Source organism: Misgurnus anguillicaudatus, chromosome 17, assembly GCF_027580225.2.
Source record: "Misgurnus anguillicaudatus chromosome 17, ASM2758022v2, whole genome shotgun sequence".
NCBI lineage: Eukaryota > Metazoa > Chordata > Actinopteri > Cypriniformes > Cobitidae > Misgurnus > Misgurnus anguillicaudatus.
This window is the reverse complement of record NC_073353.2, coordinates 10,360,837-10,432,925: the sequence shown is the minus strand read 5'-3', so window position 1 is coordinate 10,432,925 and position 72,089 is coordinate 10,360,837. Positions and strand designations below refer to the sequence as shown.

General features: G+C 37.0%; 2 protein-coding genes across 3 annotated transcripts in view; both read right to left on the bottom strand.

Moving 5' to 3' along the window:
- Positions 1 to 8,978, bottom strand: part of lrrc58b (leucine rich repeat containing 58b) — a 12,766-nt gene extending 3,788 nt beyond the window's left edge. For both annotated transcript variants that reach the window (XR_012358275.1, XM_055214629.2), the window contains exons 1-3: positions 8,303 to 8,978; positions 2,120 to 2,248; positions 1,702 to 1,979 (exon numbers count right to left, since the gene is read on the bottom strand). Coding sequence is in view for 1 of the 2 variants with exons in the window: in XM_055214629.2 (XP_055070604.2) it covers positions 1,702 to 1,979; positions 2,120 to 2,248; positions 8,303 to 8,757 (862 nt within the window). In the remaining variant the exon portion in view is untranslated. The remainder of the gene's footprint in view (positions 1 to 1,701; positions 1,980 to 2,119; positions 2,249 to 8,302) is intronic.
- A 5,503-nt stretch (positions 8,979 to 14,481) lies between these two features.
- Positions 14,482 to 71,536, bottom strand: fstl1b (follistatin-like 1b). Its single transcript, XM_073854825.1, has 10 exons — positions 71,337 to 71,536; positions 71,141 to 71,200; positions 36,050 to 36,151; positions 33,682 to 33,811; positions 33,317 to 33,349; positions 25,819 to 25,949; positions 18,207 to 18,325; positions 17,445 to 17,557; positions 14,702 to 14,812; positions 14,482 to 14,597 (listed from the first exon to the last, which is right to left on the bottom strand). The coding sequence occupies exons 1-10, from the start codon at positions 71,337 to 71,339 to the stop codon at positions 14,482 to 14,484; spliced, it is 918 nt and encodes a 305-aa protein (XP_073710926.1). The 5' UTR covers positions 71,340 to 71,536.
- Between the last annotated feature and the right edge of the window lie 553 nt (positions 71,537 to 72,089).

Sequence of the window (72,089 nt, the reverse complement as noted above, 5' to 3'; positions counted from 1 at the left end):
AAGTTTTGATATTAAGAAAATCTACTTTTTCTAAATATAATGCATAGTGCTAGTAGGCCTAACATCCATAAGCAGCACAAAAGTCCAGTATCATCCATGAATTCGAAGTACAAGCGGAGATAGCAGCGTTAACTAGCTACATCCTATGACAAGACCCCTGTTCCAAGATGGCGGGGGGTTTGACGCGTGCTTAAAACCCCAAGGCGACATCTAGTGTAAATATCTATGCAAAGCGATAAGTACAAACAAGACGATGGCGAAAGCATCAGGCAGTTTTGTTTAGACATATGATGAGGTAGGTTTGTAGGTTTATTATTACAAGTGATACTGGACGCCAAAACCCTTAAAACGCCATTTTCGTAAGAGTGAACAACCAAAACGCATATAAACATATTCATCGATTTCAAGTGATGTCACAAAATGGTGGGGGCGCCCTTTGTGGGATTGAATTACAACATACTTCTATAGATTAACATTTTAAAATATCCCCAAGAACCCAGTGTCTACAAAAGTGAATTGCTGCTTTCAAGAGTATAAGTATATCTGGCTGCATTTACATTAGTTATCCTAACTATACGACTGAATAATGTTATGTTGCTTCAGTATAGCGTTACTATTGATATTGTTATCTACTGTCAATTACATAAATGTGTCCTGAAATGACAATTAAGTTACATTTGTAGACATTCTTTTGGAAATATTGAACTAAAATCATCACGTTAATGCAATTCTAAGTTATTCTAAATATAAATGATCTGCTGAAACACCACTGAAGCACAGCAAATCTGAGTGAACACAACAGCGAATCTGCCACAAATCTGCTAAATGAGTTGACATTTGTTTATATAGTTATACTGACTTCAGCCTAGACTGCAAGATTGATCTGTTGGGGAAAACAGGGCATATACAAAATTAACTAAATTGTTAAGTATAAGTGTAAAAAAATAGTGTGTATATATCCGGTTTTATATATTAAATAACCTGATGGTTAACTTTTCAGTTGAGCTAGTTAACGCTAGTTAAAACTGGCTCTTATTGCATAAGGAGTACACAGACAAACGTATTTATAGAAAATACATTTTAGAAAAAAAGAGAGACATAAGAAAAGACAGTACAGAAATAAGGAAAAACAATTATAAAATGAATTAATACATTCATTATAAAATGCATGCAAGTTTATGTACATATATTTATACGCATTTGCAACTGTAGTATGGTTGCATGCTGATTTTTATGTTGCAAAAGGAAAAATATAAAACATGCTTTCCTGTTTTTTCAGTGCAATATTATCAATAAGAAAAATATACAGTTCTTCTGCATCTGAAATATTGTGTTTAATAGTGGGTTTAGTTTTATGACTGCGTTTTTCCTACAGCGGCTATGCAAATGTCCAAAAGAAGGTGGGACAACAACATAGCCTGAAACCCATGAATCAGTTTACTATTAAAATCGCTGTTGTGTAAACAGCCCCTCAGTTAGCAGTTTAGAAAACCTACCACACACTACACAGTTACCGTTATATAACCAACCCTCAAAGCTTTTGTGTGTTTTTGATAGCAATGAAACACAGTCACGCATCATATATGTCATCCTTCAGAATATTGTGACTGTTGTACTCTATAATTTTACCCCAAAAATAACACATACAAATGAAGACATGAATGCAGGCTAAATGCAACAGGAAGATTACAAGTCTCACACCTGCACATTTGGGGTTTGGGCACTTGCTGGCCATGTCCAGGTAATAGACCAGATGGTTTGGGAGGTCATAATGCGAGTATGAAAGATTCCTGCTTTTAACGGTTCGACCAGCGAGCTCTAGTAGTGATGGAGGGTCGTAGGTCATATCCTTCACAAAGCGCACGACCAAGGGATTGCCACGGAGACTGAGCTCCTGAAGCTGCACCAGGCTCAGGATCTCTCTTGGTAGATATGTCAGCAAGTTATTGTGCAGACTAAGAGAGCGCAGGGAATGGAGTCTGTGATGGTAACAGAAATTAAAAGGGCAAAAGATGATGAGTAGACCTTTTAATACTTAGGTAATAAACAATTAATAAGTAGGTAAACACACCAGGGACACTTTCATTAGCCTGAGTTTAGTATATATCTCAATGCATACCTGGTAAGTTGAGGAGGGACGCTCTGGATCCGATTATCACACAGAACCAGGTAACCGAGGCACGGCAAGTTGGAGAGTTCAACAGGGATGGAGGAGATCTGGTTACCACCCAAATATAACAGCTCTAAGCTTGTTAGAGAAAGATGTTTTTAAGTATGATTATAAGTGCAAGCACACAATACAGATAAACAACTAAGACATCAAAACACTGACAAGGACCCAATTACACTTGGCAGTATGAGCCAGTTAACCAATGAAAGATAAATAAACTAAATAGTCATCGAAAAACACTGCCAATATTTTGTACGTGGTTGTGTGGAAATCTCTCTATTATTAGCTTATGTGTTCCGAGTCAATACAGTTCAACGTTTACTGATAACTGGGATCTCCTGCAAACATCCCTTCTGTTGAATCGGTGTTCACTAACATTTGTGTCCTAGACAGCAAGTCTAATAAACAAAACAGATCACAGAGGCATCACACAAAATAATGTGTTCCTCTTATTGCTGTAAAACATCCATCAATGACAAGAGAACTTGAGACAAAGAGACATTACTAAAGCCACATTTACACTGCCTGTTTGAAGTGACTTGATTCCAATTTTTTCCCTGAAGTGGCACAGATCGGATATTACCCATGGACGTGTAAGCAGGAATTAAGCGCAGATTCTGATATTGTCCAATTGGTTTCAGGCCTCATTCATATGTGAAAATAAACTGGATATGACTCAGATACATGCGTTCGTATTAAAAATGTCAACTCAGGTGAACACCATCTGCGAACATATGTCTCTTGTTAGCAGCACATCTTTGGCGCGACGACTCCACTTAGTGGAGTAATTTTGAAGTTTTATGAAGTTTATGTCTTAAAGAAATAAAGCTCTACAAACATGTATAATCCAGTGTTTCCCATACATTGATTTACTCGTGGCGCACCGCCACAGAATCAGCACTGTCCCCCATGAAAAGATTTTTCATGATTCCCATTAACATTTATATTTTACCATTTAAAAACATCTTAATTCATTGTTGCAAGCGCCCAGCTATACGCAAATAAAACTCACATTTAAAATAAAAAAGGGCTCATTACAAGATGAGAAGAGCAAGAGCAGTAAGGCTTCAATGTAAATGTATGGTGATTTTGTCAGACGATGTCACGTTTTAAATCAGGATTTTAGCAGCAGTTGGATTAAACACGAGTTGTGACTGGGTTGTGTTTAGTAACTATTTTATAGTCTACTCATTTTATGTCTGACAACAGAACTGACAATATATAAAAATAGCATTCAGTTGTGTTAAAATGCAATATAATGTGACAGATCAAAGAGTAGAAGTGAAACATATTTCAGGTGCCAACACTCGATCAAACGCAAACACTTGATGACGTCACATATATGCTAATTAGCGTGTGACGTCATCACCGCCACATGTCTCTCAAAATCCTGTGGGAAACACTGCAATCATTTGTCTGTATCACTTGCATATCGCAACATTTTACTTCCTCTGTGATTTAGGGTGTTTTCACATATGTTGGTGCGCACCGTGGTGCGGCCACACAAAATACATTGTATCATTTTTGAGTTAGTGCGGTCCGTGTTCACATATATATATTTTTTACTGTACTCGAAATGCCGCACCATACACCACGTGACAACGGTCAGCGCTGTCATTGGTCTCTGACAGCTCTTACCGTCTCATGACCACCCCCACGTTTCCACGACAACCAGCCTGACAGGGAGAGCGCAGCTATCAAGATGTGGAGATAAACGATGCACGTCTTTGCGAAGTTTCTTTGCTTTACTGCGAAATTGCGTAGCTGTTCTATTAAAGCCTTTCTCACGGAGCCGTTTGCTAAAAAGCCCGTTATGTCACTATTTGTGTGTGGAGGACAGCTATGCATTTATAAAATCATCAGCTCAAACGTAAAGGAGACAGCGAATCTCTGCAACGGACCAGGATTGGCTTGTTTGTTGTTAACCTACAATATAAAACCCGGCTCATGTCACAACGGAAGCCCAGTGGCTCAAACATGTGGAGAACTTCCTGTATTTGGTTCGGCCCGAGGTCCAGCAGTGTTCAAACCACAGGTGGGTCGCACCAGAGTTCGGCGACAGCCGCTCCGAGACCACCTGTTTAGAGCGGTCTCTGAGCGGCCGTTAAGTGCGCACCCGAGTGCGGCTGTTGTGTTCACACTGACCCAAACGAATCGTACTCGGAGCAACACATCATTTGGGCCGACCTAAACAGTGTATATGTGAAAACACCCTTAAGCTGTTTCGGGTCAGTATGCCTACCTTGAATTGTTTCACTCATTTCATTTGATCATTCTGGCCAATCTATCCTTTCTGTGCTCTCCCTGGATTTATTTAAGAGAGCCATTCATTTTTGTTTTACCTCATTTCCTTCACCAGCCCATCTTGGCTTATTCTCTACAATTACCACAGTGGACATAAAAAGCAAAGGAGAACAAAGACCCAGATCTCTTGAAAAGGACCAGCTTGGTGTGTAAAGTGGGCCAACAGGGAGATACTGTATCTCTGTAAGATAGGATGGCTGTCTGCCAAGTTGGCATCAGTGTATTCACTGTTTCAGCACTGCTTTACTGAGGCGACTAAAAGGCCATCTTGATGACAATCCACTCAGAAAGCAATTTTAGGCCTTGCAAGTGCAGCTTTTATAACTCATCAAACTCATGTCTTAACATTACAGTAATCAAAAATCAGACATACACTGTATTATTAACTTTGTTTCTTGCACAAAAAAGCATATTTTCATTTTTGGTCAATCAAATGCACATGTGCGGTCAATTTTGTACAATATTGTTGAATAGGGCTGTGACGATTAATCTTGCAAATACGCGTTTTCTCAATGAATGAATTTGAATGAATTACGGTGAAATGCTGCACATACAAAAGCCAGAGGGCGCTCCTGGTAGAAACGCCATTTGTACCACAGAAGAAGTAGCATTACAAACGCTATATATTGCTGTTCTTCAGATTGTTTCAGGTATTTTCATGATAAAAATATTTTGAATGATTGTGTTTTACGAGTGTTGTTTTTTTAAATTCACATTATAAACGACTCAAACTCATAGTGATTTTAGATTGATAAGGACTTCCTACTGATCACAGAGCCGTAGTACACGCACAAGCTGTGCATGAAACACAGAATTGGATTTCTTGATGAGCAAAATTACCCAAGGAAATAAGTGTAGTTTTTAGACCAAAAATATCAAATTTAAGTGATTTTGTGCATAAAACAAGCAAAAAAATCTGCCAATGGGATAAGCAATTTTTCTTTGAATTTATGTTTAAGAAAAATGTTCAAGATTTTTTTTCCTTACCCCATTGGCAGATTTTTTAGCTTGTTTTATGCACAAAATCACTTAAATTTGATATTTTTGGTCTAAAAACTAGATTTATTTTCTTGGGTCGATTTGCTAATCAAGAAAAAGCATCTTAATTTAAGAATTTTTAGATATTTTTACTGAAAACAAGACAAAAATACTAAGAATTTTTTTCTTGAAAATAATTTTTTGCAGTCTATATATTCAGAAGCCATTTCACTTGAATATGCATCACCATAATGAAAAAAAAGAAAATTGCTACTTACATTTCATGGTGACTTTAACAATTTGGTATTCATTGTCATGTTGCAAGCCATAAAAATATATTAGATATTTTCTGTAGAAATATTATGTGCGTGAATGGTCATGTTTCATGTGTTTAATGTATAATGTGGATTAGGGATTGAATGGGATTTTTTTTAGTGCCGATTTTTTCGATCAGCCTTAACCGATGACCGTTACGGGCTGCCAATTTTCTTGAGCAAATTTTTTGAGCCAATACTGCATTTGCTCACTAGATTTCATAAAAATGACACAATGATGATTCCAAATATTACAAGACTCAATTTAAAAAAGGAGCATTTATTCAACTTAAAAAAAAAATATTTAACAAATAGTGAAATCAGGTGAGGTAGAACAAGTAGATAAACAATATTTAACAAATATTAAAAACATGTGAGGTAAAACAAGAGAGTTCAGTGATGCAACTTTTAATGCAAAAACACGTTTTGGTATTTGATAATTAAAGTGTTAAAATACAAATACAAGTGTGGCTTCTGTAGTAGTCAAGGCCTAAAACAATGGAAGGGAATCTGCCATTAAAGGAATATTCCATTTTCTTAAAAGAAAAATCCAGATAATTTACTCACCACCATGTCATCCAAAACGTTGATGTCTTTTTTTGTTCAGTCGAGAAGAAATTATGTTTTTTTGAGGAAAACATTCCAGGATTTTTCTAATTTTAATGGACTTTAATAGAGCCCAACATTTAATACTTAACTCAACACTTAACCGTTTTTTTCAACGGAGTTTTAAAGGACTCTAAACGATCCCAAACGAGGCATAAGGGTCTTATCTAGCGAAACAATTGTCATTTTTGACAAGAAAAAAATCCACTTTTAAGCCACAACTTCTCTTCTAGATCCGGTCGTGATGCGCCAGCAGCGTGACCCCACGCAATACGTCATGACGTCAAGAGGTCACAGAGGACGAACGCGAAACTCCGCCCCAGTGTTTACAAGTGTTGAGAAAGAGGATCGTTCCGACGTTGTTGTATGTCAAATGATACTAACTAATGTCTTTGTCTCAGTTTATTGTTTACAATGGTCCGCAAATGTGCGTTTTATATGTAACACGTGACCTCACTACGCATTTAAGTTAGGTTGCGCTGGACCGGATCTAGACGAAAAGTTGTGGTTTAAAAGAGCATATTTTTTATTTTTCTTGTCAAAAATGACAATCGTTTCGCTAGATAAGACCCTATGCCTCGTTTGGGAATGTTTATAGACCTTTGAAACTCCGTTGAAAAAAACTGTTAAGTATTGAGTTAAGAATTAAATGTTGGGCTCTATTAAAGTCCATTAAAATGAGAAAAATCCTGGAATGTTTTCCTAAAAAAACATAATTTCTTCTCAACTGAACAAAGAAAGATATCAACATTTTGGATGACATGGTGGTGAGTAAATTATCTGGATTTTTCTTATAAGAAAATTGAATATTCCTTTAATGGCGGATTCCCTTCCATTGTTTTAGGCCTTGACTACTACAATTAATTATTAATAAATGGGATTAAATCTTGTTGTTTTAAACAAAATTATGCTGCAAGATTTTTTTTTAAACTACATTTAAAGTTCCTTGTTATAGGCAACTCTGCAATTTTTTTTCAAATTCCCAGTTTACTACCATATATTCTCGTTAATTCCCTTGAAAATTCCCAGAATTTCGCAACCGTATTAGACTGTAATCCTTAAACATCGGGCCATTAGACAATGAGTCAAGATGTTTGTTAACATGCACGTGGGTTATAATTAGGGCGACACTAATAAGGTGTATAACTTATCTGGGTAAAGTTATAATTAATTGTTAAACAATCCTGGAAAAGATGCATGTGTCACAGACAAACAAACTCATTCTGGTCAATGTGACCCCTTTATTTGCACACGGTGCACTTTGTTCAGAGCACTCAGCACAATCTATCATTTGAATATTGTATTTTTTGTGTGCTTTTAAAATTGCATCAGTCTGACTTAAAAGATTAATGAATACCATTATTAAAGGATTTGCATTACTCATTTCTTATGAAAAAAGGGAAATGGTCTTGTCACTTGTGTCCAGTACAGAGGGGAAAAGTACAGGCATCGACATTTGAATCCCTAAATTATCTTTGAGTGATCCTATTTCACATTTTGAAAGATTAATTACTCACTTTAAAGTTGAGTAAAAATACATTTTGCACATATACTGTACCTTAAGATCGCAAGTGCTATTCATATGTAATCTGCTAGCTAGATTTCATCAGAACACACCCAGAATACCAAGAGGCTGCTTATACAATACGGACTCCTCCTCTTCAGTAAAATAAACGATAGATGGATGGACGGACAGATGCATGATATTATCGTCAAATCAATACCATCGGCCAGATAAATAGGATTTTTCACACAAGAAACTTGTTGTGAATGTTGTGCGCAGGCTTGTAAACTTTACTAATTATAACTGTTAATTATTTACGCAGTGGGAAGACATTTAACAAGGTGCCTAAAAATGACAGACACTCCACCGAATTAACGAGACTCATTTCTAATATTTACAGATGACCTGAACATTAAATTAACTTACCTTGTTAGATTATCTATCTCAACTGGGATGGTTTTCAGTCGGTTTCCCCCCATTGACAGAGACTGAAGTCGTTGCAGTTGCAAACACTGGCTCGGCATCTCCTCAAACCTGTTTCCGCTTAAATTTAACACCTCCAGCTGCAGAGAGCCAAAGTCTTTCGGCAGAGAAAACTCATTTAAGCGATTGTTCTTGGCTATGAATGTTTTAAGTTTGGTCAGTCGGGTTATATCCTCACAGATGACAGACAGCGTGTTGTTGCTGATGTCCAGAAACTCCAGGCTAGAGAATGAACATATGGAGTCCCGTAGCACCGTGATCCTGTTATAACACAGATACAGTTGTTTCGTGTCTTTCCGTCGTTTCTCGCTAACCGTGTCCGTGCTCAAGTCGTTCAGATTCAAACGGGACAAATCTAAGACGCTATCACAGATATTGGCTTCTTCACAACCCTCCATTTTGTTTCGAAAAAGACGAGTCTTCCTTTTGGTTGTAAGTTAGCCGTTTCCTATCACCGCGAGCCAGTATATTTTCACACAGTGCCTGTAACATCCATGAGTAGTAACCTAAAATCTCTGGCGTGACGGCAGATTGGTCACGATACAGTCTTTTTGGTGGTTTTGACTTCGTGCGGTGCTGCGCAGACTGAGCGGCGTATGACGTTAAAGGCCCGCGAGAGCGAGTTGAAAGCGCGGCTCAGGTTTCTCTCGCTCTCGCGGTACTTTGATGTCATAAAGCGAACGATTTGCGCAGCGTCGCGTGAACATTTTCATTTGTCGTTCATGTTGGGGGCTGGAAGAACTGGTGGCTCCGCCCTACTGTATTAACCCTGTAGTGACAACCATTTGAGATAAGCTGGCTGTGTAGACTTACATAAGTTCTTTTGACCTTAATTTTTACGACAGAAATATAGCATGTATTTTAAGTACATTTAAATGCAAAATAAAATTAAAATAAATAAATAAAAATGCATGCATATTTTCTTGTGTAGCGTCACTATGGTCACTGTTGGTGGTTATGTAATCACCGCCGTTGCTGGGACTTCATTATGCAAGAAGTCAATGAGTTCTCATGACCCTTGCTGTTCATTTCTAATGATTTAATTATACCCATAGCTGTATAGAGTGTGCATTGTGCTGTTTTAAATTAATGCCATGCATTGCATACTGTGTTATTACACTGAATCTGAACCCATGCAAACATTTTAGGCACTTTTACACATCTGTGTGCAAAAGCTTGTCACTTACTGTACAGTATTTAATCACTTCCTAGTCAGATCAAGCTGTTTCAAATTGTTAAGTTTAATCCATAATTTTCCTGTATGTTTGTGTTAAGTGTTATACTTAAAAGTGTGTAAACACAAAAGATTAAAGGTGCAGTGTGTAACATTTATAAGGATTCTGACAGAACTGAAATATAATCTACTGTATGTGTTTATTGAACTGTATGTGTTTATTACCTAAGAATGAGACGTTTTTATCTACATTCACCGCGGGTCCCCTTACATTGAAGTCGCCATCTTGTGCCGCCATGTTTTTACGATAGCCCTAAACGGACAAACTGCGTTTTTGCACTACTCTATTTTTTAAACCGCAACATGTTTGTCCTGTGGCAGCTACTGTAGCTTCTCTATGCGTTTCGGTGAAAGGTGGACTGAGCTGTTGGTTGCAATTCACTGCTAGATTCCGCTAAAATCTACACACTGCACCTTTAAGTTAATGTTGTAAATGCAAAGGTCAGAAATTTCAGAGAGGCAGACTTAAACAAATGAGGATACCTTTTATTTTTTTATTTAAACATTATTATTAGTACGCAGAAGTAATATGACTAAAACTGAGCAGAAGGTTTCATTCTGCCCCACTGAATAAGACAAGGATACAGACATACAAAAGACAATCGATAGGTGTCTACTATAATACTGAAAATTTTATGTGCACTACAGAGAAAGCCACTTTATCAATGGCACCCTGTTTGTATAATTAAGGCACTCTTTACCACAAAGGATTCATACTGTTAGTGGAATTTAGAGGAAATTTAACTAAAAAAGCTAAACACACAAAAAAATATTTTCACACACATACACACTCAATTCTGTAAAGAATGCAACTACACTACAAGAGGCGAAAGCAGATCTAATCTCTATTCTGACATGTCTTTTATGTACCAGGTATAAAGTAGTTGCTGGGTCCAGAGTAGTGGTACACCTGGAGATTTTCGTACAACATTAAACATCAGGCTTTGGTTTTAGATTACTCTTGTCTGTACTCAGTCCCACCTGTGTGAATGCTAGATTAATAAAACAACCCAAGCTGAGTCATGAATCTGACTCCATTATTTCTTATGCGTCTGCATGTTCATTTTAAACTATAAGAAAATCAAAGTGGGACTGATCATAGTCTGAGAGTTTTAGCATTAAAAATTAAAATAAATATAACCTCAAGCTTAGCTCTATTCTATATCTATTCTAATTCAGTGACTTCCTTATAGCACAGTTGTCAAGGTTTTATCATTTATAATGGTATTAAAGCTGAAATGTTCAATATTTAAAATTTCTTTACTATTCCAGCTGCATATCTGGAGACTGCGAGGTAAGTCATTTGATATCCACAGAAAGTGTTAACACTGTGGTGCCATCAAAACATTTTGTTTGAGCTCTCAGCCACTTGCAGCAACCCTGGCTGAACCAATGATGTGATATTGGGGAAGGACTATTGGTTTTATGACCAATGCCAGATGGTGGGAGTGTGTGAGAAACCTGTAATAACATAATCATTAATTTGGTGAAGCTGATGCACAGAACTTACACTTTCAAAAGTACTAAATGCTTTCTGCATGTTCTACTTACTGTAGCATCATCTACTATCTAAAGCGACAGGGCAAAGCAGCGAAACAGATGAATACTAACATTAGCACCTTTATGAAAGGTCTCAAGACTATGACTGTCTTCAGTTGTCCTTCTCTCCCAAAATCACTCTCTCACCCTTTTCATTTCTCTTCTTCTATTGCCATTGTCTCAATCACAAACAACACATTTCCACATATAACTGTAGATAGACAAACAAATAAATGATGAAATAATAACAAATAAAACAAGTGAATACAATAGGGACCCCCAAAACAAAGTGCTGAGGCCTCCTCTGCAAAGTTTGGAGTGACGATCAAACAAATTACAGCACTTGAAGACATACAAAAACATACAAAATGGTATAAAAAGCTAATAAAATACGGACAAAAGTACAACCGTATCATAAAAACACCTTAAATACAGAGTAGATGCAGTACGGCTAGTAATGAAAGTAATAAGAAATAACCTATTCATGGAAAACCACGTGATTCTTCCATTAACAGTACGGTATCTTAGGAGTCCTGATTGTGGTCAGTAGGAGAGGAATCTCCGCGTCTCTCTATCCTGGTTTAGACCTCTTTTGTGCTGGTTTTCATCTTCTCAACAGTGTCCTAAAAGAGGGAAACAGTTTACAAGTCAGATTCAGTCTAAAGCTGCGTGGACACCGCCAATGACTAGCAATGGGCGGAGCGCCACAATCTCATTCATTTCAATAAAAGCTTAGCGATTTCTGGCGACACAATAAACAATGTACATTAGGGCGGTCACGGTTATGAAATTTGGCTGACGGTTAATTGTCTAATAAATTGTGATGGTTATGACGATTAATTGTCTGTTTTATTGCTTTGACATTTAATTCTCAAACTTTTTTTTTGTTTGTTCATGAAATAATTTTGTTTGGAAATGTTTTTGGAAATGTATGTTTTACCTGGCAGTTCGTACTACTTTTTGCAGCATTTCTTTAAATGCTGTTTTTCCACCGTACTGAATGGCTTTGCAATGTATCGCATTATGCTGTCAGTTAAGGAGCGCAATCTGATACGGTCTCATTTATACAGGCGCTGCAGCTCCCCCTTGTGTTTTTAAAGAAATGTGCAATCATTGCGGTGATCTGAAATCATCGCAATGAGGTCAAATAATCGCGATGAGACGATTATTTAATCATTGTGACAGCCCTAATGAACATTGGCGACAGGAAGTTGGCATGTTCAGCTACGTGACACAGTTTAGAACAATTCAGCTTTATGCAAATGACGAGAGACTTTAAGGAGCGACAATCAATGAGAGTGAAGCAGTAGCCTAGAGTTCTCATTATCCATCTTGCATCAAATACTGACAGGACAGTTACTGATTTGTTTAAATTTTTTTAATAGGACAACGTGAAATACGAATGCCTCCTAACAACCTCATTGAAATAGATTAGTGACACACACAGCGACAAAAGCATTTTATGTGATCTGGCTTTTTTTAAATAACAACAGCGTTTTGGGTCGTGAAAATGAAAACGTGAAGATGGATTTCGAAGTGCAAGTTTTTGATGACATCGCCTTATTATATTGGTGTAAACTACGTAACACAAATCTGTGATAACGGTGACATCATACGCATGTGTTTATTTAGTCTATAGGCATGCGTAAGTATAACCAAAACAACAATAGCGTCCTACAGGACTGTGATTGTTCTGCTCAAGATACAGAGTTTATTAACACTTCTCCAAGAAAATTAACAAAATTTTGCCGCTTTGCATAGTCCAGGGTCAGTTTTAGTAATTATTCATATTTACGAAATTATTCATAAAAGCACATCGTTGTAGTATAGTTGTTGGGACGTAAACGCTTTTATGCAGTTTTGTTATTCAATCACACAACAACAGCATTTTGGGTCCTGAAAATCCACACTTTTGAAGATGGGTGTAAAGTGCAAGTTTTTGATGACATGGCTTTGTCATATCTGTGTAAACTACGTAAAAACATGAATCTGTGATAACGGTGACTTCATACGCATGTGTTAATTCTCTCTATAGGCATGCATAATTATATCCAAAATAACCTGATCTCACAAAATCCTTGAAATAGTAATGGTATATTTTGCCCATTTTTGCATGTCACTGTCACACACCTCCACCACCCCACGTGCCCGCGCCACGACTTTCTTTTTCGTGTAAGTTTCACGTATTGGTTACTCAACTGTTTTTCCTATTTTCTTTACCATTGTCGCTTTGGTTTGGGGTTAGAACGACTTTCTGTTACATAAAATGACATCCTTACCCAAACAGCAAATCTAACCCCAAACCAAAGCGACAATGTAACCAATACGTTAAACTTACACGAAAAAGTCGTGGCACGGGCACGCAAAACGGCGGAAACATGTGACAATGAAACGCAAAAATGAGCAAAATATTACTATTTCTATTTCACAGAAATTTGTGAGATCATGTTGATCCAAAACAACAATAGCGCATATAGGACTGTGTTTGTGCTGCAATTATGTGAAAATGAAATTATTCATAAACGCACATTGTTGTTGTGTAAACATAGCCTCAGTTTAACTCTGAACATTAAACTGACAATGAAAGATTTAATTTAACTTATAAAAGTTACTAAACTTAGTTTTAAAGGTGCAGTGTGTAAATTTTAGCGGCAGCTAGTGGTGAGGTTGCGAATTGCAACCAACAGCGTAGTCCACTGCTCACCCCTTGCTTTTGAAACACATAGAGAAGGTACGGTAGCTGCCACCGGACAAACATGTCATCGTCGGAGACAACTTAGTAAAAAAAATGGTCCATTAAGGGCTTCTGTAGAAAAATGGCGACACAAAATGGCGACTTCCATGTAAGGGGATAAAAAGATCTCGTTCTAAGGTAATAAACACATAACGATTCATTATGAAAGGTCTTTGTACACCCCTGATAATATAGTTTTGTATATTATTTTGCATTTCTGTCAAGAGATCATTCTAAAAATTTACACACTGCACCTTTAACAGCATATGAGACAAAGCACCACAGTTTAAAACTAGGGTGGCCATTCGTGCCAGTTGGGAACATGTTGCAAACATGTTTTCGGGTTCGTTCTCCAGAAGTCGCGTTGGTCGACCGCATACGTCATCAAGGTTTAATATTTCGGGTTTAATTTCAAAAAAAGCAACCGTTACATTTCAAGGTAAGAATGAAACTACAATGATTGTATGTCTTAAAATTTTTTTAAAATTTTCTAATGTATTTTAACTGAAATGTGAGAACCTCGATGACGTATGCGGTCGAGCAACGCGACTTCCGGAGAACGCACTCTAAAACATGTTCAGGACGTGTCCGGCGGAACTTGCACGATTGGCCACCCTAGTTGAAAACCCTATAAAAGTTGTCCTGATGCTTGTTGAGTTCAGCCACACGGCGGGTCCACTCCTCCTCTGTCATCTCCTGACCTCCATCTGTCTCTATAGCTGGGGTTTTCTCTGTGGAGAAAGTCAAGGTAAACTCATCATCATTTTACGATAACAGGAAATTACAGTTCTTCTGACGTAATTGGAAGTGTTTGTACTTAAAACTTTCATCTCACCATCACAAGTCATGGCAGTGCAGACCCAGTTTCCACATGCGCAGACGCAAAGGTTGCAGTCCACCTGGGTCTCGGCTCCATCCTCAAAGGTTTCGTCTTCCAGAGCGCATTCTGTATTAATGCACAGACATTTCAAATTTCTCATCGTACCCATAAACTACTAGCGTACATGCATATTTTTGTGTCCGGGGCATTATGTACTATAAAAATAACTTGATACATTTATGACATTTCACTATAAAACATATTTAGTTTAAATAGATTTTCAGTATTTTTTTTAATGTTTTGTTATCTCAAACTTGTAAAATGACAGGTGGGGAAATACAAATTAGCAGTTTGAGACAACTCTTCAATTAAAGAAATAAGATTATTTTATTTTTAAAACATTTCCTATAAACAGATTTCATGAATATCAGTAGTTGTTGGGATGTAAGGATATTTGAAAAACTTTTGGCCAACAATTTGGATGTTCTCAAATGTCAATGTAGGACCACAATCATGGCCTTTTTATTAAGAAGTTAACAAGTATAAACAGTAAACATGATATCATCCAGTGAAACCCAGCTGGTCTTTATGGCTGAATGAAAAGTTTGTACATTTCTCTCAAACACAGAAGAAATTTCTACTTTAGTGTAATGAGAATGCTGGTACACTTTCTGTGTCAGGTGGTACAACCAATGTAAAATTAGAAAAAAATGCTATTTTATCAAACACATTTTATTTCTATCATACCCTGAAGAAGGCTATCTGTGCCGCTACGCGTGGGTTACTGCCCTGTTATATGTTTTTAATGTTATAGCCATATTTAAATAAAGGCTTTTTACTTTTTGATATATGAAGAGTGCCTTGGATTCCCCTTTTTTGATGTTTTGTATACCCTACACCAAAGAGCACCTAACTAATTTTTCCCAAACAATTTTTTCAGCTATTTTTTGAGCACTTTGGATTTTTCTGATTACATTTTATTTCTATTTAAAAAGTATATTTAGGAATTTGATATCACAGGCAAAAAAAAATGTATACCTGCATCCAAGTAAGTTTGTTAAATGTAAATTCATTGTTTAAAATGTATACCTGCATCCAAGTAAGTTTGTTAAATGTAAATTCATTGTTTAGCTAATAATTAAAATGACACAGCATTAAAACGTATATTGCAAATAGACGATTGGTTGTACCATCTGACATTATTTTTGAATGTATTATAATGTTGTTCCTAAATCAAAAAATATGCATTACATCCATTTTAAAAAGTTTTTTTTAATCAAAATAATTGTATTTTTTAAATAAAAATAAAGATTGTTTTGTCATTGACTCATCAATTCTGCTGTTTTTATTCACTAAAGAGATAATGTATTATCTTTATGCACTGTCAGAAAAAAGGTCCCTAGCTGTCATTGGGATGGTACCCTTTCCAAAAAGTACACCTTTGCACCTCAAAAAGAGATCATATTAGTACTTCAGAGGTACATATTGGTGCCAAATGTATACATATGTGCACCTAGATGGTACATATTGGGACCTTTTTAAAGGGTACTGCCCCAGTGACAACTTGAGACCAATTTTTCTTACAGTGTAATTTAAATATAAATATATATTTAAATAAATAATGTGTAAAATTATTTTATACAACTTTGTATTATTGTCTATTGTTGCCAACACATCACTTTAAGTTCACAAGGGGAAGAATATTAAAGTATATCTAAAAAACAATACACTGATTACAAAATGTATTTATGAAGATATTTATTTATTCCTTGATAATATACACTGAAAAGAATGATTCATTGAATTTAATGGTTTTTTTTGGGGTAGGTGGTTGCAATCAATTTATTTAAGCTACATTTAAACAAAAAAGATTAGTAAAGTAAAATAAAATATAAAACTTTTGTTTGAATGTAGCTTAAGTGTGTTGGTTGCAACCACTTACCTTGAAAAAGGTTGATTAAATTCAATGAATCATTTTTTTCAGTGTACTTCAGTTATTTCACAAGAACTCTCAAACCATAGTAATTTTTATGTGAAATGCATAGATGTCTGCTACTAAACTTGCCTGTGTCCTAGATTTTAACATTTAGCGCAGGAAATTCCTATCATGAAATGTCTGTTTCTAAAGCTATCTAGAAGAAAATTAGAAGTTATCTTTGTTATCTTCTTTATTTTTATCTTCCATTATCTCCTCTAGCATGGACTGTTTATACTGATCGGCAGCCCCATGAGTCTGTGTCTGAATGTGTACTATGTAGTTCGATATGATGTCAGACGGATCCCTCCCACTGAACTTTCACCTACTTCTGCATGCTTTGCTCTTCAGCATGGAGCACATTCTGTGCAAGAGTGGAAAATCCCTGTTTGCTCTTATGCACTCTTTGCTTCCTAGAACCACAACTGCATTTCGCATTTTGCAAGCGATGAAATAAGATCAATTTGTTCAGACGATGCTGTCACTATCCAGTACATCTATATCTGTTGCCAGAATAATAACTTAAGAGCTAATACAACAGCAAAAAGACACAAAAGAGTACATGTTATTTAAGATTATTTGTTTCTAAGTCTTTTTTTTAAAAGCACTAAATTGTAATCTATGATTGTATCTAGTAAAATATGTTAATACAAAACACATAATTTTTTATGTGTTTTTGCTGTTCAAACTAAAAAAAGAAATGTGAGTCAGATAGATAAAAATCTGATTTTTGCTGTGTGCCTCAAGTCCTATGCAGTATTAATAAATAAATAATGGACTTACTCTTCTCAGGTGGATTGAAGCCTGGTTTTAAACAGTTGAGGAATTCATCAAAGCTGAGCTTCCAGTCAGCATTCTCATCTGAGAGCTCAATAAGAGCATCCACACAAAGGCTCCTGAGAAATACATGCAGGCAATATAAAATATTTGATACTTTATACAATAATGCATTTGGTTTCACATTTACTCATTTGGTACAGTAGATGCCAAATGTGTTCCCTACACTGTTAGAAACAATGGTCAAAATATGTACCCCAGCTGTCACTGGGGCAGTATTCTTTTATGTGCCATTAAGTACAGATTTGGTACCAATATGTACCCTTGAGATACCAATATGTACCTGTTTAGCCCCATTGACAGCTGGGGTACATAGTTTGGCCTTTTTCTGACCAAACCTACGACCTTTGTATTGCTAATGCAGTGCTCTACCTCCTGAGCTACAGGAACTGATGAGTAACATTGTTTTCATGGCATGTCAAATGATTTTAAAGGGGAACATATGACACAAGTCTTGTTTGTTATTTTAACCAATTATCTAGCAAGCCAGGAGATCGTATTTGCACTGTGAAATGTTTGCCTGTTTTTATCAATGTTTGTGAATGGGGGATTTTCCAGGCACACAGATGGGCACAACACACTCTCGTGACCTCTACATTGATACAAACAAGAAAGGAACCTATTGATTTTTTGTACACAGACACAACTATCAAATATATGGTTTACCCCCCAAAAATAAAACTTGTTTATATTCATGTTGTGTATAACCTGAGCAGGCGGTTGTTCTCCTCTTCAGCATAAGAGTTCATCTGAACAGCGCTGTCATTGTGTTGAATGAACTTGAGCAGCTCGGCAGAATCCATCTGAGAGTCGCCATTATCATAATTCTACAGGAAAGGAAAACAGCATATTAAAAATACTGAAATATATTTCCATCATTTAGATCAGTGGATCCCTCTTGGGGGCGTGAGAGTTCACGGGGGGTGGGTGGGAGCGGGGAGGCGTGGGATTAGATATTCAAAAAATTTTCCACTAATATATTTTTTTTAAATCACATCGAGACTGTTTACACTTGGTTTTCATCGATCGGATCACAAGTGGGCGACTTAATGCCAGGTGTAAACGGTGTTCAAAACGTTTTGAGATCGTCCACTTTCGACCACATTTAGAGGTAGTCGAAACCTCTTTCGATCGGATTGGTTTTGTAGTGTAAACGCACATGTGGTTGAATGTGTTCGAGCAGCCACACGCGACCGCCTTCTCTCCGCCCATTTATCTAATCTGAGGTACTAAACACAATGTTTTACGTGTTTTCTGACTTCTGGTGCGAACACACGGTGTACAGCGCTTTTTTTAACCTTTCATTGATAAAACTAAAGTGGCTGATCTCCGCAGTTTCATTTTGCCAGCGTGTAAAAGTTGCGAGATCTTATTTCATCAATTGTGCTGAAAATTCAGAGAAAGCTCTTACATATACACTAACAAAACACATGTGCAGCATGTTTACTTACAAGACAAGCAGTGAACTCCGACATAATATTAGTTTGCGTCCATATAAACTCATCATAACTTAAATGACAGCGGAGAGACTTGCCCACCGTCTCGACAGACAGCCCCCTCACAGTATTCAGGACAAAATCGGTTGAAGTGGACAAAAGAGACGGATTTAAATACCAGTTGTAAACGTGATGTGTCTCTCTCGTCCACTTGTGATCCGATCGCTGAAAACACATCTTAATACCAAGTGTAAACAGCTCCATGCTTACAATGCCAAGATATTCTCTTAAAATATTTACTAAAATAATAATTTCAATTTTGCTTGCTCCATCTCAACATGCTTGTCAACGTAACAGCAAAATCAAATGGAAAGATAGATGTAGAGGATTGGGGGGCTCAGATTGTAACATGCACTTAGGGGGCCTGAAGGAAAAATGGTTGGGAACATTTTTTGGGGTGGGGACCCTGGTCCTGGAGGGCCACTGTCCTGCAGAGTTTAGTTCCAACCCTAATTAAACACACCTAAAAATCTAATTCAAGTCTTCAGGATTACTTGGAAATGAAATTCAGGTGTTTGGTTAGGGTTGAAACTAAACTCTGCAGGACAGTGGCCCTCCAGGACCCATGGTTCCCCACTCCTGGTTTAGATCAACAAGACCTTCTGTTAGTTGGTACTAGAATAGCGTCCAAAACAGTTGAACTGCTTAACATTTAGAATTAAATTTTTGTACAAGCTGACCTTTCTATTTATTTTAAATGAGGTTTGCCATTTTTGCCACACTTTTACCATAAATTTTGACATTTTGGCAATTTTGACAAGTTTTGCAAAATCCTGTTAATATTTTCAAGCAATAAACATATAATAAATAAATGTATTAATTTATATTGTGAGGAACAGGGCTGGAAAAAAAACTTTGCCTCAGTTTAAGTTAGCTTTGGACTATATGCTGGTTTGTAGTTTTTTTTCCTAAAAAAAAAACTTAGGTAACAAGGGTTGAAGGTTGAAATTGACTAATGCAAGCAATGTGTCAACGCTACAGTTAGTGTAGAAATCGAATTTATTGAATAAGCTATCCTGCCATGCTGTAAAAAAGGGGTAAATGATCTAGTTCTTAGTTTAATCTTATCTCAGCAGTCTGTCAGGAGACTATACTGCCTGGAACAGTGATCACTTGTCATGAACTGTTCATGATTATGTTAAACATCTAGGCTTTGTCCTCCCGCACACATTTAAAAGCACACTCCACTTTTTTAAAAAAATATACTCATTTTCCAGCTCCCCTAGAGTTAAACATTTGATTTTTTTTACCGCTTTGGAGTCCCCTGCTATTGAAAGTTATAAGGGGACTATATTTGGCTGCTGCGTAATATCATTGCATGGAGTGTCCCTTTAATAACTTCATTAAAAGGTAACCTCTTCTCTGTCATTCAATCATTCTGCAGTTGTCTATAGGGCTTATTCGATCTACGTCATCAATGTTCGCGGCGGCCATATTGTTGACATAAAACTGTCAGTCTGTCAATTGACAAGCGAGGCAGCGTGGGTATTATGCATGGTATTATCGGTGTCTTTTTTTTTTGAAACCGCGCGATGGTGTGTGGTGTAATAGACGGATGTTCTAACAACAGCAAAAAGAACCCCGGAATTAGTTTTTATGCGATACCGACTGTCAGAAAACATGAAAGGAAGGAGACAGAGGAGTTGAACCAGCGAAGGAGAGACTCCCAACAGCAAAGTCTGTCCCAATCATTTTACCACAGGTAACGTTAGGGATATATGCTAGGGTTGCCACCTGTCCCGGTTTTACCGGGATTGTCCTTCTTTTTAATAACCTGTCCCGGGAAATTTATCAACTCTCCCGGGACACTGAATGTCCCGGTTTTCGAAACGCTATGTGAATATGAAATTTAGCGCGCGCACGGCAGAGAGGGAGACCTTGCGTCTGTGTGTGTTTGCCTCATTTAGCGCATGTAAGACAGAGAGCTTCCTGATTGGCCTGTTTCAGGACATCAACCAATCAATTGTCAGTGTGGGCGTGCTTTTATCTCTTCTCCCGAACCAAACTAATCAGTGTATCTAGAAACAGGAGCGCCATGACAGAGGGAGAGTGCCCCAAAAGCGAAAATATAAGACACATTTTACACCAGACTACACGAAAGTGTATCCCTGTCTTAAAAGAGTTAAAATCTTGTATGGTGTAGAGTTTGTAACAGTGACTTCAGCTTTTCCCATGGCGGGTTAAATGATTGTAAAATACATGTTGAGGTGAGTTCAACAAGTTTAATTTCATGTGCATATTTGCTAGTTGCTATTAAGACCTGTTTAAAGTTGCAATGGAATATAAATAACAGTTTACATAAATAGTATAAGCAGCTTTAATAAATTGTAAACCTGATTTACATATTTTAACATAATGTACAAATAATTGGGTAACACTTTACAATAAGATTCATTAGTTAACACATGAACTAATAATAAACTGCACTTATAGCATAAAGCAATTTTTTTTATCTTTGTTAATGTTAATAATACATTTATTTAAATCTTGTTAACATTAGTTAATGCACTGTGAACTAACATGAATAAACCATGAACAGTATTTTTATTTACTAATGTTATCAAAGATTAACAAATACAGTAACAAATGTACTACTCACGGTTAGTTCATGTTAGTTAATAAATTAACTAATGTTAACAAATAAGAATTGAAAAAAGAGAATTGTAAAGTTTTGCCAATAATTGCATAAGCCTATAGAAATATTATGCTATTGGGGGGGGGGGGGGGGCTTGTGAGCAAACCAATTGGCCGGGTCATCTATATGTCCAGGTTTTTTATCAGACGTGGCTGGCAACCCTAATATATGCTCACAGCAAAGTCTGTCCCCATAATTTGATCACATATGGTTAGCTGTAAGCAGTGGCTGAAACTGCTCTTTCAAATAAGCTGCCATAAATATTAAATTAGTATTAATAACTATATGAACATAATAATAGGTCTGGCATTGATAGGGAATTAAGGGCCGTTCACATAGTTTTGAAAATCGTTTTATATTAAAGGAACACGCCCACATTTTGGGAATTTAGCTTATTCACCGTATCCCCCAGAGTTAGATAAGTCCATACATACCTCTCTCATCTCCGTGCGTGCTGTAACTCTGTCTGACGCAGCCCCCGCTAGCTTAGCTTAGCACAAAGACTGGAAGTGGGTGGCTTTAGCTAGCATACTGCTCCCAATAAGTGACAAAATAACGCGATCATTTTCCTATTTATGTGTTGTGATTTGTATAGTCAAACCGTGTACAAATAACAAGGTGATATGAGACACAGCGATCTTTTAACAGTATACATACTGAGAACTATATTCTCTGAAGACGAAGCACTGCCGCGTGGGCGGAGTGATCTGCTCGCAGCACACGAGAAGCCCCTGGTGAGGAGCAGAGAGTTCGGTCAGAATTGTGCGGGTCGCTCCGCCCGTGCGGCGGTGCTTCGTCTTCAGAGAATATAGTTCTCAGTATGTATACTGTTAAAAGATCGCTGTGTCTCATATCACCTTGTTATTTGTACACGGTTTGACTATACAAATCACAACACATAAATAGGAAAATGATCGCGTTATTTTGTCACTTATTGGGAGCAGTATGCTAGCTAAAGCCACCCACTTCCAGTCTTTGTGCTAAGCTAAGCTAGCGGGGGCTGCGTCAGACCGAGTTACAGCACGCACGGAGATGAGAGAGGTATGTATGGACTTATCTAACTCTGGGGGATACGGTGAATAAGCTAAATTCCCAAAATGTGGGCGTGTTCCTTTAAACAGAATAGCGGAGCTCACACCAAAACTATAACGATACAGATACAATGAACGACATCATTGGGATCACTTTCTGAGCGATTTTTCCCACCTGATGAAGGATAAACCATTGATAGCATTAAAATCTATTTGAACTTCAAGTGCACGGCCACTTAAAATGACAGTGAAGCTCATTGCTGAGGTCTATAACATTAGATTACCTCCAGTTGCTGTGAAAATTGACTACGTAATGCTTTTTAATCTATTACATTAACTAACTGTTATGCCAAAAGGTAAGAGATTACACAAACTATTAGATTCACTGTTTAGCGTTACGCGAAACGCAGCGTGTTGAGGACTGCAAAAGTTTTTATTACAAGCAATATTAAAGGCAAGTGATTTGCGCGAGTGCCGTGAGCGAATTAGCATAAACGTATTGTTTGGTGATGTGGACGATGATATAGTTATCGTTATAGTTATAATGTGAACGGCCCTTCAGTGCTTGTATGATAAATGCGGATACTGTATGAACGATATAGTTATAAATATCCGGATAAGTTACGGATGGCAATAAGGATGGATCTTTACTTAAGGCTATTTTGTCTATTTGATATTGTTCCACAATAATCAAGCTCATCTTCTCTTAATACAGACGAGATTAAGCCATTAGGCTACTGCTCCCCTCGACTCAAATCTACGTGCGGCTAGGGGCAGGACAGACGTTATGTCAACAAGATGCCCGCGGCTAGCGACTTCCGGTGTTTGCGAATAAGCCCTATACTAATACAATTTGCACTAGATGGTAGTCAAATTTGCCATCATTAAACATATTTTAAAGATATTAGTTTTACTACAGTAATCATTATTAAACTATTTGTAGTAAATCCATAGTAACATTAAAATGATCTTTGTCTTACTATAGTAACTATACTCTAACCATGTTATTTCTGTTAAACCTATGGCAATTAGGGGTGGGCGGTATGAACAAAATTCTATTTCACGGAATGAGTCATTTTATTTCACGGTAGCGGTACATTTCACGGTGTACATGTTTTTTAGTTTATATTGTTTTTGGAATCTACAAATGTGCAGACATTTGCCATTCACTATAGCTTTTTACTTAATGCTCACCACAGTTTTAAAACATGGGAGAGTTAAAGCTAGTGTTAAAGTAAAAATGCCAAAAAAGATAACAATAACAACAGATTAAGTCTTGATGGACAGAATCTTGTTTTAATTGAGTTATTAATTTAATAGACTATTGAAGCTATAGTATGCATTCATTGTATTTTGTATTTATGCATGCAGTACATTAAAAATAGGCAATATTTAAAATCAACAGGTATGAATATATGCACAAACCTACAGACAGGATAAATACCTGTATATGAGAGACGGGGCTCTAGATGGATATTATAAATGACATCTGCTATGATGTGATGACCATAAAGTCTCTTTTAAGGTATTGACGCTCTTAACCGCTGTTGCGTCTCTTTCTCATCTTTCTGATCAAAGATGTTTGTACTATGAGCAAACGGCGCGTCAAACTACATCGCTCCAGCATCACACGTGTCACCAATATAAACAACATGATATAAACGCGAGTTTTGTCTTAGCTTGCTTAAAGATCAGAAAACTTTACAACTATTAGTATTGTGTGTGAGAAGAGCTTTCTTAAAGGTGACATAGAATGATTGAACGGAGTATTTATCCTTGTTCTGTGATGTGACATGTAGACAATTTTTTTTTTTGTTTGGGTCTATAATGCCTTAGAAGCTTCCTAAAAACCTCTCTCAAAAAGCCCTATTAGAAGGGGGAATTTAAACAAGTGGTTTTGCACCTATTTGGCTCCCCCTACTGGCTTAACTTGCAATCTCATTACTGATTGGCTGACTTTGCTGCCACTCAAAAAATGTAGCCAATTACTTTAAAGTGGAAGGGCAGTTACATGCCTATGTCATAAGCATCAGTTTTTCAGATTAGGCTGTTTTCTGGCTGACATTTCTAAAAGAGGAATTTCTATGAGACTGAGATGTTTAGCATGTTTAGCACTTTTTGTATGTTTGTGAATGAGGGTAGACTACCATTATTCAACAAAGACAAGGTAAAAATGGTTTTTCATTCTCTGTCCCCTTTAATTTGGCGACATAGCCCCTTTTGCGCGTCTCAAGAGACCTAACGTGAGGGACTGACTGCTGCTGCATGAGCACAGAGAGAAAGAAAGAGCGAGCGAGAGAGACCCACGGGTGGATTATTCATTTATCTGCCAAAACATGGTTACTACAGTTTTACTATGGTTACACCAGGGGTAAGAGTTTTCAAATGGTTAAGATATAAATTAAAACTACATGAAGACTTAAAAATCAATGGACAGCAAATAAGTGTTTATCTCTTTATATCTAAAAATAAAGCAAATTTACTTTTCTCTAAACTGGATTATGGTTCCATTTCTAAAAGTCTTGTTCTTTAGCTTTCTAAGCTATACCAATGAAACTGATCCATCAAAACATTAAACTGCTCGAACTGCTGCTGTGCATACATAACTCATTTTTAGTTGTCTATTACATGCATTATAATACTATCAGAAAAATGTTGCGCTGCAAACTGAAGACACTTTGAAGGGCAGCAGGAGATCACCGATATCATATCCCTGCAGCTAAAGGACAAGATCAGAGTAATCCTCTGGCGCCATAACAAATGTCTCTTTCTTCACTCAAAAAGAACTGAATACACTGAAACTGATATTAACTTCAAATGTAAAGCAATCTGATTTTATGTTTAAAAGAATAAAAAAATTTAAGTAAATACATTATGTGCTAGCTGTCTAGGGGTGGTACTCTTTAAAAAGGTACAACTTTGCACCTAAATAGTGCATATAGTACCCTTAAAGGTACTTATTAGTACTAAATGTATACATATCTCTACCTGTTGGTACATATTAGGGCCTTATTAAAGGTTACTGCTCCAGTGACAGCTTGGGACCATTTTTTCTGACAGTGTATCGTGTGTACATCAGGCTTTAAAGCAGAGGTTCTGAGCTATGAATTCATTATTTTATATAATTATAAATGAATGAATTAAAACAGTGCACGCACCTTGAAGTACTTGAGAAGGATATCAGTAAAGTTCGAACCCTTAGTGAACCAGCCATCTGGAACAACCTCCATCTGCAGCCAGTCGATCACACGTCTGCGCAGCTCATTACGATCAGCAACGTAACACACAACTTCATTGACAAAAAACAACACATACATCATTTCTCACATTTTAGATGTTTCAGATCAGTGTCAGAATCACATATCAGTTATTTCATAAGGTGATGTTAAGTTTGGCTAATAAATGTTAAAGTTTCTGGAAAAAATGCAAAGCTATCTGTCATCTGTATTAACTAATATTTGTATTGTACAGTCTCAGAAAAAATGCACAAGAAGATAGAAAAGTTGTAACTTGTATCTCAAAGGTACATATCTGTATCTAAATGGTACATATTAGGACAGTGGTCTCAAACTCCCGGCCCGCAGGCCTTTTGCATCCCGCTCTCCCCCTCTTTGTGCCCCGCCTCACCTTTCAACAGTATAACATAATCTGACCCACAGAAAGATTTTTGTTCACTTTGTTTTATATTCGTTTGATTTTTGATTTAAACATTTAAGGGTTCGTTCACGTCGCGTCTAACAACGCATTAAAACGAGTCAAAGCATTACTTTCCAAAGTGCTCGGGAGCGGAAGTTGCGCTCCGTGCCGTGGGTCGCGTCACCCGTTGCTATGCAGCCATGAACAGCGCGTGCTCCGTGATGTCGAGGATAACGGAATGCGTGATCGGATTTTAATTCCAACAAACCTCGCGTCAATCATATCATTGTCACCATACGTTCAGTTAATCTGGTCGGGACTTTGTAGTGTTTGTCCAGAGAAGATTTGTTGGATATCAGCTGTTACTTAGAGAAGATCGAGCTGCGGTGGGGTTAGTTCACCTCAAGTCACAGCATCTAATGGAAACACCGCATATGGAGGAAGGCAGAGCGGTAGATGTAATGCAACACATTTTAAACTACAGATAAGAAAAGAGCCATCACAGTGCCCAGGTTAAGAAAAGAGAAAAGATGAGGAGAAATGTAAAGAAGATAAAAGTATGTATACTGCTATATATAATGAAGTATAATATGTTATTATGTAGCTTACTATTCAATTACACATAGAGCAGTATTATTTTTTTTTATTTATTTATTGATATATAACATAGACTACCCATTCAAAAGTTATGGGATCACTTTCACTTATTAATATTTTCCCACATATAATAGAAAATTCAATAAAACTGAAATAACAAAGGACATAATGAAGTCAATACTATGACTGAAAACAATCCAAAATAAATCAAAGCAGAAACACTTACTGGTGGTAATTTTTATAATAGTTTATAAATGTATACAGGAATTAAATTTGTTAGTTTAGTGCAAGGTTTTAATAGGTCTTAGTTAAGATAAGGTTAAGAAAAGATTTATTAGGCTACTTTTATAAAATAATGTATATTAAAAAGATAAAACCATTGCTTATACATTTTCAAGTATTATTATACATTAAATAATAGAAATTAAACATGACATTTACATAAATATTGTACTTTTTTGAACGTTAAAATAGCTCTGCGGCTCCCCGATGAAATGTCTGTCTTAGAAATGGCCCCAAGCCAGTTTGAGTTTGAGACCCCTGTATTAGGACCTTCTTAAAAAGTACTGTCTTAGTGACAACTTTTGTACCTTTTTTCTTTAAACCCTGCCTGTAAAAACCCAGCTAAATTATTTTTATGATTTACTTTGATTTACGTTTTCTACATAAAATCATCCTACACAACGTAAACATTCTGTGAAAATATAACATTGATATCTTTAATATAGACTAGAGTAAGATCATGTCAAAGATTAACATTAAAGGTGACATAGAATGATTGAATGGAGTATTTATCCTTGTTCTGTGATGTGACATGTAGACAATTTTTTTTTTTTTGTTTGGGTCTGTAATGCCTTAGAAGCTTCCTAAAAACCTCTCTCAGATAGCTCTATTAGGGTGGGGGATTTTAAACAAGTGGTTTTGCACCTATCTGGCTCCCCCTACTGGCTTAACTTGCAATCTCATTGCTGATTGGCTGACTTTGCTGCCACTCAAAAAATGTAGTCAATTATTTTAAAGTGGAGGGGCAGTTAGATGCCTGTGATGTCATAAGCATCAGTTTTTCAGATTGGGCTGTTTTCTGGCTGACATTTCTAAAAGAGGAATTTCTATGAGACTGAGATGTTTGGCATATTTAGCACTTTTTGTATGTTTGTGAATGTGGGTAGACTACCATTATTCAACAAAGACAAGGTAAAAATTGTTTTTCATTCTCTGTCTCCTTTAAAGTGAAATCAATGGGTGAAATCAAACTTTGATGTTCCAAATATCATCAGATTATGAGATGTCACAGACAGGGTCACAAAGTTATAAGTGTTTGTGCCACCAATTTCTTAAGAAGTGTGTCCTGATGGCCTTTCAGATGCTATGCAATTGAAAACAATTTTAAATAGAATAGATGGAGGATATAATATAATTGTTTCTATGATTTCTATACTCCAAACTATTTAAAGGGGCCATGGCATGAAAATCTGACTTTTTCCATTTTTAAGTGCTATGATTGGGTCCCCAGTGCTTCTATCAACATAGAAAATGTGAAAAAGAGCAACCCAGTAACTTAGTTTTGGTAAACCATTCTCTACAAGCACATAAGAAAATAGGTCTTTGAAATTTGTCTCTCCTTATGATGTCATAAGGAGCTCTTATTATAATATTATACCACAGGTCTGTTGAATGCTGCATTCTGATTGGCTGAGAAATGTTCTATGGGTGTTGATTATTTTTCTGTAAACCGCACACCTAACTTTTCAAATGTCTTAAAAATAGGCACCAGAGCAATGTTTGTGGTAACCGTGGTATAAGCGGAATAATTGACTCCGGTCCTTTGAATTATTTGAAAATAATGCACACCTGCGGTGTAACGGCACTCCGCTTCGCGTCGTGCCGCATTACCACCTTGGTGTGCATTATTTTCTTATAATTCAATGGCCCGTCGTCAATTATTCCTTACATACCGCCCCTTAATCTGCACTATCCAACCACAGCACTGCCACTTAGTGCAAAGCAAAAGAGAGAAAATAATTCACAGCACAATTGAGTTTCAATTGCAACAAACCACCATCATTGTGTGGTCAGTGTTTGCACTTTATCAGCTCATTTGCATTTTAAAAGACGGCACATTTTTGCAAACACCTACAGAGTGGCAATTTTAACATGTTATAATAAATTATCTATGGGGTTTTTAGCTAAAACTTCACATATGTGCTCTGGGGACACCAAAGATTTATTTGACATCTTAAAGTCTTGTGCCATGGCCCCTTTAAATTCTGTGTAAAGTCCGATATTAAATATGTTATCAGTTTGTAGTAAGAAAAATGTAATGTAAAATTTGAATGATTAACAAAAAACGGCAAAAGAATTCATAATTTATCAAAAACAGGCAGGACTCTCCACTCTCAAATAGTGCTGCCGCGAATAGTCGACGTAGTCGACGTAATCGACAATGAAAATTTGTCGACGGCAATTTTTTTAGTCGAGGAGTCGCATATTTATTTTTTTCCGTTTCAAACGGCCCACTGTAATTCTGTCTCATGTCTCAAATGGCTCAATGTCATTCACCTCCACACCAGTCTGTGCGCTGTGCGCGCCCTGCTGGTTAATCTGCTACGCTATCATCTTTCTTCCCTCTCCCCCTGCCTTCACTGCTTTAATTTTGAAAAATTGGCGGTGGCAGGTGAGTCTATGGAATTATGAGTCGGAAAGCTTCCGAAGTATGAAAGTATTTTAAGCCAAGTTGTGATAAAAGAGTGGTCTGTTACACCGTGCCAAACGTCGCTGGCTTATCACGGGAGCACAACGACAATGCACGAGCATCTCAAACGAAAACACTCGGGAGTTATTGACGATACACCCACAGAGAATAGGACAACGTAAGTAACTGTTGTATGATTATTAATGAAACGGCGAGCTAGTCAGTACTGTTTTATTAACTCTTTTGAGAAGTACAATGACTCTGTCTTTGGATGTTAAAGGCTATCAGTGTTTGCTCGTGATTCCGCCACGGAATCAACACTGGACGCAACAAATAGATTTTTCATGATTCCCATTTACATTTTTATTTTACTATTTTAAACGGCTCAATTCACTGTTGCGAGTGTTCAGCGCGTCTCTCTCTCTCTCTCTCTCTCTCTCTCTCTCTCTCTCTCTCTCTCTATCACTCATGTTGCTTGCAGCGCCTCGACCGCGCGCGCCTCTCTCTTACGTGACAGTGAAAAGGTGGCAGTGTTTTTAATGTACTTTCTTTTTTTGCGTAAACGTCAACATTCACAGATGTCTCTGACAAAGACGACTGATCGAGTTAACATGACTTGAAGAAAGATTAGCAGTAGTGTGAGTCTGTGTGCGAGCTTTCTCCCTCCCTATGATGCTGTATGCCGTGTTCTGTAGTCTATGTAACAACAACAGTGTATTCTCTTATATTTCTGAATTTGCACCGATTTGTCTGCGCTATATCACTCGCATTTAAAATCAAGAAATGGCTCAAAACACAACAACAATTATGAGAAGAGCAACAGCAGTAAAGCTACAATGTAAATATATGGTGATTTTTGCATATCTAAATCAGGATTTTAGCAGCAGTTAAAGGAACAGCTGGTTGGATAAAAAACGAGGTGATGGGTCATGTTTAGTCACTATTTTATAGGCTACAACAGAACAGATAATATGTAAAATAGCATTCAGTTGTGTTAAAATGCAATATAAGATCAAAGAGTAGAAGTGAAACATTTCATATTTCTGTTAAGCATCTACTTTGCACTGGAAGTTTTTATTATTATTTTTATTGTTTACATTGTAATTTTTTATTTGGTAACATTTAAGTTATTCATATTGTTTATGACACCGGTGGGTTCAAAATAAAATGGACACAATGAAATAACAAACACTTGAGTTTTTTTTAATTAGTCGTTTAGAATAGTCGACTATTCGAAAAATTAGTCGAAAGATTAGTCGTTAGAAAATTAGTCGTTAGTGGCAGCACTACTCTCAAACACTGGGGCTGCGTCCGAAATCACATACTGTGACAGTAGGTACTGAATTAGATGAAGAATCTACACATCGACCGTTAAAACAGTACGTTTTACATATTATGAATATGAATAGTATGAATGAATTCGGACGTACTACATTTGCCATGTTGAAACATCACGTGACATACGTCGTCATAACAACAAGTTAGTCGTTAAAGGCGGGGTGCATGATTTTTGAAAAACGCTTTGGAAAAGAGTCGACTACCAAAACACACTTTTAGCCTATCGGCGAGTAAGGTGCATGTCTATTAAACGACATCATTGCCTGGGTTGTGTATGTGTGGGGTGGGTCTATCAAAAAAAGCTCCAGATTCTATTGGGGTAGGGGCGTGTTTGTTTAGGTGATTTCAAATGTCAACATTGGCTTTCAGAGATCGTGCACCCCACCTTTAACTGGAATGATGTTAAACTAGTGCAATTTAACCACAAGGGACAGCTGTTTATATATGTATTTGCATTTGAATAGAGCTGCGTTATCGCTTTTGGACAATTTTGAGTACTTGGTTCATATGAATCAAGAGAAACCATTACCGTCTACATCCGCAAGAGTCCGCTCTATGCTTCTCCTGTATTTATGTAATTCAATGGATTCAGTGATGCGGCATGACTTCCGGACCTTTTTTAACTTGATTTGGCTTATTGTGTTAATTTAGCCTATTCAGCCTCACAGGTATGTTCTGTATGCTATTGTGTGTCATGTAAATAACTGTTTATATTACTTTAAAATACTATATAGCAGGGCTATTTAAATCTTAGGCTGGAGGGCCGGAGCACTGCATAGTTTAGCTCCAACCCTAATCAAACTTAACCACCTGTGATTGTCTAGTTATATTGATTAGCTTGCTCAGGTGTGTTTGATCAGGGTTGGAGCTATGCAGTGCTCCGGCCCTCCAGGGTAAGATTTGAATAGCCCTGCTATATAGTATGGAACTAGGTGGTTTCGGACGCAGCCTGGGGGTGTGTCTGCAGTTGCTGCTAAAACCACGTCCAATCGCGAGAAAGCTGCCATCTCTCTCAATTTTCAAATAATGCTACGTGTTTTCTATATCAAGAAAGTGACAAGATGAAAACCACTATTTTTTGTTACAAACTTTCACATAGCATCTTTAGGTTATAAAAACATAAAAAATTCAAATCCATAACTTGATTTTCAAAGATTTATTATAAAAAGGAATTCTTATTTCCACAAAATGCAATAAATCCATGACAGTTTTTTATTTCAAAATGCTATAAATCTATTAAATCAATGTATAAATGTGCATTCATCTTTACCATTTTATATTTATTTAGTTGACTAGTGGTATACAATGACAAAAAAATAAACATTAATGGCATTAACCAAAACACTTACTTTGTTATATTAAGAACACTGTCATTGCTGCGGTTATACTTGACGTCGTCTCTTTACATTTTCACAGCGATCAGCTGTAAAATGTTTTGGTCCCGCTCGATTTTCGTTGACTTTGAGTAAAATAATGTAAAGTTTTCATAAGATCCTCTGGGGTCAATGTTTTAGCATGAGAAGCTTGATACTGTCTGGAGAACCAGCAACCGAGTGCCTCTCGCGGAAATTATTAGAGGTTGATGGCTTACGTTTCTTTCCCGTCACAGAAAACCATCACAGGTTTATCAATGCTATTAAAGTATTATTTTGTTTTGTTTGTTGATCACGCAGTAGGAAAACTAGGACTCAGTGTACTCAGCGCGCCGCCATTGTTTGTTTACATTGCGTGACTGGTGGGCTGTAATATCAGGAATGGATTTATTGCGTAAAAAAGGAGGAGTGGCGTTTGTCGCATTTTGGGAAAAAAGGGAGAAAAGATGACAGAATATCACGGCGGGTATTGGATTTTGCGTAAAATTAATTATTTACTTTTAACTACTGACCTGATATAATACTGTTTTGGGCAGTACCTCATTTTTTTCAAAAATGGCGTTTATCGCGTTTTGGAACCAAACTCTTCATATACATATATATATGAATACATATATATATATATATATATATATATATATATATATATATATATATATATATATATATATATATATATATATATATATATATATATATATATATATATATATATATATATGAATACATATATATGTATAGCGCAGACAATTCGGTATGTATATATATATATATATATACATATATATATGAATACATATATATATATATATATATATATATATATATATATATATATATATATATATATATATATATATATATATATATATATATATATATATATATATATATATATATATATATGTATACATACACACGATACCTCATAAAAAAGTATATTGGTTATTAACTTAAAGCTAATGAGTACAACAGGTAGATAAAGCATGGCTTTGTGCCCTCTGCCATAATGAGACTCACCTGGACTGGCGGCAGCCTTCTCCTGTTTCTTCTCTGTAAGAAGCAAAGATAAGAACGTAAGTGCAGAGTTGTTTTTGGTTATCAGTTGAGCGCCTCTTCTCATAAAACACAGATATGAAGTTATCATCTCGTATTAAACCACGTCATAATAGCATAAGCAGAGGTGAGAAGTTGAACAGTCTGATATCTGCCTGGGACCTTGATTTGACCATATTTTACAAGTTCACAATCCAGATCTCTGCTGAGATGGTAATAAGTTTATCAGGTCAATGTTACAGAAGTTGTTCCACTGATGAGCACATTTCCAGCAAGCAATTTTGCGTTTAAAACGCAAACTGTCCACCTGCATTTTATTATCCACACACCTTTGCAGTGTCCATCATGGGCCACCTGGATCTTGAGTCCAGTGAGGCAGGCATCACGGTGTAGCTCGCAATGGTTGCGGTAAGTCTTTCCATTACTGCCACATACAGAGCGCTTATGGGGCTTACATTGCTGTAGAAGAGAGTGTAAGGAATACATGCTGTTAAAAATTGCAACATTGTCTTGCAAAGTACAGCAACATTTACATTGGCAGATACTTTTATGTTATGCCACCTATAGCGCATTGCATTTTATCAGTCATTGTATAGTCTAGGAATCGAACCAATGACCCTGGATTTGCTAATGCTATGCTCTACCAGTTAAGGTACAGGGACACATATGTAACAATCTGTAATCTGTACTACATTATGTAATTTAAACAAAACATAAGGAAGTAAGGGTTTTTAAAGCATTAAACTGAGAGGGCACTGCTGGTTTAAAGATCCAGTGTTGACATAATTACTACTGAAACAGGAAGTTAAATCCCGTTTAAAATACCAATGACTGTTTAGTTTACCTCAAAGCCTGCAATCTGATGAGAAGCTAAAGTGCAGAATGATATCATGGAAATCGTGTTTTTTTGAGCACATTATGTTAACATATTCATACTTTTGTTTTAATTTAGCTGTTTCTTGTTGCCCTTTTGTTTAGATGCTATTAGGTGTGTTTGACTTCATGCGGCCCTTAAAGGGAAATTCCGCCTTGAAATGATCCTAGGGTTAATAACAAACGTGTACCGAGTTCGACCGTTCACTGGAGTTTGTTTTCATGCTAGTCTAACGTGACCAGTGTTATTGTTAAACGCAAATTAGCATGTTATGGTAGCCTTCGGGGCATCAGTGCATTAAAAACGAAATCGCTATGTCTATACTACTAATAATGCTCAAAATAACCCCACACCCACACTGCAGCACAATGAGGGTCTCCACATGCAAACAGAAGCATTGAGAACTCTGCAAGTGTACAGGCAGTCCACCAAAAAGAAACATTCACCGCTCACGTCCGGACCACACATCCACGCGGGCGCCATCTTGGGAAAACTGAACTCTCGCGTGAAAGCACAACACCTGTTCAGGGCAACAACGTTTCACGCGAGAGTTTAGTTTTCCCAAGATGGCGCCCGCATGGATATGTGATCCAGACGTGAACGGTAAATGTTTCTTTTTAATAAACTGCCTGTACACTTGCAAAGTTCTCAATGCTTCGGTTTACATATAGAGACCCTCATTGTGCTACAGTGTAAGTGTGGGGTTATTTTGAGCATTATTAGTAGTATAGACATAGCGATTTCGTTTTTAATGCACTGATGCCCCGAAGGCTACCATAACATGCTAATTTGCGTTTAACAATAACACTGGTCACGTTAGACTAGCATGAAAACAAACTCCAGTGAACGGTCGAACTCGGTACACGTTTGTTATTAACCCTAGGATCATTTCAAGGCGGAATTTCCCTTTAATAACTAACAGGTGGATGGTGCCAAAGTACCAAAAGAGCGATTTGAAATCAGACATCTCCATATGATTTCACAAATCGCTCTTGCTGTATTTTGATGTCATCAGCCTTTCGGTTTTGCGCCACCGCATGAAATCGAACACACCTCTAGACGGTTTCATCGGACGCACGTGATACACGTCTGGATCCGAACCTTACTTCCGGTTTCGTTTTTTTAATGGTCTAACTAGTTGCTAAACTGATCTCTTGAACAAATGTCTCGTCAAAAATAACAAATGTTTTGGTTTCCTAGGTAATCTATGTGTTGTTGTTTTGCTTGTTATATAAATAAACTACGTTTAAAGTACTTTGTTGTTATTTATTATTAGCGGAGGTTACCGGAAGTTACTACGGACCGTGACAGCCGCTTGTTTATGTTGTTACTGCTAAAACCGTCTATAGACATCATTATGGTGCTATATGGGCAATTTCATGCAAATGTCAACCTTATCATGAAAAGTAAACTTTTTATCCAATGTTTTTAACCATACTTAGATAGCAATATTTGGGGGTTTAAATACCCATGCAAAGTCTTGGTTCCAGTTTTTCCATATTTTTTTAAAATTATTTTTCTGTAGTTAAATAAGTTTTAGATTTGTCATGTCCATAATGGAAAAATGTCACATCCATAACGTTTTATTTTTCCCTGTGCATACATAATGTGCATACAATTTTTTTTTATATTAAATGTTCTTTGAAAAGACGTTCTTTTTCCATTTATTGCTTATTATTGCTTCTGGTTTGTGCATTTTAATTCGCAAAATTTCTACAATTTTTGTTGTCTCCCAAAAACCTTTTTCTGTACATTTGATTGATCGCTGGTCAATAATTTATTTGAAACAGTGATATTAAACTATATTTAAATAAAAGGCTCACCTCAATACACAGACAGCTGGGCTCTCCCTTCTCATTCACTGCACATTCTCTTCCAGCACCACAGAAAACATTAGCACACACCTTTGATTTGCTCTGTGTCTCCTGTTGACAAACACACAAAAATGCATAGAAATAATCAACAATACAAATAAACAACTGGACCACTGCAAATATATACTGAGCTTAACAGATCAAAGTATGTTTGTGCACTTATAAATGCTCACTACAGTACCAGAAGGCATTACATATTTCCCAAAACCACTACAAGTGAATAGAAAATACCATTTTCAAATTTGGGACATCAGAACCTTTAAAATAGTTTGAATTAATTTCTAATTAGTCAATTACGTACAAAGCAAACTTAGTAAATGCATCATCTTATATCGAAAACCCCTACAAATAATTGAACTGAAAACTGCTTGTACAAGATGGTAGCTATACATTTCCATTTTTAAATCGATCATGAAACTAGGTCTGAATCTATATAAAAAACAACACACTTGCGGGTGCACACACACATAAACACACACAGTGTCTTGGGACTGAAGATTGATAACTCTTTCTATATTCGGTCAAACTCTCTCCACTCCAGAGAGTTTCTGTCACCGGTTACCCTGACAACTAGAGCCGCTCCTTGAAAACTGCTGCAATTTGGAACAGCAACCTTTCATCCTATAACAAATGTGTGGCCCTTGAGGGTACAAATTCATAGGAATGTGACTAATAGTCTAAAAAATGACACAATAACACAATAAAGGTTACAGACAAAATTGCACTTGGAATGTTTTGTGTATTAATTTTGTGTACTGTTAAACAGACCTTAGGAGTTATGGTTATTTGTTTAATCCTAGAACATATGAAGAGCTCAGATACAAACCCCTCTGTGTACATCTGACATGTTTAATATTGTTTTTGTAAATGAGCAGACTCTTTTAATTCTCCAACAAACCAGTATTTCTGAATGACTTGAGGTCGGGATTAACATGATTTTAAGTGAAAGTATTTAATGAACATATATAATATGTGCCGAGAGCATCCAGTTTCAGCTATTATCTCATTTTCGACAAAGATGACATTTAGAGGCTTTTGCATCTTGAGTCCCACATGTATTGTGCTTAAAGTTATCACATATAGTTTAAATGTTAATTTTTTTTTATAATTTTATTACAATAATAATACAATTACAGTATTTGTTGGCCAAAACAATAGTTTGATATTTTATAAGTTAGCTTATATTTAAACAGTTTCATATCTGTTATCATATCAGTGGAGCCTATAATAGGCTGTTTAAACAACTTTAAAAACTTTAATTGCTGGCAAGCCTGGCATTCATTTTTAAGTCATCTCAAAGTGTTTTGATTGTTAAAAAAGTAGAATCAGAAGAATGAAAGTTTGTTACTCTTTTCTACCACCAGATGGTGCAATGTTATCAGGTTTGATTTACTTTCCTACATTATAGTACAGTGGGCATTTACACAAGCGGGGTGTTGTACAGTATATTCCAAAAACAGCAAACGGAGCAGATCTTAGGATTCTCAATCAATAACGGTGCAAACTATGTCTATACATTACCCACTATAAACTTTCTTTTTGTTCTCTTAACTCTCCAGCTATCCATACTTTCAAATGTTTCCATGTCTATCATCACATATATTTGATGTATGTGTAAGTTAAATATGCCTCACATCTTACTTAAAATGTAAGTAACCTTCTCTTTGTTTCATTTTTCGTTTGCCCCCCTCCCCACCCTCCTTTTTTGTGTTCCTCTTAACATTCCCCTGCAATTGGACCCCAGACTACACACCAAAGTAACAGTCATGTGAATAGAGAGCCGGCCAATCACATGCTGCCAAGTTTTCCCTGGAAAGTAACGATTTAAGAGTTTTCTGAAATTCCCCTCCTGCTCTCCATAACCTTCCTTTCATCTATACACTACACTATACTACACTACACTGTGTGTTTGTGTGTGTGTGTGTGTGTGTGTGTGTACCTGGTAATTATCACGTTGTGGGGACCAATTGTCCCCACAAAGATAGGAATACCAGTGTTTTTGTGACCTTGTAGGGACATTTTGATGTCCCCATGAGGAAACAAGCTTATAAATCAAACAAAATGATGTTTCTTGAAAGTGTCAAGTAGCAGAACGTTTTGTGTGATGGTTGGGGTTAGGGAATGGGGTAGGTTAGGGGAATACAATATACAGTTTGTACAGTATAAAATGCATTACGTCTATGGAATGTCCTCACAAAACATGGAAACCAGAATGTGTGTGTGTGTGTGTGTGTGTGTGTGTGTGTCAAAAAGAGTGTCGTCACATCTGAAATCTTGCCCGTTCTTTCCTTTCCCATGAATGTGATTGTTGGTTACACCCGTTTCACTTGCACACATGCACAGAAACACAGACTGCTATATCGCAAATAGCGAAGACAACTTTGCAGGGCTATTCCCAGTCCTGGAGGGCTGGTGTCCCAAAGAGTTTAGCTCCAACCCCAAACCAACAAACCTAACGAAGCTAATCGAAGTCCACAAAATTATTTGAAAATTACAGGCAGATGTGTTTGATTAGGGTTGGAACTAAACTCTGTGGGACACCGACCCTCCAGGACCGAAATTGAAAAGCCCTGACATATTGAAACAACAAAAACGTCATATCAAATCTTCATATCTCAATATGCAAATAAAAATTTTATTTCAATACTTCAAAAAAGTTAAATATAGTCAAAGTTTTAGGATAATGGAGGCTATTGAATTATGTAAGGAATAATTGACGACGGGCCATTGAATTATAAGAAAATAATGCACACCAAGGTGGTAATGCGGCACGACGTGAAGCGGAGTGCCGTTACACCGCAGGTGTGCATTATTTTCAAATAGTTCAAGGGACCGGAGTCAATTATTCCGCTTATACCACGGTTACCACAAACATTGCTCTGGTGCCTATTTTTAAGACATTTGAAAAATTAGGTGTGCGGTTTACAGAAAAATAATCAACACCCATAAAACATTTCTCAGCCAATCAGAATGCAGCATTCAACAGACCCGTGGTATAAATAAAAAAGAATGCACACCCAAGGTGGTAATAATGCAGCACGACGTGAAGCATTAGCATTATCATAGTGCATAACATACACCACATATCGTATCCCTTCCCAGTTCATGCATAAGCCAGCTTTCCAGGGAGAGATTTCCTATCCTAAAGGGCCGCTTTCTGGTTGACAGAAATACAGATGTATCACAGATACACTCCCTATGTCTGTAAACACAAGATAAACACTAAACAAGGCCTATTATCAGTCAATAGAAGTCTGTTTCAACAGATCAACAGTTTCTTTTCATGATCACCTCTGTCATCAGAGGACTTGCTGACACAGTTCAGCCACATTAAAAGTTTATGGGATATTTTTTGTTGTGGAGCAGAGGTGCATTCAATGAAAAAGGACAAAACTAAGCCTCATGCATAAATAATTTTCTGCTACGGAGTGGCTGACATTTAAACAAATTAATGTTGTAGCACACTTCAGCTAAATCAAATCAAAACGCAGATATGTTTCCATAACAACCAGGCATGAGACCAGGCTGTGTACTAAAGATTAAAAGGGAAATGGAGTTAAGGATATAAGCCTTGGGGTGAACTATGACCTTTAAAACTGCATAGCATTATGCTACAAGGCCTTTTGGTTTAAAAAAATACATAATTATTAGGGGTGGAACAATACATGTATTCGTTTCGAACCGAATCGGTACGGGGGTCACGGTTCGGTGCATGAATTTAAACGGAGAATACACGGTATGAAAATAAAAAAAACTTGCGTGCAAAATAATTAATGTAATGCGGAACTACTGTTAGATCCGCGGGTTCTTTATGGACAGCTAATCTGTTGCCACGCGTTAGCTCTGAAGCTCTGATTGGCGCCAATGCAGCCGAGCTCCGCCTATGTATGCGCTCTATCAGAGACCGTCTACATTCTCTGGCACTCTGCATTTTTTTGTCACGTCGACGCCGGTCCAGTCAGTGAATGAGCAGCCGACAGCGCGAGTATGGCAAGTGGTGTTCCACAAGAGTTAGACGTTCCGCCAGCCTCTTTAAGATCGCAAGTTTGGCAAAGCTTCAGTTTTCCAGTCAGTTACAATAGTACAGGCGAGAGATTGGTGGAAAAGACGAGGACCTTGCATCGGCGTTGTTCAGCAGTTGTTAGGTATGTGAGTGGAAATACATCTAATCAGGGCTCTCAAGTCTCACGCATTCACCTTGACAAACACGCATTTCAGTCAGTTCAAACGCCACACTTTGTATTTCTCACGCTGAGAAGTAGGAGATAAATTGTCCTGCTATATACAACAGGCATACGCAGGGCAGTTCTGTCGAGTTCAGCTGCTTTCAGTTTTTTAAGCGTGCTCAACTTTACGCAGCGCCATCAGCGTCAGAGTACCGCGAGAAATCTTGCGGAGGAGGCTGATTTCAAATCGCTCTCGCGTTACTCTGACGTCATCCACTTGTCGTTTCTTGCAGCCCCTCGTGAAGTCGTACACACCTATTAATTGATCCTACAAGCCTATTTTTTGGTTCTTTAGTACATTAATATGAAATAAGGCCAAAATGTAATTTTAAAATGTATTTAGGTAACACTTGTAATACATTTGAACCCATATTTGTATGAAAGATGAGTACAAGATTACTTAAAGAGGTATACATTTTTGAAATACGAGATAGTATGTTAAATGCATTTCAGTTCATATTCATGACATCTGAAAATAACACTGATAAGGACACCTATGTTTTTAAGATTAGCTTAAGTACTAAAAAAATGCCTTCTTCATTTTTGTTTTGCTCTTCCCTCCATTGTACCGAAAGTGAATCGAACCGTGGCGCCTGAACCGAGGTACGAACCGAACCGGGACTTCTGTGTACCGTTCCACCCCTAATAATTATATATTTACCTTAAGATAAATTATCTTTATATTCAGACAGGCCACACACAGTCCATTCACCCAGTATTGGGGACCCAAATATTGGGTGCTTTTGGGCAAGCCCTAATCGCATTGGATGGACAACTTCCAGGAGTAACATATGGGACTAAAGGGCATACTGAGCTTTAAATGGTCAATATTATGCTCATTTTTACAAGACGTCTCGGGTGTGCCCAGAATGTGTATGTGAAGTTCAGCTCAAAATACCCCACAGGTCATTTGTTATAGCATGTCCAAAATGCCCCTATTTGGGCAGAAGCTTTGACTCAAAGTCCACTTGAAAGGGGGATATTCTTTTTAACTTCTGACTTTTTCCACTTCTTTTTTTTACTGAAACAGCAACATTACACTAAAGCTGAAAAAAACAACAACTATAAAAGGACCTATTTAAAGGCTCACTCCACTTTTTTGAAAATATGCTAATTTTCCAGCTCCCCCAGAGTTAAATATTAGATTTCTACAATTTTGGAATTCATTCAGCTGATCTCCGAGTCTGGCGGTACCACTTATAGCATAGCTTAGCATAATCCATTGAATCTGATTAGACCATTAGCATCGCACTCAAAGAGTTTCAATTTTTTTTTATTTAAAACTCGACTCTTCTGTAGTTACATCAAGATTAAAACTTGTGATTTTCTAGGCTGATATGGCAAGGAACTATACTCTCATTCTGGCGTAATAATCAAGGACTTGTAACATGGCTGTAGGAGGCGCAATGATTTTATACAGTGCCAGAAAATATAGTCCCCTTGGCATCTTTCAATAGCAGTGGACTATTTTGGTTGCTGCGTAATATCATTGTGCCTCCTGCAGCCATGTTATTCCAGCAAAGTCCTTGCTTATTACGGCAAAATTAGAGTATAGTTCCTAGCCATATCGGCCTAGAAAATCACAAGTTTTAATTTTCCGTCGGTCTTAGTACACAATGTAACTACAGAAGAGTCAAGTTTTAAACAGCAAAAATATCAAAACTCTTTGGTCATTTTTGTGCGCCATGCTAATGGTCTAATTAGATTCAATGGATTATGCTAAGCTATGGTATAAGTGGTACAGCCAGACCAGGAGATCAGATAAATGGATTCCAAAGCGGTAAAAATGAAATTTTTTTAGGGGAGCTGAAAAATGAGCATATTTAAAAAAAAATTTGTGGCCCTTTAACATCTCCCACCCGCAAATTACGCTAGTGGGGTTGGATAATAGTGTGAGTGCTGGCAGCCTAGGGACAGCTACATTCAAGCCAGTGGGATGACAACACCAGCCGTCATGGCCATAGTAACAGCCTGGCCCACCTTGAAAGTTCCCAAAGATCCAGAAAATATTTGGCTGGTCACTTGTCATTGTCAAAACGGGCCTGGGCGACAATGACAAGTGACCAGCCAAATATTTCGAATTTTCTGGATTTACAAATCCTTGGGAACTTTTGGGATGATGTAAGTACAAAACTGCATGAAACATTGCTCATGTTGTTTTTGGATATATTTTTACAATAATCGTACATACTGTGGCTTAGGGCTGTGACGGTGGCAGTATTTTACTACCGCGATGGTAATGGACCAATTCACAGCGGTAATGCGGTGGTTATAGAATGTGTGTGGGAGAGCACGTGTAAATGAGAAATTGTTATTTGTTTCTTAAAAAACATGCACGTTCATAGGCGCCGATTTCTTTTATCACCGGTGACCTCAAGCAATGCTTAGGTCAAGCTTGGAAAAAAGGGAAAGCAGTGCGTCATGTTTTCCGCATGGTTTTAGACGCAAGATGTGAAGTGCCCTGAGAACCACCAATCAGAAAGCGTTTTAATTAAATTTAAGCATATGTGCTTTGCCATTTCGGTGAGCATGCACGACATCGGCGCCTGAGTCCATGTTCATTGTAGCACTTCCATCCGTGAAACAACACACGGTTCAAGGAGGATCCTTATTGGGGTTATAATGTTTCCAGCTGCGCTAAAAACACGTTCTGATGGTGTACTGGTAGTGCAGATTGATACTTTTTCGCAACCTTGACCAAGAGAGAATATCTTGCCTCAAAATTCTAAGGCAACCAGGTAACTTACTTTTTTAAGTTGAACCGACAAATCTTTTTTTACAGTGCACTTCCTGGTTATTGCTAAAGGTCCATATCTAAATGTATAATCTTCTATAATAAAGTGTACCATCAACTTCTGTACCCCTATTTCTGAAAGTGTACTTAGTGAACTACTGTACAGGAATAAGGATGTCTTCTTTAGACATAATCTACAGTTTAAAAGTAATATTTTTACATTGCTCGAAAATGTATGTACTGTAAAGCTGCTTAGCAACAACGCATAATGTGAAAAGTGCTATACATAATATGGATCTGAATGTAATACTTGTCCCCGAACAGCTCTGAAAACACGGACACCCTCTCTCTCTCTCTCTCTCTTTCTCTCATACACACATACATGCAGAATCTGAGCAGCGTTGCTGTTGTTTATCCTGCTGGCTGTTCTGGCAGACCGAGGGATGGGTTGATCGCCGGGGAGAGGAACATAAGACAGAGAGAAAACATATCTTATGTACATGTGCAATGAATTTGGGGTTATGTCTGCTTCTGAAAACATGACCACAAAAAAGTATGGCCATTCTTTTAACTGTATCCCATTTGCTATTGCAAACTAATGTACTTCCATGGGTTAAATTGTATATTACATCATTAAAAGGACATCTTCCCACTATGATTGTTAATCTGTTGTTCTTGTTCATAATGCATTTTTTGCTTGGATTTTTTCACTACTCTACTGTTCCTGTCATTTTGGAGAATAATGCGGTGGAGAATGTGTCAAGTATGAACGCCTATCAGTGGTAATAATGTGTGAGCGCTGTCTGAGATGGTTTGTGCCAGAGTGAATTTGTAATACAATTGTTAGGTGCACAGCTTCGTGTAAGACAGATCACTAGTAAGCAACTGTCACTTTAATTTATTTAAGAGAAAAAATATCATACGAATGCAAACATGACACAGAAACACACAATTCTGTTCACAACTGTTATCACGAAACATGCACACATGGCAAATTAAAGTTAGCTAAAATTGCAAATGCAAAACTTTGCTGTTGAAAGTTTAATAAGGTTTCTGTTATTCTTGAATTGCCTCTATATGGCAATAAGTGTTTAAGCACATGTGCTAAGCACTGCACCATGGCTTCAACCCAAATGCTCTTTTAACTATTTTATTCTATGCTTTCTATTTATGATGGCAAAGACATGACCCTTTTCAAATGCACCTACAGTAGAAAGTCTCTTGTCCAGGGTCCTTGAATGTGTAGAACTAAAGAACATGAGGATAAAGGTGCTAGACAGATAAATGGAGGAAACAGTGGAAAAGACATTGTCAAGAGACAAAAGAGCACAGGAAAAATGTTCAGCTGAAGTGAAGAATGTGAAAAATGCTCCACCAATTACATGACAACACATGAGCTGCTACACAATTCAGCTCTAAGAATGTTTTGCATTTTCAGATTTATTCTTTTCAAAACCTTTCCACGTGTTCTTTTCAAAGTGCAAACATAAAAAGACAATACTCATTTTTACAGCACTCATTCAAGTAAAGTGCATTATCCAAATTCCACAAAGCAGAGAAGTAATTGTAACTGTGGAAACAGGAGCTGTTGTAATCTAAAAAATGGCACATATTTAGCAAAAAACACTTTTACAAGGTTGTTTGGACATAAATGTGTGTTGGTAGTGTGTGAACACAACAACCCTTCAATAAACAAAATGCATCCTCTACTACTTTTTAATCTCCATTAAACCAAAGCAGTCTCATTAGACATGCTGTTTTGATTCTCTTGTTAATGTGACATCACAAAAACAAAGCCCCGCCCACAGCTACTGACTGAATAGTTTAAGCTTTTCTAAAGATGTTGGGTCCTATCTTGCACCCAGAGCAATTGACTTTGTCAGTGACGCATGTATCATTCGTATTTTGCACCGGCGCACAGCGGGTTTTTCCCTCCACAGACGCACGTCGGCAAACTAGGGAATGAACTTGCGCTCACTGGGCGGTTCAGCGCAAAAAAGGAGGCGTGTTCCGGCGCAAACCATCCCTGATGCTATTTTGCAGTTTCAAAAAACAATTGCGCCACTGACCAGAAAAAATTTGTCTACGCGTTACGCTGTGTTTATTATGCTATTTTTAGGGCGCATGCTTGACCATAATGTATAGCGTGCACAACGCGCACACACTTTGCTTATCTAATTTACACAGATGCAACAGTTATTTTTGCAAATCATAAATTGTTACAATAAAAAATATTAACACATGAGATAAGGGAAATCATTGTGGTGAGCATTGTGGTGATAGTTTTTATTTATTGTGTGGCTGCGTTAAAAAAATTATTATGCAAATAACGATTAAAATATTTTCATAAGTTTGTTGTGTGGCTGTATTTTATGTAAATAATAATTAAAATGTTTTCATAAGAAACCTTAATGTATGTGAACTTGATTTGTAAGTGTACTTTGGACTGCTTGCGTTTCTTGGCTTTCAGCGGTGAGGGTGGACGCAGGGATGTCCCCTGCTGGCGTCAGGTCCTGTGAAGAGGCAGATCCACCTCCCGTTACATGGTGTGCCCGATTTCTGGCAAGCTTGGGATTCCCCCGTCTCCTGACAACATTGTATACAAAGCAACTTCTCTGTCTTTGACTGCTCTTACAAGAACGTCAGTCTCCTCGGCTGTAAACCGCTCCTGGCGTGTGCCTGGTAAATCCGTCATAATAATAGCAACCCGCCATGGAACTTGCGCACTTGCGTTTAAAGGGAATGTTGGATGACGTTCTGATTGGCTTATTTGACGTTACGCCAAAACCACACCTATGAATAATGAACCTACTTCAGACCAACCCCTTATTGATTTGTGCCTGGCGCAAGAGTTTTTTCTCCCGCCGGGAAAATAGCAACAGCACCCAAGATCCGCCCACAAAGTCACTTGCGCTTCGCAATTGCGTTTCAGATTGTTAAAATAGGGCCCGTTATCACGCTGTAGCTAATGTGGCTAAAGATACTATTGTCTTAAGACATATTCACTGAAATCAGATCTTTTTTTACCAAAAGCTCTCACTGTCTGTTGGGAAGGTAGTGAGGAGCTGTGGCTCATTTGCATTTAAAGGTAAACACATGAAAACAGTGCTCCCGCCCAAATAACAAATGATCTATTTTGAGCTGCAACTTCACAGACACATTTTAGGCACATCTGAGACTTTTATTACATCTTAGACATAATATGTGTCCTTTAACTCATATAACATAAGGTCGTAGAGCATAAAACAGTAGTTGTGTTGTGAATGTATTTTTTATTACAACATCTGTACCTGTATTGCTAAGTGGTTAAGCATTGCATCTACAGTGCAAAAGATCACGGGTTCAATTCCAGTCAACACACATACTGATCAAAATGTATACTTTGTAATGCATTGTCTGTAAGTTGTAAGTTTGCTTCTGAATGAATAAATGAACAACTGCATAATTTGCAGTTCTTATTGCGATAAGAAGATTCATTCTATTCTAATTACTTATAATAACCCAAACACTCTTTGCATAAAATAATATTGCTTTAAAATGTTTCAATGGTGGGATTCATCTCAGAGTTGGTTGGTTTGGTTCAAGGCTTCTGAACATTTTTATGAAATGGCCATATGTGGAGAAATAATTCTTCATTTTATATCATTCGTATTTGTCCTTGTCTAGCCCACTGAGATTTATATGCCATATCTCCATCATCCACCTATTATAATTTGTATCTACTGTAGCAGAACCGTACATTACACCTCTCTTACTGAACTCAAAAAACATTAACAGTCCATTATATTCTCCAACAGTAAAAGCAGAATCATGTTCCTCTTTCCCATTTGTGTCTAACATGATTTAAAATATTTAATTTACTCTTTTTATTCCTTTGCACATTTCCTTCTCTTTTTTATCTCACCATGGACCAAGACACAAAGAGAATGATGAATCAAGAATGAATATTAATTGTAGCAGAAAAATTAAAAGGCACATAAAGAGAACAGTGATTGAATGAGGTGAAAGACTGTCTTGACTTTAATCAGAGTCTTTAAACCTTTAAACCTCATTTAAGGATTTTGTCATATCATAATATCTTATGTTATCATAATATATGTTTGTTGCGTCATGTGAACCATGTGCATCACGGGTTTTGTTAAAATAAGTGCCTGCTGCACACGCGTCAAAACCGTTTATGATAAAAGAGATGCTCACGTTCACAATATACACGCAAGACACTCCCTTAACAGTAAACTCCGATTACGCATGAGATTATTGCAAACGCAAGCATCTCTATTATCATAAACCCTTTAGACGCGTCTGCAGCTGCAGGCACTTATTTTGACAAGACACGTGATGCACACAGGATCTCTCGACGCGCAGAACACATATTTTAAAATTACGAACCACACACCTGATGGGCTACATACATGTTGTGATGAACTTCGCATTGAGCGCTCTCGAAAAAAGAAGTCACCGGCTGCCACTGATCATCATCAAAGAAGAGATCATCATTACCTCTCTCTTAAAAAACATAAAACGCACTCTCTCACTAATCTCAAAGTATTACAGTACCCTTGTTTGCCCCCCAAGCACAAACGCCAAACTCCGCCTATGTTTAAAGTTGTTTATTAAAGCGACCGTTTTCCTTTCTTTCCTTTCGATTCCTTTCTTTAAACTTTAGTTACGTGTGTAATGTTGCTGTTAGAGCAAAAATAATACCTGCAAAAAAAGTTTAATGCCAAGCGATATACAGTATTTTCTTTAACAGAATTCGGTTTTCCAGGACTACAGAAAACAGCCGGATTAGACTGCAGCCCTATACTTCCCAGATATATGTCGTCAATATGAGAGATTGTGACTAACCTCTGCCCATAGGAGTATGCCAGTTACCAGCTAATGCCTGGCTCACGCTACAGGATTTTTTAAAGTCTGGCAGATTATAAAATATGGTTGCAGCACACACATAAGGAGAAGAATCTTGTCAGATATTCTTCTCTTAAATCTTAAACATGATCACACTACAGGATTTGAAAATCATAGTGCATCACACACTACAGGATATTATTAAGATTATCTTGCTAGAACGAGCACTTCAAGTCAGCTCAGGAAGAGGTAATAATCAAGGACTTTGCTTCCGTTGATTTGAATGATATTACGCAGCAGCCGAAAATAGCCCCCTTAGTATCTTTCAATAGCAGGGGACTGTTTTCAGGCGCTACGTAATATCACTACGCCTGCTGCAGCCATGTTACGGCAGCAAAGTCCTTGATTATTACACCAGATTGAGAGTATAGTTCCTAGACATATCTGCCTAGAAAATCACAACTTTTAATTTTCTGTCAGTCTTCGTACACGATGTAACTACAGAAGAGTCAAGTTTTAAATAGGAAAAAATATCGAAACTCTTTGAATATTTTTGAGCGTGATGCTAATGGTCTAATCAGATTTAATGGATTGTGCTATAAAGCTATGCCAAAAGTGTTAGCGCCAGACCCGGAGATCGGCTGAATGGATTCCAAAACGGTAAATATCTAATATTTAACTCTAGCGGAGCTGGAAAATGAGCATATGTGACCAGTCACGGAAAGTAGGGACACAAGTCGGAACTGGGCCATTTTGAGTTATTCACAGATTCTGAAAGTGCAGTTTCTAAGCTTTCCAACGATGTGTAACACATGGAAATCTGATAACATATGAAGAAGTTGTGGCCATTTGAATATAGGAACTCAGAAATACTCAAACCGAGAAAATCAAGACGAAAGAGACTCTTCTTTCCAACTGAGGGAGACAATAGGGCTCATTTACATCTCATTAAGCTAAGCCATACCCTCTGTAAAGCCGTTTTGAGATACTGATGTTCTAGCATCATGTAGTATTTTATGACAGAAGTCCAAATGACAACATGCAAAAATAAACATTGACTTTTTACCTTTGTGTTGATCACAACTCGAATCCAGTCTGTTTCAGATTATCCAATGACCATTTTGTCCACAAATGCGTATAATCCGTGAAATATAGATGTGTAACTTAGTCTATATTGTTTACATCAGATTTCGCATGAATGTCTAGTAATACAACATAATATACAATCTGAGGACTATTTACATCGTAACATGTAAGGGTATATGATTACGCTCCGTTAAACACGTGAACCCGCCTTCAAAGTTAAGTTTTTATTTTATAGGTAGTATAACAGATCATCCAAACAGCGCCGTCGAAAACGTGACGTCCTTTAGAGATGTTACCAATCGCTCGCTCGTTCCTCCATCAGCCAATGACTTCATGGAAAATATTGATAGACAAAACATATAGCCAATTATATAATGAATTCAACAATCTCTATGTAAATTCTGTGTGTTTGGACTCATGCTGCGCTGCAGGAACTGACAAAGAGATGACGACAAAGTACCGCGGGAGCGACTCGAAATTAAACTACTCCGATAGATTTCTTGAGGAGCTCTCGCGGTACTTTGACGTCATCCGACTGCGGCGCCGCATAAAGTCAGTGACGCGGCTGACGTACGATGCAGCTGACTGTTATTTGTTCCGCCCCAGCCTCTTTTATTTTTCTTTTGTTTTGTGCGCCCGAGCTTTACAGTCTGGGGAGACGCTCTACGCTTGAAAAAACAACAACTTAGCAAACATATCTGAGGAACAGGGCAGCCTAGTGATGGCCAAACGAGGCTTCCTGAACCAATGAGGCTTTCCAGCCCATTGGTTCGCCAAAAGGTTCATTTACCCGAAGCCTCATGAAACACTGTGCTCTCCAGTGACACCTGCTGTGCAAAGCAATGTATCGCACACGCACACAAATCTATTCATTTTGAGCAACCAAATTGTCATTGTGTGGGCTTTTGAATAAAGTATATTAAAGAAAGTATTTTACTCTGCTTGTGTTAACCTATGTACACACTCAAAAAAACGATTTCTGGCAATATTTACTTTTAAGTATTTGGATCATTTAGATTTTATTTAAATACTCGTTTTTTAAAATATATGTAATCCGATTTATTAGAATATATATAAATCTGTTCAATGTAAAATCTATTAGATTTAATCAGTTAAAATATATGAATGTGAATTAAATAAAGCTAGACGTGAAACAAACCGGATAAATTCTATGAGATTGATTTACATACAAGTGTCAGGAAACTGACTTTAGTAGAAGCGGAAATGACGCCTTCCAGTCAGGAGGTGGCGCCAAAATCAAAAACAAACGCTACAGCACATGGACTTCGCCATTTTGCATTGGACTGGATCGTCATCTCACTAGTCTACGATCGCCAAATTGTAGGTGAGTAAAGTTAACAGGTTTGATGTGATTATCTTAAATATAATTGTCTGTTGTTTTATTACATGTGTGACGCGTTGCATGTTTCAGAGTAAAATACACCTCAATAAACAGTCAGACATCAACAGACGGTCTGTTGGAATGTACGTTAAGTTACCATGTCAGTGACTGTTGCTTTTATTGGTTATTTTTTTGTGGTTAAATGTTTGAAACCTAAGAAATAAATAAAGTCATAGGCTACTGTAGGCTAATCAGAATAAAATTATCATATAATCTCTGTGACTTTATTAACAAAAGGATGTTACAATTATACTATGTTGTTGAGTGCATTGTGTGTCTAACTAAAACTTTTTTTACAGATACTGCATAATTTCATCGTCTATATGGTGGGACAACCTGCTAGTCAGGGTAAGTTATGCTACTAATATATTGATTTCTGTGATGCAAAGCTGGATTTACATCATTCCAGTGTCACATGATTATTTAGAAATCATTTTAATATGATGATTTATTGTCAATATTGGAAACAGGTTTTTTTCCAAATAAATGCAGGCATGATAAGCATAAGAGACATTTCACCGGTAGTGTACACACATGCTGGGACACAATATTTCTGAAACAGAAAAATACATACTCTTCGTCTCACAAAATCTTTATCTGTCTCTATAAAAACTATTATCTACATAAAATATTGTTAAAGAAAATCATTAAATAATGTGTTTTTTTTGTCTTGTTCTAGTTGAAGACATCTGTACCTACCTCACAGAAGGCATGGAGAGACACATTAAAGAATATGTGGTAAGTGTATGTCAACCTACTCTATTTTTATATCTATCTATTTATATATATGTATGTATGTGTACGTGTATGTATGTGTGTGTATATAAATATCCTATGGATAACTAGATGTTTAAACAAGGTGATTATCTGTTTTCAGGTCTTGATGGTTTTGTGACTAATGTTCTATTATTTTACACGTTTGAATCAGTCTACATATTTTAAATATCAGAGTCTGTAAAACAATTTGCCTGCACATATTTGAACATTTCACTGTGTGTCTGCTATTGGGACTGATTTTTTTGTTGTTCTTCTCCAGAATTGTGAAATTGGTGAGTTGGGGATTGAACAGACAGTGGAAGTTTGGCAAAACCTACTTGGTGTCACACATAGGTGTGAAATTGTTTTTTGGACTTTAACACTTAAACTGAACTACCTGAAGAACCTCAAGTGCACCTTTGACCTTTCAAAAAATCCTAATGGAACTGGACTTGATACAACCAAGCAATCACTGAAAGATGCTTCAGTGAATACCTGACAGACACGCTGATACATCCCCCTCAAAGTGGGTGCATTTTGTACATTTATAAGTGAACTTTTTAACATTAAAGGAATATTGCACTTTCATTAAACAAAAATCCTGATAATTTACTGTCTGTCATCCAAGATGTTTGTCTTTTTTTGTTCAGTCGAGAAGAAATTAAATTTTTTGAGAAAAACATTTCAGGATTTTTTTTAATTTAATAGACCTTATTGGACCTCAACAGTTTAGTTTCAATGCAGTTTAAAATTGCAGTTTCAAAGCAGCTTTAAAGGGCTCTAAACGATCCCAACCGAGGCATAAGGGTTTTATCTATGCAGAAGATTATCATTTTTGGCAAGAAAACTTTTAAAACACAACTTCTTGTCTTGCATTATCCATGTGACACACAGTGCGACATTGCGTACTATGTAATAACGTTGAATAGTGAAACGCACATTTGTGGAACATTTTAAATAATAAATGGACCCAAAGACATTAATTAGTATCATTCCATCCACATACAACACCATCTGAATGCTTCTCTTTCTCCTCACTTGTAAACACTGGAGCGGTAGTTTCAATTATGTCATGCTAGTCACACAGCTAGTGCAAAACGTTGTGATTTAAAAGTCCTTTTTTATTTTTATTTTTGAAAATGACAATCGTTTAGCTGGATAAGACCCTTATCTTGGGTGCCTTATTTGGGATAATTTGGAGCCCTTTTGAATCTGCATTGAAACTGTAAACTTGAGGTCGAATAAAGTCCTAAATCGAGAAAAATCCTGGAATGCTCAACCCAAACCTCATTTCTTCTTGACTGAACAAAGTAAAACATAAACATATGGGGTTAGAAAATTATCGGGATTTTTGTTTTATTAAATTGGATATTCCTTTAACAATTTTGAAAGTTGAAAAGTTTTTGAAAAATGTAATTGATGTATATCTAACATGTAATTAAAGATGCATGAAAATTGTTAATGGCACACAGCCACTCAAAACACTAAGCCATGTGCCATTTTTTACATTCTAAACTATTATTACATCATGTCACAGATTTCTGAAAATGTTAAAGTAATGTTGTTGTCCCTGATTTATGTCTACCTCGAGTTTTACAGGGTTTTTTGTATTTCTGCAGCCTGTTAAAATGTTTGCTCTTATTTGTGGCATGAGGTTGATTGTGGCTGAAATGTCTGAAACACACTTATTTATTTATTTTTGCACACAATACGAGGTGTATAAGCCATGGCTGTCATGCTAGTTGTTAGCTTTTTGCTGCCTTATGAGTAATGCCTTGAAGTATTAAATAAATTGATAAAATGTAAAACCAAGTGGTCTGGCTATTCTTTTTTTGTGTTTTTTTTTTTGTTATAGCATATTGTGTTTTAGGAGGGTGAATGGGGGAGGAATATATACTAATGTATAAATGGTTTATTAGTAAGATACCTAAATGTAATGGATTTTAAGTGAATTGGGTTTATTAATAAAGAATACATAATCCATTTTTTAATGCATTTAAAACACATTGGATTAAGTAAAACTATTAAATAAATTTTACTGGTTTCATTTACATATATCTAAAAAATATCTATCATATAAAGTTTATTTGTTTTTTTTAGATTAAAAGTATGTAATCCAAATGGATGGAAATGTTACATGTAATCAAAATACATAAATCTTATGAATTAGGCCTAAATATTTTTTTGAGTGCACACAACTCACACATACACAACTTTGTGTTCAACTATACAATAGTTCTTGAGTTAGTGAATGCACAAAATAAAGAAATGAAGAGTTTCGTTGCAAAACGAGATAAATCCATTTTTTAACATTTTTGTCAAAACATGTTTATTATTACGTTATCATGTTATTATTTTGTTTTATGGTGCTACTTAGCTGTATTTTTTAAGTTATGAAGGTTTAAATCAAAACAAACCAACTGCAGTTGCATTGAAATTAATTGGAATGCACAACCAAAAAACAAGATTTCTGAACAATTAAAAATTGGTGGTTATCTCGTTTTGCAACGAAACTCTTCAAATTATCGTGAGTGCAGTGCTTATTGAACTGGGGCTGCAATAGTGCAATGCTTATGGGACTGGAAGTGTGGAACAGCAAACTGCAACACGGAAAATGGTTTACTGGTTTTTATTTAGAAACAAAAGTTTTTTAACAGTATTTGGATTGAGGCGGTTTCTGTTTTTAGAAAACACCCCACCACAGGGCACCGACGACGCCGGACAACACAAGAAGATCAGCGCCAGCTTATATAAATTGGGATATTGGACCTTCTGTTTGTTCCAATATCCCAATGGATCCTCAGTCCTTCTAGGTTATCCCTAATACAGTCTAGTCTTATAATAATAATAACAACAGCAATAATATATATAATAATAACACTACTACTAATATAGGCTATCTAATATAATTACGTATTATAGGTATTAGAACTAGACATATGCTAATTTACTCTAATGATCTACTGAACTAGGCTATGTATAATTTACTCTAATGATCTACTGAACTAAGTGTACTATAATATATAATACAGGCTACGATATATAATGATAACTATACTAGAAACTCACTACAACCTCGCCACTACTCGCTACAACCAACACAAACGTACTGCAAAACCCACAAGAGGCGCGAGTTTCGAACCGTAAGCGAAACTCAGAATGAAGCAATGACGTATTCAACAGAAAACGAGGCCTCGTTTGTCATCGTCACGTGATTTTCACGGAAACGATACAAGCCTCGAATCGGGGCTTCATCTGGAACGCCCCTTTTTGCTCGACACAAGCTCCGGAGCCTCGCTTCAGATGTCCCATCACTAGGGCAGCCCCTTCACTACAGTCACGTGACTTCGCGCTCGAGCCGGAAGAGAAGACAATGCTGACTAAAGTCGTAATTCTGCTATTTTTGGACCAAACTGTATTTTCGATGCTGCAACACGTTCAAACTGACCCACTGATGTCACATAGACTACTTAGATGATCTTTTTATTACCTTTCTGGACATGGAAACCATACATAGATTTTCAATGAAGGGGACAGAAGAAAGCTCTCGGACTAAATCTAACGTTAAAACATCTTAAACTGTGTTACGAAGATGAACGGAGGTCTTCCGAGTTTAGAACGACATAAGGGTGAGTCATTAATTACATTATTTTCATTTTTGGGCGAACTATCCTTATTTAGTAGTCACGCTGTTCCCTTTGGGGGCGGATGCGAAAACACAAGCTTATACAGTATGTAAATATACACAGACAATGACGCCCCCCGCTGCACGCTAGAATCTCTAGAAAAACAAGCCTATTTTAACCGCAAAATGTACGCTTTTAAATATACAAAAACTGCTATCTCAAACATGGAGAGGCTTCTTCGTGATCTCAACTAACAGATTCTCCAATAAAACGAAAATCACAAATTTTGAAAAAAAAAACTTTGTTTCTCATTTTCTCGGAACTTGTGCTGCCGACTTGTGTCCCTGGTTTCCGTGACGGGTCACATATTTTTAAATAAGTGGAGTGTCCCTTTAATGGCTTTCAAACTGAGAAGAACAAAAAACCTTTGTCAAAAAAGCCACATGTTTCAGTAAACGATATATCTAGAAAGTCTGTTCTTGTTTTAAAAGTAGCTTGTTTTTTTTAAACAATGTAAAATGTAATCAGATTTTCTATTTCCTTTTAGCAAAACAGTAACAGAAGAGAGAATTGAGCACAAACAGCAGGACCGACTGACTCACAGGCTTGCAACAAGGGTCATTTTGTGATGTTGACCAGGAAAAATAAACTTTTCTGAGCTTGATCTATACAGTATATTTATGGTTGTCTGAAGTATATGATGAGTACTGTGTGAGGGATAGGGTCATTTTTGGAGTCTGAGTATGAAATGTTGTTGTATGGACTTATTAAATGAGAAAACATAGCTTACAAACAAAACATTTTCTGCATTTGTGATCTGTGAACACAAAACTACGCACTAAGAGAAACTTATTAGTCCACTGTGTACAACTCCCCGTTCCTTCTTCTTTAGTTAAATGGCTCATTGTTTTTTGTGTTTATTGTTCATGTCAACACTAAGAGAGCTGTTTCTCCTTAATAAAGTCGGCCATGCTTTGGGTTTGATTGTCACAAATGGATGCAGCCTAAACCCCTGGTGATGTAGGGATTCCCAAAGGAGCTTATTTGTTTTTGTACCCTATTTCTGAGTCAACTTTGCCGGGAGGAATGTCACTTGTCAGAGAAAACCTCTATTGATCTCTCTCCCGGGGCATCTGCATATCCATAACTCCAGCATAAATGTCACCCTGCTGAGAAACGGCAACACGCTGACTTCAGCTATTCTGAATGCCACCGGGTGCAAATGTGTAAATATATGTGTAAATGTACGAACAGAAGCACGTACAGACAATCGTAATGATTATAGAAGTATAGACTAAAAAAAAATATTTTAAACACAATGTTGGGTGAAAAACTGACGTACCTAACCCATTGGGTTGTTATTTAACCTATATGCTGGGTTTCAAACCAAAATGCTGGGTGTAGATTTAACCCAAGTCCAAATCTAAATATTTTCTGAGTTACCGTATTTTTCGGTCTATAAGCCACGTTTTTTTTTCATAACTTGGCTGGTGCTGTGTCTTATAGTCAGGTGCACCTTGTAAGTCAGTATGAATTAATTTTGACATTTTTGAGGCAAGAGACAACATTACCGTCTACAGCCGTGAGAGTCCGCCATATGCTGCTTCTGTATTTATATAATTCAATGGATTCAGTAATGTGGAATGACAAGTGTGCGAACTTTACACTAGTTGGCTTGTTCGGTTAATTTAGCCTTCCAGGTAAGTTCTGTTTGCTATGGTTTATCATTTAAATAACTGATAATATTACTTAACATACAGACATCTATTCAGCCTTCTGTTCTGTCTGCTATTTTTTTGTTGAATAACTTGCCTTTCCAGATTAAATGTCTGTTCTTCTGCCTGGATTTTGTGAAATAATTTTCGAAATAACGTATATAACGTATAGTCCACTGTGACTTATATATGTTATTTGTCTTAATGACACATTTTTGAATAATGCTGCTTATACTGCGGTGCAGCTTATAGTCCGGAAAGTATGGTAGTTTAACCCAACGACTAGGTTTGTTCCTTTCTGACCCAACACTGGGTTGAAAATAACCCAGATGTTTTCGGACACTGTTTATGGGTCAGTAATGAATAAGGGCCCTTGAGATCCAAAAATATTTTAATAATTTAGGTTAAAATTCATGGCAGAATTTGTATGCAAGCCATCTTGGCCACCAATCTCCATCTTGGTGATTTGTGCATCTTAATGGTAAAATAAAGGATAAATAAATAAATAAAACACCACATTTCTGTTTTAAAAAAAGGCACTGACCTTGAAACACAGTCATGAAGGACCACAACATCATTCCATGTTTTATGTTTTCTTTTCCCTTAAAGGGATACTCCACTTTTTTTTAAATATGCTCCCCTATAGTTAAACAGAAGGCGCAATGATATTACGCAGTTCCTGAAAACAGTCCCCTTGGTAACTTTCAGTAGGGACTATTTTCAGGCACTGCGTAATATTATTGTGCCTCCTGCAGCCATGTTATGGCAAAGTCCTTGATTATTACACCAGAATGAAAGTATAGTTCCTAGCCATATCTGCCTAGAAAATCGCAACTTTTAATTTTCTGTCTGTATTAGTACATGATGTAACTACAGAAGAGTCAAGTTTTAAATAGAAAAAATATCGAAAAACTTTGGTTATTTTTGAGCGTGATGCTAATGGTCTAATCAGATTCAATGGATTATGCTAAGCTATGCTAAAAGTGGTACCAACAGACCCGGAGATCAGCCGAATGGACTCCAAAAAGGTAAAAATCAAATGTTTACCTCTAGGGGAGCTGGAAAATGAGCATATTTTCAAAAAAGTAGAGTGTCCCTTTAAATGGTACTGTGCATGGTGAAATTTCTAGCTGAAGCTTTATTTTACAAACATCATTAACTCTATCCCCAGGAAGCCATGCGGCATATATTTGCATAAAGCACAAGGAAAATAACCTGAGAGATTCATACATAAGCTCTTGAATCATATACAGCATGCACACTGAGGCAGACAAAATATCTGGGGCTGTGTGCTGTCACAGGCATTTTGTGAAAAATCATTTCTTCAGTGGTTTGTCTGGAATAATGTTAGCAACCACCTGGACTGCTATGGGAGATGTGCCATCATGATGACTAATGCCATCACTAGTGTTTCATGATATTACATTTTAAAATAATGTAATGTAAAAAAGAATCGTGTTTGCGTGTGCACATAACCTCATTCACCTTTGCTCAATACTGTATGAAGGATAAATGGTTGCACATGGTAGTCTGGGAATTCGAGCTGAGATTTCCTCATAAGAATGCAAGTGAAAAACGCAGTACCCTTTCTAGACAAAGCCAACATTCACTTTCTAACCTGCCCCCACACAAAACACACTGAAACTTAGAGTATACACACACAGACTTGATGGTGGTCACACACATTCCCTAAACACGCAACACGGAGAGAGAGACACGGAGGAAGACGGCCGGCTGAAAATGAGCAAAATCAAGAGAGCATGAGAAAATGCAAACTACTCTCATGTCTTTTCTAGCATCACTTTACGCTGATTACATTATGCTAGGCATGTCAGACGGTGTCACTGCTACCATAGCAATCCAGCAATGATAAGAAATAGATAAGATGAAAAAGAAATAGAGATAAAAAGCAGATGAAAAACAGGGTAGCCATTGCATCGTGATTGCAGTAAAGATTGGAGGACTTTAAATGTAAAGTATGGAAGAAAAATAATAAAAACAACACCAAAAATAGTATGTCTAATAGCATTTCTGGGTGCTATTATTTTAAAGGTGCTGTAGAATGGAAAACTGGAATTACCTAGGCATGGATGAATAAGAAGAGTTCTGTATATGGAAATGATGACTTCTTATGTAAATCTCTGCATACAAAATACAGCTGGAAAACAGGCCAATATCCAACATAACACCGACTGTGACGTTACAGTCAAGATGTACGCCCCTAACATTAAATTACAAATTAAATTACAAACAATGTTGTTACAATGCTAAAAAAAGTTGTGGCTGCTGAGTAAGCGCTATCTGCTAGTTAATGCTATATGCTAGCATTTAGGCTACTATGACATTAAAGTTACATTTTGCAGGTCCAAACTAAAAAAACACAAACTTACTACTCAGAAACGCCCATTTGCAATCTCCCAATAATTGATTATTCATCAAAATCTGTATCTTCGTCTGATACAGACTCAATCTGCAATGCAGTGCAATGCGCGACGCAAGTGTCTTTTGCTAATTTCAACCCGGGGCAATTATTATTTTCACGTTTAGCCCCACGTTGTTTAAATAGCAAATACATTTGCGACCAATTTTGCGCCCATGGGTGTTATGGTCTGAAAACGAGGTGTGTTCAAGGGCATTGTTGGCGCCTTGCTTTTTTAAGGCAACTAAATATGTTTTTTGTTATTTAAAGAGTGCGTTAGTAATATGCACCTATAAACGGGACAACGCGGGTTTGCTTATCACACACATGAATGCGCAGCAGCACAAAAACGCTTTTAAATATGAAGGATTAAAGGATTGAAATGTAAAAGATTATTATTGAGTCTTTTGGACATAAATGAGGACCGATTATGAGACGTTAGAAGGCATAAAGAGCTGCTTCACCTGTAGCCTGGTAAGTAATTAAATGCTTTGCTTTAAACAAATGCATCTATTTTTAAATGTTTTTAAATGCTGCCTTACGGATTTATTGAATATGATGACTCTGTACCCGTGGATATGATAAGAACCTTTTTAAAAATCCCATGGCGCTGTCCGAGTGTTGAAACGCTTTGGCTTTCCGCACGTTTGTAAATTCTTTATCTCTTGTTGGTATTTTTAGAGTAAACCTTTAAACCTTTTCTTGCATATTTGCAAATAATTTTATGAGATTACAATGATTATGTAGAATATCAATACATTTACAGCAATTAAAAGCCTGCTATTTGTACTTCTATGACTGAAAGAAAAAGGCTTTTAAAGGTTTTAATCCAAAAAATACAAATTTCAATAAAAATGAAAACAACACATTTTTTTAACATTAATCTTAAACTGGGGGTCTTCTTCCTCCACTTAGTTTTTCAGTTTACAAAGTCCGTCATCTAAATAGGGATTAGACATAACGCCAGCGCAACTGGTTTTTAAAGGGGATGGGAGATAAGACTCTCACTGGTTCATTGCACGTTACACCCAAAACACACCCATTACTCATTGAGAATCTGAACAACCCTTTTCGACCTTGCGCTCGGCGCACAAACCATCCGCTTAGATCGTTAAAATAGGGCCCAAAGTCTGTTCACACACACACAGAGCTACTGAAGGAGCTGCTCTGAGAAACAGCCAATCAGAGCAGAGTTAAACATTATTATTCATGACCCTTTCAAATAAAGTAACACTAGACCATTTCATTCTAAAGGCAAATCCTAGAGTTGTAAATAACATGTTAAAACATCTCTAGATCATTTTTGCACTTAATAAAGCCACATACCTTTTATGTAGGTATCAGAGAACAACATATTGTATTAATGCATTCTTTGGCACCTTTAAGTAAGAACAAACAGACATAGACACACAATAATGGCTCAAATGAAATAAACTTTACTTATTTAATTTAATACTTACTTAGGGTTTTAAAAAGGGTATTTAATGTAAAGTTATTTGTGGAAAAAACATTTTCTTCTCTTGTATTTTTTTAGGACAGTCTTTGAGGGTAGAAGAGGAAAGGAAATGGAAATGCAGGTGAAGTGCAAACTTGATTCCCCATAACAATGGCCTGACAATTCAGACTTATCTTTATTTAAAACTTGGTTTACAAGACTGGCAATTCACTGATTATTATCGATTTTAGAAACAACATATTTAATTTGCCATGTAGAAAGCACAAGCACAATGCTTTCTACTTTTGTCGTGTGCTCCTCTAATTCAAAAGCAGTGTATGAGTACCCACGGCAAATCTTACCCCACTTTCCTCTATATCTTATATCTTGGTAAGCTAGAATGAGCAGAATAATTCATGCATACATGAAAAATACTGTATAATGACTAAAGGAAATATCATTGTGAATTACAATGTGTGGCTGATATTAATGAGGCAATGCATATTGGTTTTTAATCTATGGCCTTGTTAGACTGTGACTGTTTCATTGCTAAAAAAATAATTGGTCTTTATAAGATTATTTATATTAGGCAGAAGAAAAAAAACACAGAAATACAAGAAGGCGTGTTACTGTGAAGAGTTACATGTTTAATTCAAACTGGTGTTGTACTTGCCAAATAATTCAAAAGAAATTCAGTAGATTAAATACTCTTTTCGTTTAAATCTCTTCAGAAAAGCTTTGTGTTTGTTACACACAGATTTACTGGAACTCTGGCGGTGTAGCTTGAACATTTTGGATTGTGTATTTAATGATAATGTTTAAAAGATGATGTCAGCATTAATGTGCATGAGTCTTCTCTTGAAAATGTGCAGTGGTATGATGTCATAAGCTTTTCTATGTATTGAATTATCTGTCTTTTCTTTTCTCTTTCATTGATGGTCTTGCTGGATTATAAGTCTGCACTTTCAACAGCTTCGACAAACAATAAACTGAGTAAATTCCACCAAAGATGCCTCTTTAACTCAATACACATGCTTCTTATTGAGAAAACAAAGAAACTAAATAAGATAAATTCCTGTTAATTTCTCACATCTGTCCCATTCTAAACTTTACTTTTTACCCCACAACTATGTCCACCCTCACCATAACAAAAACCTTGTTCGGTTGCCACTGATATGCCCCGTGGTTAGTGCACCGACATATAGCACCAATGTGCCTACAGCGATCTAAGTTCGATTTCCATCTCTGAGGTTTTTTGCTGATCCCGCTCCCATATTTCCACCTAACACTTTACTGCTTTACTGTCTACTCTCCACTACATTTTAAAAATAAAGACACAAAAAGCACCCCGGGGGAGTTGTAGCCTAGTTGTTAGAGAGTCGAGCTTGTAACGCTTGAGTTGGCGTTTAGAGTCTCGCGGCCGGCGGGTTGCGACTGTGGTGCCCTTGAGCAAGGCACCTTACCCTAATTGCTCCCCGGTCGCTAGGATAGCTGCCCATTGCTCCGTGTGTGTGTGTGTGTTCATGACTTGAAGTGCGTGTGTTCACTACTCCGGGATGGGTTAAATGCAGAGGTCACATTCTGAGTATGCATTGCATACTTGACAAGCTTGACACTTCCCCCCTCCCATGACCTTTGTGCTGCTAACCCAATGCTTGACCAGTTGAGCAAATGAAACACCAAACAAAGTGCTGGGTTGGTTTAACCAAGGGTTGGGTCACTACTGGACAAAACACACTGCTTAAAATGATTCAACTGCTGGGTTGTTTCAACTCATGGTTGAGTAACAACAACTCAGCAGTTGGGTCATTTTAACCCAGCAGTGCGTTCTGTCTAATACTGACTCAACCCAGCAACAAGCATAAGTTAATCTATAACACAGCAGTTTTGTTTGTCCCTTTTTTACTTGACCATGGGTTGAAAATAACCCAAGATTTTTTAGAGTGTAAACCTTGAACCCGATTAATAGCCTGGGAAAACCCAGACAACTTCTGGCAAATTAAGATTTGCTCTGCAAGTAAGTCTGGCAAAGAGCCCATTTAAGCCCATTTCTAATCTGCCGTAATTGCAGCACCAAACCACGTTGGGGTGGCTTTACACGATAACGCCAGTGCAGCGACGGTGAAGCAGATTTTGTACATTACAAAGATGGATGCCGCCATGGAACATCACTCGTTCGAATTAGCTATCGCGTCTGTTTTAAGCAATTTAAACTTTTTCTTTGCGTTAAAACCCGAGCAAAGAACAGCATATCGAAACATACGAGACATACAATCGTAGTTTCATTCTTACCTTAAAATGTAACGGTTGCTTTTCTGTACTACTAATAATAATAATTCTCTATGACGTATGCGGTCGACAAATACGACTTCCAGAAGACGAACCCGAAATCCTGGCCAGGACGCGTCCGGGAACAATGGCACGTATGATCACTCTAGGTTATACTAAAAAAAATGCTGGGGTTCATTCTTAAAGGGACAAACTCAGTTGTTGGGTTAAATTAACCCAGAAATGTATGTTTCAATTTACCCAAATAGGTTAAAATAACCCAGCATTTCAGCTTGAAACAACCCAACATATGGTAAATAACAATGCAACAGGTTGGGTTTGTCCCTTTTTGACCCAATACTAGGCTGAAAATAACCAACATTAAGTTGTGTAAGTTGACTTAATTGCAGAATTTAATTTGTTTAAAAAACCTTAATGGTCGAGAAATATCAAGAAACTGCTTCCCTGCAGGCAGTGTACTAAAAATGATTCCTCAAAAATAGTTGTCTGAATGAATGAAAAAATGCTTCTATCACCAGAATAAGGGCATTTTAATGTCCATTCAGCAGTTCTTAAATTGGCTCTTGGCAATAGAATGGTTGATGGCCGCCAGCTTACTGCAGTAGCATGGGACAGGCGCTTTAGTTTTTTACCACTCCTGCAATAACACAGTTTCTTTTTCTATCTAACTTTCAACCTTAGTAGATCAATACATGTTTCTCCTCTTAAATATCCAGTGTTTTGTCTCAGGCTGCTGCTTTAGCAGCCAGCCAGTCATCTTATTTTTGTCGATCCCGCCAACTTTTCGCTTTCACAAAGGTACTTTTCTCAATCTACTTCATGTCTTGCCCACCATCTGTTCCAGTGGTCTGCTGGCTTTCAGACTGCGGTGCTCTCTAAAGGGTCATGGACCACTAGAGTTGGGTTAATAGTTGACATGTGTTTGAGAAGGAAGTGTGCTTGTTTGCAGTCTTACATTCTTCACAATGGCCTTGTACTTTGCTCAGGGCATTACAATATGGAGAAGCATCTCCCTGTAAGGAGATGGATGGTGTATAACAGAGATGCTCTGTGTAGTCTTTTGTTTTCTTACTGATCATGTCTGCATCTTCTGCTAGTTCTTATTAGTTTCTCAAACATAAAGAAACTTTTTTTCATTCTGAAAGCCATGAAGCAAAAGTAAAAAAAGAACGAGAAGGAAAAATATTGTGATTAATGAAAAATAAAAGTAAAAAGCCCACAAAAAGATTTTATGGACAATCTTACAAATGAGTGACGTGTTGTTCAAATGAGCGGATAAAACCTGGTCACACTTTTCTCTTTTTGTGGGTGCCTTGTGCCTCCACCCACAAAATACTGCCCTTGGAGGCTGCCCATGTTGCCCATGCCTAAATCCACCAAATACTGTCTGTATCTAACAATTCTTTCTTGTAACCAACCAAATTCTCTATTTCAAAATATGTGGCTCTGTTACAGCTTTCTCTAAGCCAAGTGCTGTAGCTCATAGCCCATTGATATTTTCGTTTATGTCACGTTGCAACAAGTCGTGAGGCAACAATAAAAGCATCGTAAAAAAGCATCTCTGATAAAGTGTGTACAAACACAACAGAAAACAAGAAACTGTAAAACGTAATTGTTGGCTTATATCCTTGTCCCTCATGTACCAGTATCAGAATGAGCGGAGCTAAATTTCTTAATGCCTCATGTAATCACCTCATCCTTCTGTCTGTTCCTCCCTCTTATTACAAGGCTCTTTTAAGTACTGCCAGCAGTGATGGCTATACAAAGCAATGTCATAAAACACCAGCACTAAACCAATGACAAGATGCTTTGCTTTCATAGAGAAACATGGGATAAAGAAGACAGATGGTAAACATTGCAAACTACAGAACAGTGATGAAAGAAATGAAAGGAAAGTGAAATCTCGATAAGAATGAAAGCTAGGAAATTAAAGAAAAAGTACGAGACAGAGTGACAGAAATCCGAGGAAAACTAAAATAGAAAAGAGTGGAAAAAAGAACGTTTTATATTGACATGCAGGAGCTCACAATTAATCTGACATTGTAACCACAGAAGGTTTACATCAACCCTTTCTTCAAATAAAAGACTTTTGTTTCTGCAAGCAGCACTTTGATGTTTTTTTCAAGTTTCATGTTCTTGCTCACTTTCTTGCTTCAATTATCATGACCCTAAAACAATCATTTTCCATGAACATTTGACAGGAACATGCTGAATTGAAATGAACAATAAATAAATAAATAATTAACCCTTCCTTTGATATTTTCTCTCTTCATCTTCTAACAGGTATGGTCTCTAGAAATTCTTAAATTTAGCTACTTGTTGAAATCTAATACTAGTTACCAAGAGGACGAATATATGAAGAGTTTCGTTGCAAAACGAGATAAATCCATTTTTAACATTTTTGTCAAAACATGACACATTATTATGTTATCATGTTATTATTTTGTTTTATGGTGCTATTTAGCTGTATTTTTTAACTTATAAAGGTTTAAATCAAAACAAACCAACTGCAGTTGCATTGATATTACTTGGAATGCACAACCAAAAAACAAGATTTTGCAACAAAACTCTTTATATTCTCCCACATATTGGCAAAAATATGAACGTTTATAAAGAATGTATAAAATGTACAATTTTATGATTATATAAAACTATACTTTTGGGAAAATATATTGAATTTTACCATTTTCAATGTTCAATGTTATGTAACATAAACGTTTTCATCCAATGCTACGTGAATATAAATGCTTTAAAAAAAAAAAAATATTTCGAAATATACAAAAATGGCCAAAAAATATCTTGGTGAAAAAAACCTTTTTAAACATTTTTCAAAATATTTTTTTGGCCATTTTTTGTATATTTTCAAAATTGTTCAAAATTGTTCAAAATATATATTATTTAATTTTATTATTTAAAGATTTTGGATCTTACGATGCAAAGCATATTTTTCTTAAACTTTTTAGCTTTTTTCAGGTGTTTACCATTTCCATTCTAAACATTTACACGAATAAAGTTCAAAGATACCTTATGCTTTCAAGTCCCTTTGAGATTAGTCATCATAAACTTGAACAATTTTGAGCCTTGGAGAAACTGAAAAATAAACTATGAAATCATGGCTCTCCCATTTTAGTCCCATGTGTGTGTTTAGGTCATGTTAAACATAGTGAGCAGTGTTTATACCCCCTTAACAACGCACTGACCAGCTGTTTGTTAACATCAGGCTCACACCCCAAGGCTCACATTCCTTTCTCCAGACATTCAGTTCTTGTTTCATTATGGCCTGTGATTACTAAAAGCATTTCCGTAAAACTTAAATACTTGGTTGTCTAAAACACCAAAAGCAGTCATTACACACACAGCATACAGATGTATGAAATCATCAAAGCATGTCCTCCGAATACCTCCACAATTTTAAGTCATGGTGTTCACAGCTCACCTCAAAATACAAAAACTAAAGCCTAATTTATACTTCTGGTTCGAGTGTACGGTGTAGCCTACGCATAGACGCAAGGTTTCCCGCAGCACTTTGCAGTTCAGGCGGCCCGCCTAAGCTGGAAAACCCTATCGCCTTAACTAGATCAGAAGTACAAATATAAGTAAATATAAATATAAAAAGCCTTCAGTTCCCAGATCTTATGTAATCTTATGCCATTGAGATGAATGGAAATGCTATCCAGTCACGTTCGCCAGGTTTTCTAAATCTCCTTGTTCTCTTGAGCTCACCTGATTTTGTTCCCGATCACTAGACATGACGTTATGGTGCCTGTCTGAAATTAGTTTACTTTAGAGGCACCTTCATACAAAACCCTCCCTGTGAGGTCATTGACTAAATAGCTGACAAGCAGCTGCCATGAGTTTCAGTCCCAACAACTAGCATGTGTTAGGAACAAGATGATAACCATAGAAATATACATACATTCCATTCATTATAACTCCTTAAGAGACAAAAGCATTGCTGTAATTTTCAGCATAATCTGCACATATATCATTTGCCCAAAAACACCTTTAGTTACAAGCACAGCAGACCCACCATTACAAACTAGTTCTCTTTCAGGAAAGACCATTTAGCTACAGCAGAGCAGCTGGACCACAATGACCCTCACAATGTTCTTTTCCACTACATCTATTTTTCTCCACCACCTCCCTCATTTTCTTTTTCTCTAGGTAACATCTATTTTTATCAGGGCTTACGGCACACTGAATAAACCGGCACAGAAATGCAGGTAGGAGCAACTTAAAACTCTGTGAGCTCATTCTTTGATCAGTGGGGATCTGGCATAATGGGATTTAGGTAACTGCATTACTTGGTCTCTGCTATACTACTTACTGTTTACTGTAGCTGTGTTAGAAAATACCCAGTATTTTAAATTCATTCCTCTTCGCAGTTCTGTGAGAATATGTTTGCGTGTGTGTTTATTAATGTCTCACACTGGGCTGCTTTTATCTTTTATTCTCCTTTAGTGTATACGGGTGAATTTATTCATCCGTCAGATATCTCAGACCGAGAACAAAACCAGCAGTGAAAGAGAAAAAAAATCGAATTTAGTCAGCTGTTTTTTAGTTTCTTTTTTGCACACACAAACATGATCCGTGCCAGTTTTCTATAATTCCTGAACAGCTAAAAGTTTCTTGCTGACTAGCAAAAGTATACATATTATATAATATTACATGCATTCATGCGTTCTTGACCTCTGACACCCACTACATACTATAAGCACACACACACACACACACACACACACACACACACACACACACACACACACACATAAATGCATACACTTATGTGAACCAGTCCCTGTGCTTTGCTACTAATCAGCCACTAAATTTGCTCAGCACAAACTGTATTTATAATAGTGGAAAAATCAGTGGGTTTTAATTGGAGGCGACACCCCTTTAGAAGATGCCTGTGTTAGTGGTATACAGTACTGTACACATCAAGCTCTTTAGGGACGAAGGTTCTGTCAGCTCCAAAGCCCCCACTGGGTCAGAAACAACAAAGAGACAAACCACAGCCATGAAGTACATGAAAAGTGGAAATTACGCAGGATTACAACTACGTTTATGTGGAAGATGACTAAAAAAGCTTTATTAAGCCCGGATTATATTCTGTTTTTATGTGTTTGCGAACAAATGTGCACAGTTGAACGCACAGCCTTGCAAAGTATAGTTCATTTGATACAGATGTGTATGCAAATCCATGCGCATTGTGACAAAATGCAATGCATCTCCTAGGCTAAATTCTACATTCTCCAGTAGGTGCAAACGCGACCTACGCAAACAACGTACGTTTCAAAGATCTGGCAGTGTGAATACAGTAATCATTCACACTTCTGGTGACAAAAATTGCGTCACACACACAGTACGCGAACCCTCGCAAACTGAAAAAATGCACTATACTTCGACCTTTACACATGCCAGGCCAGTAGATGGCGATGTACTTTGTAAAGAAACACGACACTCCTGCACACATACACATTCTTTCAAAGAACAATAAATATTATAAATTAAGACGGCAAAAGCATCAAGCTGTTTTGTTTAGATGGACAATGAGGTAGGTTTATTAGTAGGGATGCTCCGATCAATGGCGATCTCCACTAATAATACGTTGCAGATCACTATTCTGAATCGGACAGCCGATCTTATTACAGCTATTTCACATACTACGGCTTTTGATCAGTAAGTCCTTATCAATCTAAAATCACTGTTAGTTTGAGTCGTTTATAAAATGCATTTGAAAAAACAACACTCGTTAAACATAATTATTAAACATATTCTTTATTATCATGAAAACACCTGAAAAGGTTTGAAGAACAGAAATATAAATATATCCTTCAGCCATTTCATGGAGCTGCGTGTCATCACAGCTGCGTGTGTATTGTTCTTCGTCTACAGCGCATTTTGAGTTTCTGCACGAGAGCGCCCCCTGGCTTTTGGATGTAGTGGCATTTCACCGTAATTCATTGAGAAACATAGCAAGCATTATCGGTTGATCGATCGGAGCATCCCTATTTATTAGTACTATAAAGCAGCAAGATTTTGTAAACTTTGATGGAGAAGTGTTAATAAACTCTTACACACGCAGTCCTGAAGGCCACCACTGATGTTTTGAGTAAACTCGCATATGCTACTAGACTGAATTAACACATCCACATGACATCATCGTTATCACAGATTTGCATTTACGTAGTTTAAACAGAGAAAAAAGGTATCGTTCTAAAAACGTTGCACTTTAAAATCCATCTTCAAAAGTTTTCATTTTCAGGACCTCAATTTAAGGGTGTGCGATATGGCGATATTTGATCGTGAACTATAAAAATTTCTCCACAATCCACTTTTTCGGAAACATTGTTGTATCGTGATTCATGTCTACATCAAGTACGCGACAAGGAGCGCGCTACATTCTGCGTTCGGCTCGCGCACAGCGTCTGTGGAGCTTTAAAGTATACTGACCACGGCTACGCGAGGATGGCCTTGTTCCGACACATACGCAATACAAATGATTTCTTATTCAATTTATTATTCTACCAGGTCAGGGCATCACTGATTTGCAACATTTACAGTACATTAAAAAATTTAGGATAAGTGAAGAAAAGTAGCCGATCCACCATTGCAAACAAAGTTTAGAACAAACATCAAGAAAACAAAGAATAGGAATCAAACATTATGGTGACGAAAATGCTGCATTTTTAAATACTGATAAACTATAATAGCAGAGAGGGACAAAAAGCAATAGCATAGCAACACGCTTCCACAACTTGTTTTCATTCAGAACACGTGAACTAGCTGAAACAGACAAGGAGATCAGTGAGTACATAACGGCTACTGTAACTGCAACACGCATTTAGAAAAGCGACGCGTTAGAGAGCACTATTCGTTTGAATGCAAAATCCAATTTCACCACTAGATGGGGGTAAATCCTACTTATTGTCCCTTTAAGGCTACATAATGGTAAAATAGTCTTTAAAAAACAACATGAAAAAGAGCTTTAAAAAAAAAGCGTGAAAATCGCGATTTTGCCTTAACCAACCATGATGTGATATTTTCCCATATCGGCCACCTACCTCAATTTACCAATTGTCTTGTAAACGAACAGCCAAACTGCATAAAACCCTGTGACGCCCAGTATGAGTTGCATTTACATTAGCCTCAGTGTTTTCTTATCATAGCATTTTCTAAATTCAAATGCACACTACATTAAAAATAATGCTTTCAAACACTATCTTCAATATGTGATGCATGATTTACCTAAAGCAAATTTGTTTAAAGAAAAAAACATAATTATGTTTGAGAAATGGCAGATGTTTATACAGGAAGTTCATTCCTAGTCCATGTGTTGTTGATACAGAGGACCATTTTGCACCAAAACATAAATGTTGTCATGTTGACTTGTCTCAAAAGCTCCACTTCAAAGTGCATATAAATTATGGCTGGGCAATATTGACCAAAATTCACATCTTTTGCAGTATACTACTATAAATATCACAGTATTTTCTACAAAGTGGAAAACATGTTTACATGCAAGTTAAAGCCTCGAGTGAGATCATCACAATCAACTTTATTGAAACAGTGTGTGGTGAATATGATATTAAAAGACAGGGTTTTCTCCCTGTTTAAAACAGCTCAACATGTAAGCTGGTTGGAAAGCTTACGTATGACCGTATTGTACATTTCTGGCAGAGCTTCTGTTGCAAAAAAGGAGACTCCTATCAAACCATAGTACCGTTATAGATGGCATTGTCTCATCCCATATCGCGCTAGGGAAAAACTCAATATGTTGCCCAGCCCTAATATAAATAAACAAATAAACTGTATGTTGCATCTGCTGGATCCCCTCTTTTTCACCTCACATGCCAGATTGTTAATTGTGTACTATACATTGTGTATGAACACATTTGTCTCTAAGCAAACAAACCCAACATATGGTCCCATCAGCAGCTGCATCTCAGCAATGAGATCAATGTACACCCATCTTTCTTTTGACAAGCACCTCCTAACAGTTTGTTATCTGGTTGGTTTTAACAGCTGCCTGTTTATAGCTCTCCTGAATTTCCAATCTAAAGACCACCAACCTCTCACCACACACAGAGTTCATTAACCACACAAACAAACCGTGTGATGTAAATGTTTGTGACAGATGCATTTTTATATCCTGCTGGGCTGGCTCATAACATCAAAAAATACTTCAAGACCTGCTTCCAACGAAATTTAAGCCTTCGACAAAATCCATGAGGTGACAACAATAAAGCATAGTTTCTCATTTTCAGTGTAGTGTATGTGAATTAAACACTGGACTTTTTATCTGGATAGTGCATTAACGTGCTTAATGTCCCGTTTTTAATTTCTTTAACGCATTTTCCACTAACCCATAAATGGTAACGGACTGCAATGTCCCTACAGTTCATTAAGTGCAAGTTGGTTGTGGGAAAATGTGTTATGCCGTTTCCATTAAGCACAAAATAAAGCATATTTAACTAAATAAAAGTCGTTTTTCTGTAACTTACCTCGGCATGACAGCACATTACAGCCAGGAGGAAAACCACAGCGGGTAAACAACGAAACATCTGTAGCGAGTGAAGCGGGTGAGGGGAAGTAGGAGAAGGGAGACAAAAATACATTAGAAACACCGAAAGCGTTAAAGGAAACACGACATAAGTTGTTGATAATGTGAAGATTATCCGTAGCGTTTTGGTTTCTCACCATTTTGCGAGGAAGAAAGCCGATTTTGTGTGTTGAAGAAAGGTATAACGAGAAAGGCGCTACGTCTCGGTCCGCGCGCTTGAATGTGAGGATGTGCAGGAAATTCGCGCAGCGTTCAGGAATCCGTTTCTTCCCCCTCCGTGACGTGGCCGCTGAAAATACGTGGAGTAGATCCAGATAAAGAGCACTCTCGTTCACATTTCACACACCCCTCAATTTACTTTGATGGTCCGGTTTGCACAGTTGACCCAAATCGTGCATTATGCGTATCATGCATTAAAAAATATTTAACTAAATTTGCATTACTGAAAAAGCTTGGCAGCAAAACGTGCTTTAAAGTTTAGGTATCTACGGTACTGTAGTTTGAAAAGTTGTAGAGAGAGAGAGAGAGAGAGAGAGAGAGAGAGAGAGAGAGAGAGAGAGAGAGAGAGAGAGAGAGAGAGAGAGAGAGAGAGAGAGCGCTGAGCAATTAATGTCTGTCAGAACTGAGCAATAATGTCTGTCTGTCATTGCAACATAATAGCTTTTAACATTTATGTATGTCTCCGTATAAATACACTGATGTAAGGTAAAGTGTGACGTGTAAATCAATAATGAGCAAACATGGGCAAAACTAAAAAAAATCTGATTATAAGGATATGAGATCCTGGGATAGCAGTACTTTTCTGTTCTTAAGATGGAGTGTTGCAAACTTGCACGTGATGATAGCACTCGTTTTTGTTCAGATCAGCACATTTTTCCATTAAAAGCTAA

Excerpts from the sequence above, each read along its gene's own strand:
- fstl1b (XM_073854825.1), bottom strand. Across the intron at positions 36,152-71,140 it reads TAATGTGCTGTCATGCCGAG|GAGACACAGAGCAAATCAAA; the intron begins GTAAGTTACAGA and ends GTTTGTCAACAG. Across the intron at positions 17,558-18,206 it reads GAGAACAACCGCCTGCTCAG|GAGCCTTTGTGTGGATGCTC; the intron begins GTTATACACAAC and ends TGTATTTCTCAG.